Here is a 72,089-nt window from a genome sequence, read left to right on the forward strand (position 1 = left end):
TGTCTTTTTCCTTTCAGCCAGGGCTAATAGCAACTGGGGCTGATTTGTATTGGCAACAAAGGTACCGCTGCTTAGTGTTTTCACACAGAATGATGGAGTCAGAGAGATCTCCGATCCTGAATCAGCAATTCTCCTTTGCCTAGAGAGAGGGTTCCTTGTCACTGATTTTCTGCACCTTGCCTGGTGTGGTGTATTTCCATTGCTGAGTCTCAAGCTTTTATCTTCTCCTTTACTTCCTCTATTTATTTATTTGATTTGATTTATATCCCACCCTCCCCACCGAAGCAGGCTCAGATAAGTGAGCCTGTGACTGTGGGGGGAGTGGGAAGGAGACAAGGCTTAGGTGTCTGCCTTTGTTTGCTCCAGGCAGACTTGCACTGCCTACATGAGCACACGTGAAACTGCCTTTATGCTGAATCAGACCATAATCCATCAAGGTCCATATCGTCTACTCAGGAGCTCTCCAGGGTCTCAGCCAGAGAGAGTCTTTCATATCACCAATGGCTTGGTCCTTTTAGCTTGAGATGCTGGGGACTGAACCTGGGACCTTCTGCATGCCAAGCAGATGCTTTTCCACTGAGCCACAGCCTTTCCCTACCTATTGCAGGGAGAGGCAACCTAAGCTAAGACTTCAGTTCATCTTTCCCCCATGGCCAGATCTACTGTACTTGGAAAATCATGACTTGCCAGAGTTTCCCAAATCCTGATAATATCAGCGCTAGATTATTCCATGGATCAGACCAATGGCCCATCCAGTCCAACACTGTGTGCCACACAGTGGCCAGAAAAAACCAGGTGCCATCAGGAGGTCCATCAGTGGGGCTAGGACACCAGAAGCCCTCCCACTGTGCACTGGGGAATGCTCTGCCTGGCATGGAATCTGCTGGGCCTTAACCAACTGTAACAACGCTGTTGTTTTTCTGGGCTTTTATTAGTTTCTGATGGATTTACTGCCACTGTTGGTAATGTTGGATGGGTTTTGATTTGTTATTTTAATGTAGCTATTTAAGAACATAAGAGTAGCCATGTTGGATCAGGCCAATGGCCCATCCAGTCCAACACTCTGTGTCACACAGTGGCCAGAAAAACCAGGTGCCGTCAGGAGGTCCACCAGTGGGGCTAGGACATCAGAAGCCCTCCCACTGTGCCCCATCCCAAGCACCAGGAGTACAGAGCATCACTGCCCCAGACAGAGAGCTCCAACAATACGCTGTGGCTAATAGCCACTGATGGACCTCTGTTCAATATGTTTATCCAATCCCCTCTTGAAGCTGTCTATATTTGCAGTCACTACCACCTCCTGTGGCAGTGAATTCCATATGTTATTCACCCTTGGGGTGAAGAAGTACTTCCTTTTATCCATTCTGTGTATTTGAGCACTGCAGAACATGGAGCAATGCTGGCATCAACCAGAGCTCTTGGTGAAGAGAGATGTACTTACAAGCCACATCTTCTGTTGTCCTCCATCATGAGACTTAATGCAACTGTGCTTTAGGAGGTGTTTATATTCCAGGACATAAAACACAGAGATATAGCCAGATCTACCCTGGCCTGGGATCTGCCTTTCCTTGGACAGACACCTTGCATGAGAAAAGGTGACATTGACATTGATTATTTTCTGCCATTAAAAATAAAGCAAAACCCAGACTCCTGCTATAACTCCACAAACATTCCATGATCAACAGAAATGCAACTAGAAGAAAAAGAGATTGGATTTATATTCCACCCTTTACTCTCAGTGGTTTACAGTCTCCTTTTCCTTCCTCTCCCCACAACAGATGCCCTGTGAGATAGGTGGGGCTGAGAGAGCTCTTTTGAAAACTGCTCTTAATAGAGCAGCTCTTTCAGGAACTCTGACTTACCCAAGGTCACTCAGCAGGTGCAGGTGGAGGAGTGGGGAATCAAACCCAGTTCTCCCAGATTACAACCCACACATGTAACCACTACACCAAACTGGCTCTCCCATTTGTTTCTTTCTTCTCTTCCCTACCCCATTGATTTATTTCTTCCTCCTTCTCTCTAAAAACATGCCCCTCCTGTTTATTCCCTCCCAAGCAGGAAAAGTTAAAGTTTTTGATTTTAGATGCTACAAATAGAGAAAATAACTTTAAAAATCTGGAGCCCATGGTATTGGAAAATAGGAGGCAAACTTTGGGGCGAAAGCAACAACTGAGGTGTAAAGTACCCTGAATGCTTTCAAAAGTCTGTTATTATTAATAATAGCATGGGCATCTTAGATGGCTCTAAAAGATGTTCAGACAAATTCATGGAGAATAGTCCTCTCAGGTACTATCAGTTTACCTCTAAATATCAGTTTTGGAGGGAGGGAGAACAGCAGAAAAGGGCTTCAGCTTATCGGCTTCCTGGATGTATTTCTTTTGCCAGTGTACAAACAAGATGCAGGGCCAGGCATGGCCTTCGTCTGATCCAGCACGACTGCCCACATTATCTCATTGCAGCCTTTACAACAACCCTGTAAGGGATGCCAAGTTATAATCTTCATATTGCAACAATGGCTTGCTGAAGCAATTAATCAAGATTATGATTAATTGGAAAGGACAATGAGTCTGCTAACCTCTATGGTGAAGAAGCATGTAATCTGCTTCAGCTTCACTACTCCTTCCAAGAAACTCTGTATAAGATAAGAAATCAGAAGTTTCATTTTTGGGATACATTCTTCCTGGGAGAATGGCTATGGTATGTCAAGAAGAGCTCTGGAGATTCAACATTTGCCATTGCTTATCAGTGTTTTGAGTGATAGTATAAGCTGCCTTATGAACTGCAGACTGACAGGCAAGATAAAGATATTTAAATTGCAGTATCAGTATTGGTTGATCTTGTATCCCAAATGGATTGGCAATCTGTAGCAAAATTCCTTTACTGTGCTTCTAGGAGGAGATGTTTCTTTTGTCCATGGATTCTATTGCAACTCATTTGATTTGTGCTGTTATGCCAATAAAGGTGATGATGATGATAATGATGATGATGATGATGATGATGATATCCCAACTGGCTACCTGAGTCATTTGAGCTATTATTTATTCACACATGTTTACCCTGCTTTTCTCCCTGGTGTAGATTCAAAGTAGCTTAGAACATCAGTCTCATCTCCATTTTGTCCTCACAACAACCCTGTGAAGTAGGTTAAGCTTAGAAAGACTGACCAGCCCAAAGTTACCCGGCAAATTTTGATGACAAAATGGAGATTCAAAGTTGGATCTCCCAGACTGACACTTCTAGCCTTTGGTCAGGTGAACATTCAATTATCATGAATATAAAAATTCACTTAATGTAATACATTTCAAGTAAACATATCCTCCAATTTTCATTTTTCACCAAGGAGATGTGAGAAAGAATGAGTCATGGAAGATATCAAAACCCTCCCATTAGGGTTTGATTTAGCCTAACCTTCTAATCATACTTCAAAATATTTGGGTCCTGAGAACTCCTTCCTGATTAATTCCACTGAAGTATGAGACTTTGGATAGTGAAATCTTGTACTGGGCCAAGGGGAGGTTTCTCACAGTTGTAGTTCATTTAGACAGGGGAAAAGGACAAGGATTTAAAACCATAAGCTAGACACAATAGGAGGGAAGTTTGATGCTTGTGTGAAAAATAAAGGAGGCAGGATTTGGAGCACAAAAGCTAGAGTTGCCAATCCCTAGTTGAGGGCAGGGTCATCAGAAAGCGGGGGGGGGGGGGGAATATCTGTTGGGCACTCCATTATTTCCATAGGGTATAATGGAGAATTGATCCATGAGTATCTGGGGCAGCTATTGTTTGAGGTAGATGTACCAAATTTGCAGCATAGCATCTGATGCCTCTACTTAAAAAACCCTCTGAGTTTCAAAAAGATTGGACCAGGGAGTCTAATTCTATGAGCCCCAAAAGAAGGTGCCCCTATCCTTCATTATTTCCAATGGAGAGAAGACATTTAAAAGATGTGTGGTCCCTTTAAATGTGATGGAGTTCAGTTATGTTGGTCACAACCTTGCTCCTGGCTCCACCCCCAAAGTCCCCAGATATTTCTTGAATTGGACCTATTAACCCTAACAAGAGCACAGGGAGATGGTCTCAGCATGTTGTGGAGGAATGATGTGTTCTCTTGTTTGTAAGTCTCTCACATTTTGGGCTATCATGGCTTCTTGTCAGTCAGCATTTCCAAAATTGCCTTCCTGAGTGAATGGTCCATTTTCCCCAGGAACTGATGCTGCCTTGTATAGATACTGTATTCCTGGTTCTCAAAGCAAATTCTGAATACAAGGAAAGGCTGCTGAGGAAATCTTTTGCTCGGTCATTTTAGTGTGTGGTTACAAGACATGGTCAAATTGGTACAAATTACCTTCTTATAAGTATGTGCTAAATTGCACCTTCAATAAATTAACTGTGAGAGAGCAGGTGAAGAAAAAAAAAGCAGAAATGTGTGAGGGCAGGGAGAAGAATATAAAACAACCCCACAACAGTTTTAAAAAACAGCCTTTATCCTTGTAGTATCTGTCCCAGTTAATGCAACATCTGCTAGAACTTCTAGGACTGAGACACAAAACAGAATGAAAGAAGGTTTCTAGCGAGCCTCTTACCAACCAACAGACTAGTGTATTTTCCTGTATGATTGCTGAAAAAGTACAGATTCTCCCTGTAAAGAAATCTTTCAAGGATGGTTACCTACAGTGCATGTGTGGGTAAACATCCTCCCAGTTAAATGTTTCCTGTCCTTGCCCTTCTAGATTATGTCAGGGTAGTATGGTGCAGCTCCCTTGAGGTAGGTAGGTAGAGTGTAATGGATTACACAAACAAAAACATCAAGATTAAATTTAAATGCAAGGAAATGCTACAATGAAACATAGGATATAAAAATCACAAAAAATGAACCACTGGAAGGCCCAGTTCACCTGAATGCCCCCATTTCCAGAACTCTGACAAAGAGAGAAGTTTTTCTAACTTCTTCATGGAGAAAGTTTAGGAGCCACCACTGTAAAGACCCTACTTCTAACCAAGAAGTGTTCTGGGCTACCCTGGAGACAGAATGCTGGGCATGGCCTATAGGCTGGTTTTCAAGGGCAACTCACATATTACAAAGTTGATGTATTCCCCCTTCCCTCATTGAAGAAATGTTTTCTGGGAGTTCCCAGCTGGAAACTTACCAGTTGCGTGAGAGCCCAGTTCAGATTGGGACTGTGGTTAGTGTATGAGGAAGAGGGACTTCATGTAGTTGGGGGGCAGGGGATCCCCTGATTTGGAGGCCCTTCCCCTATTTCAGAGTTATCAAAAAGCGAGGGGGGGGAGAGGGAAGCATCTGCTCGATGCTCCATTATACCCTATGGAGACCAATTCCTAAAGGGTATAATGGAGAATAAATCTATTGGTATCTGGGGTTTGGGGGGGGGCTGCTTTTTTGAGATAGAGACACAATATTTTCAGCATAGCATCTGGTGCCTCTCCTCAAAACACACACACACCCATTTCCATTAATTTCAAAAGGAAATGAATTCCAACTTGAGTCCCAAAAGAAGGTGCCCCTGTCTTTCATTATTTCCAAATGGAAGGAAAGCATTTAAAAGGCATAAATGTGATGGCCCTTTAAATGTGATGGCCGAACTTCCTTTGGAGTTCAGTTGTGCTTGTCACACCCTTGCTCCCAGCTTCATCCACAAAGTCTCCTGATTCTACCCCCAAAGTCTCCAGATATTTTTTGAGTCAGACCTGGCAACCCTAGGTTTCAGCCATTTCTCTTTCCCCAGCACCACACACTATTTTCGTAACCTGACAAGGCCTAAGGGGAGTTGCTTTTTGCCTGTTGGGAAAACTTGCATTTACTGATGTCTACATATAAGTTTTTCTGGGGTGGGGGGTAATCAGTGGCAGGAGTCTGGCAGCAGGCAGTGAGCTGGAGCCCCTTCTTTTTATTCACCCAGGTCCGTATGCATCTGAACCAGGCTCTTAAGTGCCTGGAAATTGTGTTTCTAGCATGAAACTGTAAGTATATGTCCGATGCGAAGTCCTGCTGTAACCACATGTCTTCCATGTGGATATTATGCGAATCAGCCAATGCATGATTTCTATAGCAAGAGAGGAGAGTCCCCAGCCAAACCCCCAGAAGTATTCCTTAGTTGTCTGAGCCTAACCAACTAATCATTAGAGATGTGCATTTGTGTAATAACTAATCAAAACCCAAGGCAAGCACATCCATTAATCTTAGAATGGCAACTCATCCAAGTGAAATTTCCTCTAATTTTCTGACCCAAACCGATGAGTTCTGGCTGTTCTTCTGACAGCTGTGATGTTTGCAGCTGCATTATTGCTTTCAGCTTCTTATTGTCCAGGCTATCTTTAAGTTTCCACTTCAAGAGGAGCACAAAATCAAGGAAGGGAAGTGAGGGGAGTGACACATGTGCCTGACAGTCCTGCCATCCCACAAGAACATTTAGCCCATGTCTGCACTAAACAGCAGCATCACTGATCGCCGTTTCTGTGCACAACATTTCCCCAGTCACATTGATGGATCATTGGTTTGGGGAAGGCTCTCCTCCACCACTGGTGCTGCTTACTGAAGCTGTTCCAGCTCTTGGGTGTGAGCCTGATTCTAGGGGCCGACAAAATCCTTGCTTGAATTCCAAGGGGAGGGGAGTTACAACTTGAAATGCATTTCCCTTTGAAATTAATGAAAATGGGTATTAAATTGATCAATGACCTCAAAACATGACATTATGATATTTAAAAACCCAAACAAGATGTTTAACAAGCCAAACATGAACAGAAGCATTTGAATGCTTTTCTGCTAATCATATGGAAACCTGCAGGTTATGCCAGAACTGGGAATGCAGCATAGAGGCAGAGAATTGGGGTGTGATGCTTAGTAGACACGAGACCAGTGGGGAAGAGGTTCCCCTGGCCAGGGCTGCTCATCCATCCCCTTTCAGTTGCTGCATCTTGGCTTTTATCCACAATCCGAGCATGATAAAACCGTCTTCTCAGTGTTTCAATGAATGGTAGCAGTGAGGTATAATGCGAGCATGTGATTATGGTACTGGAATATTTTGTAGCATAATGCGATTTGTTAACATGGCTCCACCCAAAAAAAGACCAACAAAAGTCAACAAAAAACAAAACCACTCATACCATAGAAATTTTCATCAAAACTACATCACTATCATGGTTGTTGCTAGTAATTGCCTATTCTGACCTGGTCCATTTTAGTCTTGCTTCCTCTTTCCTTGTGAGAAAGTTCATGTGGATTCTTGTATGGCAATCAGGAAAGAGCCAGCACCACTTGTGATGCACTGGTGACTTGGTAGCTTTCTAGGCTGCTGGAAATCTTGCAAGGAAAACAGAAATAAGCACCTAGGGCACATGGCATGCTTTAGAGCCTACATGACTCAGCCTTCTTATTTGTGTGTATGTATGTGTTGTTACCCTAAGGGGTTGTGAGGGTCTCCTGAGTTTGTTGGGGGAATTAGCTAGGAGGCCCAGACAATGTGAGAGGGGGTAACAAGCAGGATCTCCGCCTATGTTTACAGGGATTTTTCCCTTATTAGAACTCTCAAATGAACCAGATCTTAATTAATGAAATGATTTTTATTAATAAAAGTTTAAAAAAATAAAAATTAAAAAGTTATCACTTGAAGAGCACTCTAAACATACATACAGGTTCAGAAAATAAAGGTAGTAGTGTATAGAGACAAAAAGGAACTTATTCTATGGGACTATATTACCTGTCCAGAGAACATAGATCCAAGTAGAAGGATGAGCAAAACAAACCAGCGTTCCACTCGAGTTTACCCAACCTTGTGGCTGGGGGTGTAAGTCTGTGGACGTCCAAACACACACACATAACAGTGTGTGCATGCACACCTGGAAGTCATGGCAACATCTGGTGACTGACCTGTACTAAGGGCCTGGAGGATATTCAGGGAGGTGCTGAATAAAGTCTGCACCTGCCTTCCACCTCCTGGTATTCCGAGGAGGTCTCCCATCCAAGTACCGTTCTTGCCAGAGTCTATCTGCTTAGCGTCTGAGATATGACAAGATTGGGCTTGCCTGGGCTATCCAGATCAGGGCATACCTCAGCCTTCTTGTGTGGATGAGCTGTAGTCTCATGGACATGGTCCTGATTAGGGCTTTGCCATGGAGAATCCATGGTGCTATGGCATTGAAGGAAATCAGAGAAAAATGACATGCTGAGAATTCACTTTTTAAATATTTCAGGTAAGATGTGTCTTTCTGCTAAAGGAGGGCACTCTGGTGGATACTGATGGCAGCCCAGTGCTGCATCAGTGTACATGCCCCCTGAAAAGTCACTTAACACAGCTCAAGAATACATCATCTATGTCTACGCTATTTTACAATAAAAAGCCAAAAGGGAATACAGTGTATGGACTGGAAAAGCATACAAAAACACTGCATTATTATTTACGCAATGCCCATGTATGAGGAAACAGTCTTAGTGTCCAACAAGTTGTGATTTAAATTGTAACTGCAGTTTCAAAAAAGTTGTGACAACTGCGACTGACAAGCTGCCCAGATCAGATCTCATTTCTTGACTGGTCTTTATCAGAGTCATGTTGACTTCACCAAGTTTTATGTACAAAAAGCCTATATCTGAAACCCAACACTTAACTTGTAAGTTATAAAGCTAATCTCAGTTTTCACAAGGAGCAAAGAAAGCTTCCAACTTGAAATGCTTGGCAGAAGGTTCATATAATATATATATAATATATCCATTGCTATGCACAGTGTTTTTGTATACTTTTCTAGTCTACAACAAAACGCATGGAGATCTCTCAAGAGGCAGGCTGAAGTCAAGGAGGCTGGTCATGTGATTTGCAAGTAGAAACCAGAATTTCTGACCTAGGCCTGGCTTCGATCCAGGCTTCCTCATTATTTGATGCTGACCTAGTGTTATGGGCTGTGTTCATATTCTCAGTAGTTCACACAGAGCCCCACCAGGTGCTTCAGACTCTTCCACCACAGATACAGGCCAGCTGGTCTTTGGCTTCACAACTGAAGCATCTGCATGGACACTGAACAAACCATTATCTTTTGCCATGCTTTATGACCTTTCCTTTTCTCTTCCTCCATGGCAGGTGAGGCAGATCTGCTGGCTGTCCACTGCTGCATCCTGAAGTGATGGCACTCTGGAGGGTCCAGGCAACATTTCCTCTCCATACTGCTAGTCTTGGGATTCTGCTTGTGGTTTATGCTCTGTCTGCTGAAGCTGGGTAAGGCAGTGTGTGTGTTGGGGGGGTTGTTCATTGTTAAATTTGCTATCCTGTGGAATAACATCCTTTTTTTAATTTAATGGAGAAAAGATGGCAAGAATGTGTGAGATCTGATGAGACAGAAGGAAAGGCATTTAATAGAAAAGGGAGGAAACCACACACACACACTACACGAGCAGTCATTGATTACAGAGAGATGTACAAAAGCAGATATGAGATCCTGTTGAGATTCCATGTACTGTCTTGGCAAGCCTTTTTCACAAGAAAAATCCTAGCCTGATTCTACAGAGAAAAGCCCTTTTTGTTTTCCTGGACAGGCTGAAGGGAATGCTGTATACAGTCACAGCATGAATTAGAAGCTGGGCGGCCCTCATCCATTTCCTTATACTGTCCACAAAGTTCTGCATTCTCTTGTCACAGATCTTCAAGAGGGAGATGGAACTCTGGAGTGCAAAACTGAAGGCTACAGCATGACAGACAGCTGCGGAGGGTTAGTTGGCTGTGAACCTGAGTGGCTGGATTTGTTAGCTGGCACTAGGCACCCTTTCTTTTCAAGTTTTAGTGTAATGGGCAAGAGACTTTATCAGGCTCCCTTTCTTCCCTTCTATATGACTAAAGCAGGCATTCAATTAATGCATGGTGCTGTTTCCACACTAGCACCCTTTGGCACTGCTGAGGCATTACAGTTATTTGAAAGTTGGATTAAAATGGTGTTTCCACATAGCACATTGATAATTATATTCCCCAAGTAAAAAACAGCAACACCAATACTTCACATGGGCAAGAGCCTATAATAAGTTTGCTCAGAAGTAAGCTGTCCAACAAAGGTTCTAACTAGGATTTCCAACCTCCAGGTGGTGGCTGGAGATCTCCTGGGCCTGGAGATCTCTCACTTTTACAACTGATCTCCAATTGCCAGAGATCAGTTCACCTGGAGAAAATGGCTGCTTTGGAAGGGGAATTGTATGATATTATACCCCACTGAAGAACCTCCTGCCCCAAAACTTTGCCCTCTTTGGACTTCACCCCAAAATCTCAAGGTATTTCCCAACCTGAAGCTGGCAATCCCAGTTCTAACTGGTCTTCATTTGGTAGTTTTCTCCTTGTATCTCTATTTTAAAGCAGTTTCTACTTCTTGCCTTTTACCACTTCTTGTTACTTCTTTAGGACTGCCAGGTCTGTGTCGGAAAATACCTGGAGACTTTGGGGGTGGAGTCAGGAGAGGGTGGGATCTGGGGAGGGGCCTCAGCATGGTATAATGCCATAGAGTCCACCTTCAAAGCAGCCATTTTCTCCAGGGGAGCTGATCTCTGCCAGCTGGAGATCAGGTGTAAAAGTGAGAGATCTCAAGGCACTACCTGGAGACTGGCAACCCTACTTCTTGTTCCCTTTTTGGTTGCCCCATTCCTGAATTATCTCTTAATTGTCCATTCCATTTCCTAGGAAGCTGTGTTTAAGAACTGGTTTCCTCTTGGATCATGATCATGAACTGTCTGATCCTGTGGGTCTCAAGACAGCTTTCCCCTCTCATATACAGGCCTTGGGTCTTATGGCAAATATTTCCTCTGGGCCTACATTTCTCTGGGCCTACATTTCCCTCCAAGGCCAGATTTTGGCCTGGTGCCATTGGGGGGAAAAGGTGACCCAACTGCAGCTGAGGAGGTAGAGTCCTAAGAAAGAGTATATAAGACCTTTTGTGGAAGGGGAAGGGGGGGGGTTTACCAACTCTGACTTGGGAAATTCTAGAAATTTTGTAGTGCGTGCCTGGGGAAAGCAGAATCTGGGGAGAGGAAGGAGCTCAATGCCACAAAATCCTCCCTCCAAAGCTGCCATTTTTTCTAAGTGCTGATCTTGGTAGTCTGGAGATTAGTTGTACTTCCGGAACCCCAGGCCCCACTTAGAGGCTTAGCAACCCTAGAGGGAAGTTGTTTACTGTAGGAGCCAGGCAGAAGAGACAGTGCTGTCTGCAGGAGATTATGCCTTCTCCCAGGAAGGTGAGAGTGACTGAAAGGTAGGGCTGCCAGCCTCCAGGTGAGGCCTGGAGATCTCCTAGAATTACAGGTGATCTCCGAACAACAGAGATCAGTTCCCCTGGAGAAAATGGCTGTTTCTAAAGGAAGCCATTGTAAACCACTGAGATCCACACAGGAATTCTCCAACCTGGAATTGGCAACCCTACTTAAAGGGGACCAGATATGGAAACAGAGTTAGGAGCTCAGTAAGATAATCACACAAGGGAATGTTATTGTTTTCCAGGTGGTTTCTTCCTGTGGGAGTTTTGTTGGGTATAGAGCATCCTGCATTAATTCTTCTCCTTTTTGTAATTGGCCTCTTGTTTAGTCAATTGTTACAGCATTTGGTTAATATATTAGTCTTTTCTGTTCAATCTGCCATGTCTGGGTCCTCCAGGCCTTGTATTCAGCCTTATAGCAGGGCATGCCCTGACTAGGGCTGCCAGTCTCCAGGTGGGGCCTGGAGATCTCCAGTTTTTATAACTGATGTCCAGCTGGCAGAGATCAGCTCCCCTGGAGAAATGGCTGCTTTGAAGGGTGGACTCTATGGCATTGTACCATGCTGAAGCGGCCCCTCTCCTCCCCAAACTCCACCCTCTCCCAGCTCCACCCTCCCCCCAAAGTCGCCAAGTATTTTCCAACACAGACCTGGCAATCCTAGCCCTGACAGAAGGAGGAGAGGCCAGAGTGGGAGAGTGCTCTAGGACCTCCTAAGTCCTTGAACCAGACTACTGGCAGCCTGTCAAGGCCCTCCTTGCCTGTTCTGTGGCTGAAGGGCATGGGGGTGCTCCTTGGAAGAGGCTCTCTTTCCACAACAAAACCCTATATGGCCTAATCCCTTCCTGTGACATGAACAATAAATTAGCAATTTGTTTGCCTGTAAAGGGAAAGCTAGTTATTAGAGTCCGTTCCTCTGTGGAACAAGAACTGTGATTTCCAACATTTTCTCATGGGTTCCAACCCCGCAATAACTTCTTCTGTAGCCCAAGTCCTCTCCTACCCAGTTTCATTCCCTCCATCTCCTGATGAATGTGTATGTGTTGTCACAAAATAACTGTTCTTGCGGATTCACTTCCATTTCTGAATGGCTGGCATGAATGAAAGGCTAACCTGAACTGGAATGAAGTCGACAACTGCTGAAAAGATCAGGGTTCATTCATCAGCACTCCCTCAGCCTGGCAGAAATGAGTGGAACTGTTACTTCTGGTAGGAAGTGTTGACAGTTTAGTGCCAAAACACTGAAAAGCCCTGTGGATGATCCAAGATCATCTACAAAGAGTGCAACTGAAACAATACTGGAATTTTGCATGAACAAGGGTTTGCAGGGGTTCTTAATAGCCATCTCTGAATCTAAATTCTGCTTTCAGAAGAGCTGGTGGGGGGAGAGAAAATTTGGATATATGGTTACATAGTTTCTAAAGACTTCTGATTGCCTAACAAAGATTTCCTTTTCAACAGACGTACTAAAGAGAAACTTGGTACCTAGTGCACCTTAGCTTTGGTTTTTCTGAAGGCCTTATGGTTGACAGGACAACGAAATCCCTTATGAGAAGGGTTTGCTGCCTGAGAAACCTAACACCATTTTATTATTGAGTATATTTCTTGCCCACCTTCCTTTAGGAACAGAATCTAAAGTGGGTTATAAAACCTGTACATAAAGGAGCTGGAGCTGCAGTCCTCATTTAATTTACACACAGGGCTTTTGTTGTTGTTGCAGGCACTCCTTTGCATATTAGGCTACACCCCTCTGATGTAGCCAGCCCTCCAAGAGCTTCAGTAGGCCCTGTAAGAAGAGCCCTGTAAGCTCTTGGAGGATTGTCTACATGGGTGGGGGTAGCATAATCTGCAAAGGAGTTCCTGCTAGGAAAAAAGCCCTGTTTACACAGGGTGCTGAACATAACCGTTTTTCTTGGTTGGTGTCATCTAATTTTCTGGTGGCCTTTTCCTTCCTGCCAGTCACAAAAAGGGTGTGGGTTCATATCAACTGGTAAGGTTACTTGGTAAGTAGTGTTTTTTTTTTTTTTTAAAGATTCCTCTGGTACCTTTGAAGTTTGTGTGAGTGTGTGTGTGTGTAGACCCCTATTTAATATGGTGAAAATGTGCAAACTCACATTTCCATGAAATTTGTAACTATGATGGCCAGACCCCATCATCATCATCCCTGGGTTCAGCATGGCAAACGGGTTAGGATGTTGGAGAGGACACCACAGAAGGAGCTGCAAGATGGGGCTGGGTATCAAAGATATGCAGGTGTTTGAGTTGCACCACACTTCTGTGGGACCAAGTAACACCTTCAGAAAAATCTGGCAAAAAATGCAATGCTCTGCCTATCTTTCTTGGAAAAGAATCAAGTAGCCACACTGTTGTATGTCATTAGCAGTATTTGAGCTGCAACTGCCACAGGACCAGTTAGGTCACCACTTCTAGCATCAGTCCAGTCTTTCCAGCTGGCTCGGGAACAACTCGCGGTCAGTACTTGAAACCTGAAATCTACAAATCCTAATCTGGAAATGGTGCTTTTTCCTCTAGGACTTGTCCATAATATAAACACTGACAGAGATCCAGCTGAACATATTTGACCATCCACAGGCTTTGCAGAATGTGACTTCCCCATCCTGTGTGCTGCAATCTGCTGAGCGCCCCTAAATCTTGTTTGGGATGGGGGCAATCAGTGGAACAGTGTAGTTCAGGGGTGGCCAACGGTAGCTCTCCAGATGTTTTTTGCCTACAACTCCCATCATCCCCAGCCAGCATGGCCAATGGCTGGGGCTGATGGGAGTTGTAGGCAAAAAACATCTGGAGAGCTACCATTGGCCACCCCTGGTGTAGTTGGCAAAGTGGAGGTTGAAAGTGCAATAGGATGATGACACAGCTGAGTTCTGGGGCTAGACAAAGAGCTTCCTATTCCCCTCATCTGAAACCTTGGCAGACTACCGCTGTTATGCAGTTACTCTGACTGTCAGTGTTCAGAGCAAGAGGAGTTTTCTTGTCGTTTATCCCTTTTATGGGGCCAGATGTCTGGTCTTTGAAAGGCAACCTGCTGCCTTATGAGAGCAGAGCTTAGATTTGTCTTCCCAGGCAAGACCCAGTTAATTCCTGCTCAATGCAAGACACAGTCTGGTGTGGAGCCATCAGTAACCCATCTCTTTAGGTGGGCAGCCACACATGAAACTGATTCTTCTTGGGGACAACACCAAAAGTAGTGAATTGAATAAGATTCTGCAAAATACCTTTCCTCTAATAGAGTCTCTAACCAATCAAATCTCTCCTATACTGACTCGCTCAGTGATCTGCTATGTTGCATATGCCTCCTCCTCCTAGAAACCTTGCATATAATTTGTGCATCCTCATAACATGCTGGGGAGCAGAGACTGTATTAATCACACTTTACAGATGCTGAGGGATAGGAGACACACCCAAAGGCATTCAGGGAGTATACTGTAGTGTTCGAGTCTCTGTACAGCTCTCCATCTAATGCTGTAAACAGCTCCCTAGTGTCAGTCTAAATTTTTATTTATTTATTCTGCTTTAAATCCTTTTACTCATGCTTTCCTCTTCAAGGTCTTCAAAATGGCATAACAGTTCAAAATAAAACAATGTCAGATTAAATCTCCTTGAAGCAAACTCACCTATCTAAACAATACACATAAGACAGGAACAGAACAAATAGCAGAAGAAAAAGAAGCAAGTTATTACAGATTTTTTTGTTGGGGGGGCAGGGAGAAAGAATTAAGGTTTTAACTTGTTGGCATCCCAAAGTTGAAGTACCAAGGATAAGTGTGTCTGATACGATGTTCCATAATTTGATGCCCCGAGTAGCCACATGCTTTACCACTGACCCATGACTCCTCCTTGTAACTGAACAGTTAGCATGGATCTCACCCATCTAATCCAGATGCCGGAGGTACCACAATATAATGATTCCTCATAGGTGTATCACTCCAGGTCCTCCCATTGGCCCCAGTTCATGTCTTCAGTTGTCATGGCCACTTAATCCTGTAGTACTCTGGGTTTGCCATCAAGTTTGCACCTGTCTGTGGCCATTCATAAGTAGCTGCTCTTCTCACTGGAGACCACCTCCTCCAGTGATGGGGACCCAAGCATGATAGTTAATTGAGTAGATTCTTTCATGCACTCTCATTTTTCCAAAGGAGTCAAGGGCAACAGACACAGTAGAAGACCTCCTAATTCATTTCCAGAATGTCAAGATGTCACTTCCCCCAATGCAATGACATCACATGAGGTGACATCATTGAGTTGGTGACATTTAACTTTTTGGGCAAACTCTATGGCAATTAGGCTCAAGCCATAGAGTTTTGCACAAAAAGCAGAGTGTTGCTGCACAATGTTGCCAACATGTTGATGTCATTTCAGTATGACATCAACATGATGGGGACATCATGTGTGGACATGGTTGTTTGGAGTGGGGTTTCTTCTACTGGCCAGCAGGCCAGCAGTGGGAAGAAGTCCTGAAAACCATGGGATCCCCTGCCTGGACTTGGGGACTGGCATCCCTATGTAAAAGGATGATAGGGAAATGGCAGAGAAGCTGAATGCATTTTTTGTCTCTGTCAAAAATGGAAGGTGCTCACTCACTCCAGAACCACTGTTTTCCGGAGGGGTGTTGAAATACCTGAGTTGGATTGAGGTGACAAGAGAGGAGGTTCTACAACTGATAGACAGATTAAAAACTGACAAATCACCAGGCTCAGATGGCATACATCCGAGTTCTGAAAGAACTCAAATGTGAACTTGCATATCGCCTAACAAAAATATGCAATCTATCACGAAAATCTGTCTCCATTCCCAAGGACTGGAAGATAGCTAATGTAGTAGCTAACCCCCATCTTTAAAAAAAGACACCAGACGAGATCTGGGAAATTACATGCCAGTCAGTCTTAATGTTGATACCAACTAAGTTGATGGAATCCATTATTAAGGACAGAGTTAGTAGACACGCTGATGAACAAAAGCTATTGAGAAAGAATCAGTATAGACTGTTCAAGAAAAGATCTTGTCTTACTAACCTATTAAGAGTTCTTTGAGGGGATGAATGAGCATGTGGACAAGGGTGACCCAGTAGATGTTGTTTACCTAGACTTCCATCAAAGTCTCCTAAGTAAACTCAGCAATCACAGGATAAGAAGACAAGTTCTCTTGTTGATTAAAACTAGTTGATTAACAGGGAAAAGAGAATGAGTATCAATGGGAAGTTTTCACAGTGCAAGGTGGTAAGCAGTGGCGTTCTACAGAGCTTGTTACTAGGTCTGGTGCTTTTTAACTTGTTCATTAATGATTTGGAATTGGGAGAAAACATCAAAGTGAATAAGTTAGCAGATGACACTAAGTTGTTCAGAGCAGTGAGAACCAGGGAGGACAGTGGGGCACTCCAGAGGGGTCTGTCGAGGCTGGGGAAATGGACATCAGCATGGCAAATGAGATTCAACATGGGCAAATGCAAAGTGATGCACAATGGAGCCAAAAATCCTAACTATAGATAGGGTCTGAACTAGCAGTAACTAACCAGGAGAGAGATACTGTAGTCATGGTAAATAACTCACTGAAAATGTTGACTCAGTGTGCAAGGGGAATAAAAAAGGCAAATGCTATGCTGATTATTAGGAAGATGATTGAAAACAAATCTGCTAGTATCATAATGTCCCTGTATAAATTTATGGTGCAGCCTCATTTGGAATACTGTGTACAATTCTGGTCACCAGACCTCAAAAAAAGATGTTCTAGCATAGGAAATAGTGCAGAAAAAGGCAACTAAAATGATTAAGGGGATGGAACACCTTCCCAATAAAGAAAGGTTAAAGAGGTTAGGGCTCTTTAGCTTGTAGTAATGATGACTGAGGGGTGATATGATAGAGGTTTATGAAATTATGCATGGGATAGAAGAAGGGAGAGAAAGGAGTACTTTTCTCCCCTTTCTCACAATAAAAGAAATGCAATGAAATTAATGAGAAGTATATTTAGAACAGAAAAATGGAAGTATGTCTTCACTCAAATAGTAGTTAACACATGGAATTCACCTGCAAGAAATGGTGGCAGCACAAGCATAGACATTTTCAAGAGCAGATTGGATAAACATACAGAGCAGAGGTTCATTTATAGCCAAAAGGTATAGACAGAACACTATTGTCTGGGGCAGTGATCCTCTGTATTCTTTGTGCTTGGAGAGCAACGTTGGGAGAGCTTCTGGAGTTCTGGTCCCACTGATGGACCTCCTGATGGCACCTGTGTTTGGGCCACTGTTTGACACAGAATGCTGGACTGGATGGGCCATTGGCCTGATCCAGCATGCCTTCTTTTATGTCACTAGAATTTTGCTTCCTTCTAGTTGGTGATGCTATAGAGAAGCAGTGGGTGTATCAGAGTCTCTCCAATCTGCACTGCTTCTGGCCAGGTCTGAACCCTGTGGTCCTGGCAGTTCCATTTCCATGGGAAGGTGGCTTCCTTCTATGAGAGGTGGTGACATGTGATGCGACTGCTTGGGGTGACAAAAATACCTCAAATGGTCCTAGAAGGTAGTCTTGACCCAGCCTTCTTAAATTACCTCAGTGGTTAAACTAGTGACCATCTGGGATTGTAGACAGGTGTGATATAGTGTCCCGTTAGGGGTTCTGCAGTGGAAGCCCTCCAAATTCAGCGTGGCAGAATGGGATTCACTAATGCTGAAGCAATAAAAACAGAGGAAGTCCTGGTGTGTGCACTGTGCAGCCAAGCCAGAAGGTGCAACCTGCTGCTTCCTCTCGTCCTTCTGCATGGTGCTTAGGGTTGCCAGATCCAATTCAGGAAATATCTGGGGACTTTGGGGGTGGAGCTGGGAGACTTTCCCATTCCCTAAAAATAAATAAATAGACTTCATTTCCTCCTCTTTTTTATATTCAAACCGTTCCACAGCAGCTGCACTTTCACTAAAATAAAAGTGAACTCACACACTCACAAAGCAGTCAAAATAAACAGTTTGCTTGCCCAGACTTTTGTGATCTTCCTGAGGCAATGGTATAGATAGCTTTACTCACTGGAGTTGCAGAATGTAACAATCTGTTGTATTTCAACCAACTTACACAGGAAGAAGTCTAGGGCATAGAGTTGTCCTCGATCCCATAATCAAGTTCTAGTTAACTCTTTATGATTCTTTTTACTATGCAAACAGCTTCTGAAAGGAATGCAAAATGAACAGAGGGACTGGGCTCTCTCACTTCCTCTCTCTCTCACACACACACATATGGCTCTTCCTGCTCACCCCCCTGCAGCTTCAGTCTCACTGAGATTTAAACACACACACACACCTTCCAAAAAAGAAACAGTTGCAAGCTTCTGAACCTGCTTGAGATCTAAAGGCACATCATGGCTGCTGGTACAGGGCTTCTCCCCACTGGCCAGCTGGCTGGTGGTGGGGAGGAGCCTGTAAAACCAGGGGATCCCCTCCCAGACCTGGGGACCGGCAAGCCTAATGGTGCCCTATGGGAACAGCTGCACCTGATTTCTCTTTCTCTCCCTTGATGTTGTAGATTTGCTCAGAAGCATGGCCCAGATATTATTGATGACAGCAAGGACAACATCACCATCTTTACACGCATCCTTGACCGGCTGCTGGATGGATATGATAACCGGCTGCGACCTGGGCTTGGAGGTCAGGAAATTGCATGGGGGCTTGTGTGGACTGCATGCTAATTTGACCTTGTTTGCTGCCTGGTTGCTCTCTGCCTCCTAATAAATTATACAACCTCCCTAGGGTCCTTCCTGGCCACTGGTGGGGGGCTGCCAGGTAGGGTTGCCAGATCTGGGTTGGGAAACTCTTGGAGATTGGGGGATGGAGTCTAGCGAGGACAGGAACCTCAGTGGAGTACAATGCCATAGAGTTCACCCCTGCCCCCAAGCATCCATTTTCTCCAGTGGAACTGATCTCGGTAATCTGGAGATGAGCTGTATTTCAGGGGGATCTCCAGTTCTCACCTGGAATCTGGCATCCCTAAACCCACCCACCCCCATTAAACCCTGAGCTGTCCCACAACCTCTTTGCATGTAGGAGGGGTTCCTCTTAGTTCCAAAGCTATATTTTCTGGAGGTGGACTATTAATCCCAGCATTTGCTGGAACTTCTTTCTGGAGAAATGTGGTTTCCTGGGAGCATCTCCAGCAGATTGCTTTAGGCCCTTCTGCCCAACTGTTAAGATAATGAATTGTTTCTCTCGGAGCCAGTGCAGGCTGTTTCAAGCTGCTGCCTCCCCATCCCCCCCCCCCCCCACCGCATTTCTGTTCTTGCTGAGCTTCTGAATCGCTGTTCCCAGCCAGGAACAGAGACAAAGCTTTAAAAGGAGCTGGGAGCTGAAGTTGTTAGTCCCTCAGCCACAAGGCCTGAAACTGCAGTACAGACAAGATGGTTACAACCCAGCAGATTGTTTGCTGGTGGCCTTTGCTTCAGAGCATGTCCTCAGACAAAAAATAAACCATCCCTTTCTCAGTCTACCCAGGGAAGCCATCAGAAAAGAAGGGCTGGGAGTTGATCCCGAGGCCTTGAGCAGCATTTTTAGGTTGGGGGGGGGGGGGGCTAAAGCAGTTGGTGGCACTCTATTGGTTTCAATTGTGGTCAGTCAACACAAAGGCTATGACAGACACTGTGCCTCTCGCTCCAATCACGTTACATGCACATTGATCTGAAAGGGGTTGAGAAGGCACTGTGCTGCTGACTCTGAAACAGACTCCTGCATTTCCTATCAGCTGTAGGGAGGGTAGCAGACTCCTTGGAATGAGAAAGAAGGACATGCCTGAGGCCACTGGGCTGCCTCTGTAGCCATTGATATTTCAGTGCAATTTTAGGAAGCTTTGCCAGGTCTGGTGGCAGCACGGACAAGATGTTTTTGTACAATTTTGTCTTCTTTTTCCTGTGTGTGAGAGGCAAAGGTCTGCCCAGCATCACCACTACAGTTTTCTGGGTGCCTTCATGTGTTTACGCTTAACTTGTCTTAATGGGAATGGCCTGCAAGTTTGCCTCACATCTCTTCTGCATCCCATCCCACATGAATAATCGTTAGATATGGGGCAATGGTGACATGTGGGAAAACAGCTTCTGAATCTATGAAACCAGGATTCTGTGTTTCTGAAAGTCCAAGTAAGAACAATGAGAATCTGAGAAGGAGCATCTGTCCCAGACCTAGGGTTGCCAAGTCCCCCATAGAGTTTTCCCTCCCAAATTGCTAGAGCATCTGGGAAAACCAGAGTTCCCCCAAAAATGCCTAGAGCGGCCGGTGCGCTGTGAGGCTGGCATGATGATGTCTCTTCTGGGTGACGTCATTGCACCGGCGATGTTAGGGGAGGTTCCCCCTGCTGGCCCAATGTGGGCCGGCAGGTTGGGAACCTCAAGGGCAGGGGAAACCCTGCCCGGCCTGGGGACTTGGCAGCCCTACCCAGACCTCAACTTGGAGGGAGCAGCTATCCCTGCTGCCCACCCATCTCCACACATTCACCTATGGGAGAATGGAATTGTCATCCCATGGCTGTGTCATAACATGAAATGCAGCCTTTGAGTCCTCTTCGCTCAGTCTCTGTCTCTAATGTGAAGTCATTAACATATCTCCTAGTGGCACTTTGATACATGAATCTAGAGACAACTTACACAAATGATTGTGGGCTGTCCATAAAATGGTAATTGTAGGTTCATGCCTCAGGGTACTGAAGGAGAGGGGATTTAACTCTTCTACTTTCACTTGAAACTATTTGTCATTAGTATAAAGTATATGTTTTAAAACATTTTTTTTAAATAAAGGTTTTTCTTTGTTAACATGCTAACAACAAAGCACAAAATCCTAGCTGCAAATACGGTCATGTATTCTCTGCCTTCTCCTTATGGCCCCGAAGTGAAGGGAGACTGCAGGGCCTGAAGACTGCATTTTATGAATTGAAGATTCATGTAATCCTCATCTACTCTGAGCCCTTATACTGGTTTAAGGGCACGCTCTCTCTCTGCAGGGAACCCTGGGTTTTGCAGGCCTGTGAGAGGGATAGGGATTTTCAACAGAGAAGTCTCAGTACCCATAAGGTAACTGAACTACAGTTCCCACAGTTCTTTGATGGAAGCAAAGCCAACAGGCATTTCAATTTGAATATGAATCAAGAAGTACAGTTGTGTCTCTCTTGTGCTGTGAGTGTCATGCATGAGAGAGAATTTGGATGAAAAACAAAGCATACACTTCATTTCCTGCAGGTTTTACATTGTACTTGACATCAACATAAAACAACATTGATTTAAGCTTCATATGTTTAAATGACCTAGAGCACTGTGGTGATGAAAAGAAAATGGTGGGTGTGAGGGAGAGACAAACAAACAGAGAGAGGCCTTGTGGCACTCTTAGCAGCCAACCGGTAAATATTTCACAAGACATCCGTATCAGGCTGAAAATTTCAAGTTCTGTGTGGAAACGCTTTACCAGCTTGCCAAGTGTGCCACATGGTTCAGCAGAGCACCTGCTCTCTGCATGGAAAGCCTGTATTGGCTGGTGTTGGGAAGGATATGTGTAAACAGGCCATCTGTGTTGATGTGCTACCTCTTGTCCCTCCATGTTTGTTTTCTTAGCCCTGATATTTCCCCATCTGCTTCCACCTACTCTGATGACTCCTCTAGCTTGACATATCCAGGAAAATGGTATGGTCCAACTGCATGGGTGTGTCTAGCATCATCACACTAGACTCCTGGCTTATGGCCTAACAGAATCATGATGGCAACGCGACCCCAAACAGAAAGTGAAAATCAAGGACATGTCTGGTGTGGCCTTGTGAAATCAGGGTAGATTTTGAGGGGGGAAAGCTGAAGTGGAACTGAGGGACCCACAAGGAATGAGCAGATGTACTTACTATTGTATCTTATATACTACTGGGGTTTTTTCAGTTTCTCTCAACACATACACCTCTGGTTCTTTGCTTCTGTAGAGAGAAAGGGGCTGAATCTCCTTAGCAACCTAATCCAACCTTGTGAGGGCAATAAAGCATGTTAACTGAAGCAGGAAAGAACTAAGCTACAATCCTGTGCATACTTACCTTGATTCTAGAGCAGAGGTGGCCAAAGTTGCTTAACATAAGAGTCACATAGAACAAATGTCAGTGAGAGCCACAAGGAAGGAAGGAAGGAAGGAAGGAAGGAAGGAAGGAAGGAAGGAAGGAAGGAAGGAAGGAAGGAAGGAAGGAATAGATGGAGGGGAGGGAGAGGTGGAAAGAATGCAGCTTTAACTTTAAATGCATTCTCCAAGCTTCTTGCTGGCTTGGTTTGGAGAAGTGATTTAAAGAGACAAATGTCTTATCCAAGCCAGCTGAGAGCCACAGAATGTGTGTGAAAGAGCCACATGTGGCTCCCAAGCCACAGTTTGGTCATCCCTGTTCTAGAGCTTGGGCCTGTCTAACAACGTGATTTAAGCTAAGGTAGCCAACTGGCCAGGAACAATGTTGTCTCTCTTGAATAGAGCTTTAAAATGCAGAAATCTGCAGAAGAATGTTTTTTAAGGTACGGAGCTAAATAATGTTACTTGATATCAGCTGTGAATAACAGGGATGCGTAAATGGACTAGTTTAAAAGTTGACAACTTCTGTCTAAGCTTGTTGACTTCAATGGATTTAGAAGGGTGTAATTTTGCTTAGGATTGCTCTGTAAGTCACATACTTTTATACCTGTGGTCAGTTCTTTGCCCTTTTAAGGAGTCTGTTGGTCCTCTTTGCTCCTCACACAAGTACAGCGAGCAACCTAAAAGTGTGTACTTCTATGTATATTTCCTCCTTCCAGAGGTCCACCATGGTTCTTATCAGGAAATAGATTCAACAGAGAAATGCAGTCTGTCTGTGAAGTTCAGTATTTACAGACTCAGTACCGCAAATATAAGCATTAGTAATTGGCAAGCTAACCCAGACCTGACTGAAATGAGACCCAAAGTGATCAGCTTCACTGGTGCCTGGGTGATAGGGGTGGTAACCAATGTTCCCTCTAAGCTCCAGAGTCTTGTGAGCAAAAATTCTACTTTGTGAGCTACTGGTATTAAAATTGTGAGCTACTGCATAAATTATTGTGCTTGGGGTCATTCTTCCTGAGCTAAGACAAAAATGTATGAACTGGAGGCTAAAAATCACACTAACTCAGCTTAGAGGGAACACTGATGGTAACAGGAGGTTTAGATGAGTTTGTGCCTTGGTGTTCCCCCTGCCCTATTCTAAAGTACACTATTGAGCACTCCATATAATTGTGCTCCAGCTTCATGCTTTAAAAGAAAGTGGGCTCCTGGCAAACTAGTTGTGGTTGTGGGGGTGGTACAGAATAGAAGAATCAGAGGAAAGTACAATATGGTAAACTGCTAAGTGCAGAATTTCACTGTACTTGGAGGGCTGTGGAAAATGAATTTCTGGGAAAGCTGTGACTATTGAAGAGGCAGCAGGAGATGGGGACTCAGAGCCGCCATCTCCAGGATTTCTCGTGACTGAACGTATATGTGCTAAAGGTTCTGTGGTACTGCAGGCCACTCTGTTAAGCTTGTGGTGCTGCAATTGTGTTACAGAAGTCTGTGATGGGAGCTGGTTCTGTGGAGCTTTATGAGTTAATTTTTCAGTAGTACAGTGGAACTTGTGAAGCTAAGAAATTATGTCTGCAATTCAGATTTTCAGCAAACAAGATCAGTTCTGTAAGTTGTCAGCTGTTAGTCACCTGGAATTCATTCTTTAAAACATACATGAATACACACAACTAAATCTGAGTATGCTTTCCTTCAGCAGACATTCAGGAATGTGATCAGAATGCAGGCTATCAAAATAGTGATTTTATTTAATTAGCCTCCTAGGGTGCGGGAAGCACTTGATGCAGCTAATTTGGGGTCTTCTAGTGTAGGCAGACAATAGCTAAGGACTGATTCTCTTTTGTTAGCTGTGCAATTCGATTCTATCCTTGTAGCACTTTTTCAATAGCAGACGGTCTCCTAGAATGGGATTCCACTGACCTTGCTGTAACATCATGCTCTTCCCCATGGGAGCACCCGGCAAAGCACATTAAATTAGGAGAGGAAGAAACAAATGCATAGAAGTTAGCCTTGGGGTGAAATGAAGACATCTCTTGCAATGGGCAGCCTGCAGCATTTTCCTTCTGCATGCAGAAGACATTTGTAATCTGCTTTCCCTAGAAAACCAAGTGTTGCAAAATGTATATAATGAACAGCAACCCAATCCAAAAGCTACCAAGTAGGACTGGTGAGCCCACTGTCATGTAATGATTTTTTCTTTGCAGAAGAGCCACTGGAAATTTGTAAGAGCAGTTTGCAACCCAAAATCCATCTAGAATGAGATCCACTGGCTGATATCTCCATAAGGACTGTCAGTTCTCCATGACTACCCTACACAATCCAGTCCCACAAGTGGAGGGCAGCTAGAAGCCCCACAGAAAAAAATTGTGGTCAGTCACACATAAGAAGAGCCCTGTTGGATCAAAACAATAGTCCACCTAGTCCAGTATCCTGTCTCACACAGTGGGCAACCAGTTCCTCTGGATGGCCAACAACAGGGCATAGAGACTGAGGCCTTCCCCTGATGCTTTTTCATGGCTCTGGGATTCAGAGGATTAGTGTCTCTGAGTATGGAGGTTCCCCTCAGTCACCATAGTACCCATTGATAGACTTATCCTCCATGAATCTGTTTAATCCCCCTTTAAAGCTGTTAATTCCTGTGACCATCACTACATTCTGTCAGCAAATTCCATATTTTAAGCACTCTGTGTGTCAAGGAGGATTTCTTTTTGTCCACCTTGAACATACTACCCATCAGTTTCATTGGATGCCCTTAAGTTCTAATATTTTGGGAAAGGGAGAAAAAGGTTTTTCTTTGTCAACTCTCTCCATCCCCATGCATAATTTTATAAACCTCTATCATGCCGCCACCACCCTTAGCTGTCTCTTTTCTAAATGGAAAAGACCCAGACTCTTCAGCCTTTTCTCATGGGGAAGATGCTCCAACCCCCTATTCATCTTGCTTGCCCTTCTCTGTACTTTTTCCAGCTCTGCAGTGCCTTTTTTGAGATATGGTGACCAAAACTGTACACAGTATTCCAAACGAGGCCACAGCATAGATACAGGAGCATTACAATACTGGCCATTTTATTCTCAATCCCTTTCCTAATAATCCCTAACATATAGTTTACCTTTTTCACTACTGCAGCACACTGGGTTGACACTTTCATTGAGCTATCCACTACAACCCCAAGATCTTTTCCTTCTCAGTCTCAGTAAATTCAGACCCCATTAGCCTAGACTTGAAATTGGGGATCTTGTTCAGTGTGCATCACCAACACTGAACTTCATTTGCCCCATTGTTACCCACTCATTCAGTCTGTGGAGGTCCTCCTGGAGCTCTTCACAATCAGCCATGGTTTTCACCATCCTGAATAATGTTGTGTCATCTGCAGACTTGGCCACTAGAGTATTCAACCCTAGTTACAGATCATTTATGAATAAATTAAATTCTACCATCCCCAGTACAGATGCTTCTGGGACCGGACTGCTTCTACTTACTTCCCTCCATTGTGAGAACTGTCAATTGATTCTTACACTTTGCTTCCTGTCATTTAACCAGTTTTTAATCCATAAGAAAACCCGTCCTCATATCCCATGACTGCTAAGTTTACTCAGGAGTCTTTGGTGAGATATCTTGTCAAAAGCCTTTTGAAAGTCCAGTTATACAATATCTACATGCTTCTTCACTTTCTCAAAAAACTCCAAAAGTCTGGTGAGACAGGACTTTCCTTTGCAGAAGCCATGCTGATTTTCCCTCAGCAGGCTTTGTCCCTCTATGTGCCTAAGAATTCTGCCTTTGATTACAGTTTCTACTAATTTGCCTGGACAGATGTTAGGCTGACTGGCCTGTAATTTCCCTCTGGATCCCTTTTTAATAATTGGGGTAACATTTGCTGCTCTCCAATCATCTGTTACAGCAGCTGAATTTAGTGATAAGTTACATATATGGGTTACTACAGAGGTGTCAAATGTCTGGCCCACAGGCCAGTACCAGACAGCCCAGGGCTTTAATCAGGACCACAGAGCTCTTTTCTCCCCCCTCCTCTCCCTCCTATCCTCACCCTTTGAAGCTCCCAGGCTGCTGAAGTTCACTGCTTTTTCTGCCTTGTCTTTGCCAACTGCAACAGGAAGCAAAGCTGCAAGGAAAACATGGAATGGATTTTCCATCAAAGTCTCTGTGCCCAGATAGATAGGGCCCAGGAAACTTAACGAAAAATCCATTCCACATTGTCCTTGCAACTTCATCTATGCTGCAATGTGTTTCAATGGAGTAGAAATAAGTTTTAATTTTAGCATTCCTATAGCCAGCTGAAGCTCATGCTTCCTGTAGTTGTGGCCTTGCAAATAAGGGTTGATGTTTTGAGCCAGCTTGTCTCTGCTGAATGGACCTGACCTAGTGAGTATTCTAACCTGGGAACCCACAGTCAAAGGGGCATATTACACTGGAGAGCCATTGCCAATCTGAGTGGACCGCAGGGTGGGGGGAGAAGTTTGCAATGCCATTTCATTGTTTTCCCAGACTCAGAGCATTTTATATTTTTAGTTTCTGCTGTGATCCTTGTGCTTTTCCTTGATGTTTTATTTTAAAAATTGCATTGCCAAAGCCCACTATTCTTGCACTTTTCCATTTTCAACAAAATATTGCAAGGGTTTTAAGCATGTTTGTATTTTGAGTTAAAAATAGTATCTTTAATTTTGTTTGTCTGTGTCCTTTATAAAGCTTATATCTCTGCTACCTCACATTACATGGTATGACACATATGGCCCAGCCCCACAAAGTCCCATTTGTGTCAGATCCAGCCCACCTAACAAATGAGTTCAACACTCCTGGGTTAGTAGATCAACTATTTCACATCTGATCCTTAAGAACTCTTGGGTGTGTGCCATCAGGACATGGAGACTTCTGGGAGGGTTCAGCAGTGGTGCTGATTAAATAGGTCTGGCATTTCATCTCTAGTCACCTCAATTTGGCTCAGTTCTTCACACTCTCTTCCTGAAAATAGGGGCTGTGGCATGGGTACATGCTCTACACTTTCCACAGTGAAAACAGAAGCAAAAAAAGTCATTTAACTTCTCTGCCATCTCCCTTTATTTCTTTGTCATGCTTCTCTGGCTGGTTTCCTGCTCTAGATATATTTTTAAAATGTTTATTGTTTGTCTAAATGCCTTTAGCAACCCACTTCTCAAAATCTCTTTTTGCATGCCTAATTATTGATTTCCATTTTGTTTGCCAGAGTCTGTGGTCCCTCCTGTTCAATTCATTGCGGCAGACCTTCCACTTTTTAACAGAAGCCCCTTCACTTTTTAGTTTCCTTGATTTGTTAATCACACACCCTTTATTTAGACTTGCCAGTGCCTTTCCTAACTTATGGAATAATGTATGAAAGGGTTGTGATGCTGCAGGACCCTTGAGAGTGCATGAAGTCCTGATGGAGGCAATTATCATTGCTTCTGGGAGCAAGACTGTATGAGCCTCTCCTTACATCTCCTTGCAATGGCATCCCCCACACCGCTTTTCTTGGGCCAGTCCTGGAGACGTTTAAGGATGCAGTGTTAGGGCAGGAGTTGAGTCTTTAATGGGCATCCTTCAGAAGCCACCAGGCAGTTGAGTAAAAAGTTACAGTCATGATCAGTGCTGCAGCAAATTATATTTGTGCTGGGTTCTCTGCTGTTTGAGAGGAACCATGGATTTGCTTGTCATGGTATGCCTGAAGGGCCATGAACTGACCAGACATTTAAGAAAGTCTGAAAGTTATATTAATAAAATTGAACAATGAAGAAATGGGGCTTCCTTCATGTAACTGTTCAGAAGGTGAAGAACATACAGTATTTTCAGTCCCCCCTCCCACACACAATCCTTCAATGACTGTACATGGCTGGTTAATTCTTCTCAAGCCACCATACAGTGCTCAGCTCTTGTAAGAAGGCTGAGACCATTTAACTGGAGTCAGTTCAAGGAAGAAATCCAGATGTGGATCTTCAGAGCTAAAAGCCAGGCAAGAGAAAGCATCAGTGTCGCCAGGCCTGCTTACCTGCATACTTCCCACCCTTCCCCAACACAGCAGGAACCACAATGCCAGGCTCGGGAGTTTCTTTTCCCCTCTCTGTGTCTGAAGGACACTTACGCCAGCCTTCAGAATAGATGAGAGATGCCATATGAGTAGCAATTGGGATATGAGTGTTCTGGAGAGAGCGCTGGTTGGATTTTTGCTGCCAAGAAAAGCATGTTGCACCCACTTTGTTTTCTGGCAGCATATAACTCAAAGCAGAATAATGAGCACAACAGGGGGGCTGGGGAGGGAGAGAAAGAGAGAAAGAGGGGTGGGCAATTCGACAGACAGTCTGGGAGTGTTCAGCTCAGTGTCACCTTGCAGCTGTGATTCATAATGAGAGGAAAACAAATAAATCTCCCCAAAGTTTCCTTGAACAAAGGCTACCCTTGGGAAAGTCCTTGCTGAGGCTTCTGTTTGGGGCTCTGGAAGGGTTTAGCAGTGGTGCTGATTAAATAAACAGCGAGAGGGGGGGACGGCCATGTGGAGCCAAAGAGACTTTGAAGCAGAAATCCCCGGAGCAGCACCAGCAGCCCAAGAGCGCACCTGGCATTCAAGTAGACTCCCCTCCCTGCCCTTTGTAGTAATTTCTCTCACAAAGCAAAGAAAGATAAAACAGCAGTGCCACTTGACAGCAAAACAGGGATGCCATGCATGGTGGGAGCAGTTCATTGTACTATCATGCATCATACAGGAAGCCAAGGAGGATTCACCACCACCACCCTGCCCTGCTGAAGAGGAGCCAATAGGGTGGGATTGAAATAGGAACAAAGCACTACAGCTCAGAACAGAAAGGAGCAGGGGACCAGAAGCAAAGAAGTACCCAAAAAACACTTACTAGGGCCAGGACGTCCCTGTACCCCTCCCAATTAACTCCCATACTACATACTACATCTTTCTCACAATACGAGAACTCGTGGGCATTCGATGAAATTGCTGAGCAGACAGGTTAAAACGGATAAAAGGAAGTACTTCTTCACCCAAAGGGTGATTAACATGTGGAATTCACTGCCACAGGAGGTGGTGGCGGCCACAAGCATGGCCACCTTCAAGAGGGGGTTAGATAAAAATATGGAGCAGAGGTCCATCAGTGGCTATTAGCCACAGTGTGTATGTGTGTGTGTATATGTATATATATTTGGCCGCTGTGTGACACAGAATGTTGGACTGGATGGGCCATTGGCCTGATCTAACATGGCTTCTCTTATGTTCTTATGTTCTTATCTGCAGAGGAGAAGGAAGAAGAAGCAATAACTAGGGGTGAGGGAAATGGAGCATCCCAGTTTCTGGCTAGAATAAAGCTGTACTCAATTGTGTGATAAGTCAAGGTCAGAAGAACCCTCATGTAATTCAACACAGCCTGCACAAAATCAGAAGTGGGGTGTGATGCCATTGCAGGAACACCCCTCTCCCAATAAGGGTTATGCATAGAAAAATGCATCATTTCCCTCCCCTCTTATCCTGGATCGTTACAAAGGAGATCTTTGTCCGTTCTCTTTATGTCATATAACATTAATAATCTTAGACGTAATTTGGCAAGGGAGGATACATACAATTAAGTTGCAGATCAGAAAAAATGGATGCAATTTGCAGGGAAGGCAGAGAATATTTAACTGCAGGAGGCAGGCAAGCTGGCTAAGAATGCGGGTGGGCCATTCTCATTTTAAGTTATGAAGGGAGACAGACACATGAGAAGCTAGGCTTTGAACATGTGCAGCTGTATAGTACTGAGTCATCAAGTTCAGCGTTGTCTATTCTGGCTGACAGGGGTTCACCAGGGTTTCAGGTAGAGGCCTTCCGCATTGCCTACTACCTGATCTTTTCTAAACTGAAGTTGCCAGGGGTTGAACCCAAGACCTTCTGCATTCAAAGCAGATGATCCACCACTGAACCACAGGTCCTCCTGAGAGACAGAGCCCTGAGGGCCCTGGCAGGAACAGCGTCAAGACTGGGGCCACGTTGGTGAGGATACAGGTCAAGAATAAGGCAACTAGGGGTGGAATTCTAGCAGGAGCTCCTTTGCATATTAGGCCACACACCTCTGATGTAGCCAATCCTCCAAAAGTTTACAAAAAAGAGCCTTGTAATCTCTTGGAGGATTGGCTACATCAGGGGTGTGTGACCTAATATGCAAATGAGCTCCTGCTAAAATTCCACCCCTAGAGGCAACACACATCCTTCACACAGGAGCGCAGCACAATACTTACTCTCCATCCACGTTTTAAGTGGAGGGGTGCTATCTTCTTCAGTGAGTGGAGGACAGGCAACAGTGAGGGTCAACAGGGAGTAATTTGGGCTAACTTTCCTTTCTGTCTAATAATGGGGAATCCTCTGTTACTTGAAAGCGTACATAGGTCTCAAGTGTAAGGTTCCCCAAGGAAAAGGTATCCCGTTATCTCCAGTGTGTGCCTCCGCTTTTATTGCAGGGAGGGGGGGGGTGTCTTCCTTTTCTAATTAGATATTCTAGGCTGCATCTTTCAGCCTACTCATCCTGGTTGATTAAGACCAGGAAGATGTTTAAATCTGTAAGTATAATTATTAAAGGGACTGATTATACATACATTAATATTCATGAGACTTTGATGGAAGCCAGAAGATGAGTTCATGTGTTGGACTGAAACAATTGCAACCAAAAAAAAAAAGTGTGTTTCAGTTTGAATTCGCAGATATTTAGGGATGAACTGGACTGAAAGATTCCCCCTAATCTTAACACAAATCCATCTCCCCAGCCTTCATCTCACATCCTGCTCAGAGGTTGCCAGCAGGGAGTCGATTGTTCTTTAAGCTGTTCAGATATGCCTATTGTGCAACTTTCTCAAATGATTGCAGTGATTTTTCACAGTAGCAGGCTTCCATCCCACTACCCCTTGCTTGCTACAATCTCCAAATTTAAAAGGGACATAGTTAAAAGGGGAAACACCCATTTGGACTGAAACTTACTACTTAAAGTGTCTCTGTGTGCCTTCAGCATCTGCTTGCTATGATCATCAGTCTCCACGAATCGGCTTCTCCCTCTGAGGCTTGCCAACAGCTTGGAGGGAAAAAAACTGTCCTGTTCCTTTAACAGACGTTTAATGGGATGTTACCTACCAAATGATGTTTACCTACATGCTGTGAAAAACTTCAACTGCCTGTTTCCATAGATTAAAGCCTCTGTCAAAAGTACAGGGCATTTCCTCCCAGGCCTGTTGACAACCCTGCTCTCTCTTTTTGCTGACATCAGTGAAATTTACCTCCATAATTATTTATTTCGTTTGAGCTGATGAATGCTATGGTGTCATGGCACCAGGAATATTGTCTAACTGAAGAAATGGTGTAATAGTATCAATTTTGGACAAAACAATTTAAAAAGGCAACATCACTGCACAGGTTGACAATCAGAGCTGCAACAACCTGGCCCTGTAGGGAATAATGGATACTGCACAGTCAAAAAGCTGCTCCATCTGTATCTTGATGATGTCTATTGAGGCAATCTGATCAGGATCTTGCCTTGCATCTGATGGAAGCCACCAAGCAACTCACGTTCACCTTGCAGTCATGTTTGTGCTGGAATTTGCAGCTTGCTTAGTGAGGTATAGTTAGGAATTGGCCCTTCAGCCTGCTTGGGAATGTGGCCCAGAAATCTGAATGAAAGAGTGCACGAAAATTAGGCTGGGCGTTGTAATGAGGCAAACAAGTCTGTTTATGTTAGCAATAAAGCACAGTGATCCTGCTCTATCCTTGGAGCGAAATCTCATTCCGGGGGCAGCCAAACAGCCAGGGAGAGAGAGTGAATGAGTGATGATGTCCATAGAAGCTCTAATTAAGTAGGGCAGGATCAAAGGCACAGTGTTAAGGGAGGGGATGGAGTGCAGTGGGCAGGCGCTGGCTTCCTCTTGACATGACGGAGATTATTGCAAGAAACCAGTGGGGCTGCGGCATCAGATGGTGGCACAGTCTCTCTCGCCAAGAAGGGCTCTGTTACATTTTGTGTGCTTAAGAGCCAGTCCTGCTGCATTGTGGAGCTCCCAAAGAAAGGATCAAGTAGGAGAGGCTGGCATGCACTGCTGCATGGCCCTCTGCCCACCGCATGACACTGATGGCCCAGGCAGGCAACTCCTCCTCGTCCCATTCCAAGTGCAACAGATAGAAGCCGGTCTGCTTAGGCCTGAGTCATTAATCGAAGGCTGGTCTCCTGGGGCTGCAGCAAAGGTCGCCAGAGGAAAAGCTGTTTCTCTTCCTCTTTTGTTTGGTGGGCTAAAATTGGAAGGAAATTAAATCTCCAAAGTGAGGAGCTGAGAAAATGAAGAATGAGGAAGCCGCGAAGCTCCTGTGTATGGCTGCAAAATTACTGTCTGCTTCCTATTAATTAAACGCTTCATCCCTGTGATCGTGGCGGGGGTGGAAAGCTTTTCAGCCCAGGCACCATTCGGTTCGCATCTCCCCATCACGAGGGTCTCTTAAAAATTAACTGTACAAAGTGAAATGAAACTCGGGCAAATCTCAACGGCAAGATGAGCTGAGCTAGTCCCCAAGCCTGAAGCGTTGCTGCAAAGTGGCTGAGTCTAGACATTTTGTGCCAGGATTAGCAGAGCCTCTAACCAGACTGATGGACTCAAGCATTTTATTGATTCATTTGTACCTGCCCTCAACAGGGACCCAAAGCAGCTATCATTATTCTCTTTCCTTCCTCCATTATCCCCACCTCTCTGAGAGGTAGATAAGGCTGAGAGTGACTGGCCTTCCAGGGCAGAATTACAACTCTGGTCTCCTGGATCCTAGCCTAACCACTACATCCCATTCTCTCATCTTTCAAGCACACTCTGGTGGGGACAAGCTGATCCATTTGGTAATGCCTGTGGGCCCCTTTGTAAGGCTCTCCCCATAGCCTCCTTCCCCAACAGCTGCCCGTTGGCATCTCCTAGGAGAGTGCTGGCTTTCTGTAGCCAAAGGCATTTTGGAGCACCTTGTGATGCTAGAGCTGAAATGCTTTGCATGTGCCAGACAATCCAGGAAGGAATTTAGCCTCAAAACAAGTCAGTCTGTGTATGACTAGAGAGGACAGCCTGGAAGGGAAAGCCAAGAGAGTGAAGGCTGCATCGAGAATAGTCATTTTGAGATAACACCACTTGGGTGTGTTTTCCCTGACTGGCATCTCTTTATGCTTTAATATAGTTGGAGCATCAGCCCCCTCCACCAAACACACCTTCATCCCTTGCAGTTCTCCTGACTAGGTTTGGCTTTGCTCCCATGATAGGAGGGAGACTTCAACTCTTCTCTTTTCATGTTCCACATCTGTCACCTAAGCACAGCATCTGTACAGGAAGGAACTCTTGCCTGGAGGAAGAGGAGCTGCATTCAGAGTTTCCCAAGTGGCAGACTCAGTTTGACATTCTTCCGGGGCACTCACCTGGTCCTTCCTCGCCTCCCCAAATGGACACCTGGCAGATTTACTCCAGATCAAGTGTCTGAGGACGGTCCATTCCATTAATGCTCAGCTCAGCGCTGCAAGCAGCCAATCTCCTGCAATTCCCTCCCCCCTATCCCAGCCTGCAGTCACTTGGGAAGGGATGGAGAGGAAAGAGCCCCCCCCCCCCCGCTGGTGCTCATCTGTATGCCGGCCCCGTTGCTGCCAGCCTTTCTGAGGAGCAAATAAAAATAGCACTCAGTCATTTTGTAAATAAGATCCATCCCCTCACTTGCCTGGAGAGTTGTGAGTGATTGCCAGAACAAGGGGGCGTGGAGGTGGAAGGGATCCTAGACAAAGAAAGGCAAAGGCCAGAAGAGAGGAGAGGAGGGGAACTGACCCTAAAAGAAGGAAGCAGGTTCAGGGCAAGGGGTGAGGAAGGACCCTATGATGTGCCACTGAAAGAATACAGTCCCTGGTCTGGTATCTGGCTGCTGGCTCAGACCTTGCCTCTCTGTTGTTGCTGCTGTGGCTTCCTAATGAGATTGACAAACAAGATGTGACCTTTGCTGATGTTTCAAAAGCCAAAGGTGTGTTTGTGCTTAGAAATCATTATGAAGGCCTTTTTCAGAAGCACATGTAGGGAGATTATGATGAACCAGGAAACGAACTGAGGGGGGAGCACAGTCAGGGCCACCAAGAAAGGACATGGTAAGGATGCTATTATGGGGTGGGCTAGTTGAGCAGCTGGTTCCATGGGGATCCCCAGAGATCCATGGAGCCAGATGTGTCATTTACTTTTGTATGTGATACTTAGACTGGTTATGTGAGCAGGGAACCCAGAGAGAATCTTGATTTCAGGGCTTTGGTGGCTCTCAGCAGCCTTGGCCAAGGTTTTGGGACAGCTCAGCTTTTGTACTGTTTACAACACCAGGCCTCCTACTGCAGCTGTCCATGACCTCTCCTCCCTCTTCCCACATACATGCACTATTTTAATAGCTTTGCTACTGTACTCTACACACTCAGCCTATAAGATGTTTCAGCAATAAAAAAATTAGATTATTCAGGTCTATTTACACAGTTGGTTTATCCATTCAAGCCCCCAACTTCTCCTCAGAAGCCTTTTCCCAGGCCAGTTCTGCCCGGGATCCTGGAGTGTTTTTTTGGGGGGGGAGAGGCATCTTTTGTGCATGGAGCAGATGTCAGTGGGTGGGTATGTGGGGAGGTATTTGTGAATTCCCTGCACTGTGCAGGGGGCTGGACTAGATGACTCTGGAGGTCCCTTCCAACTCTATGATTCTAGGACCAAATTGTCCTATCCAGATGGGGATTGTGAGATAGCAATGATGAGCACCTTTTCCAATTTAAGTAATATTTTCCTGTTCAGTGTCACATACTGTATACCTCATTGAAGGCAAAATATATCAGACCTGCTAGCTAGTTAACCAGTAACCATTTCCAATCAATTGATCAGTCAGTTGGGGAACAGCATCCTATAACAGCCTAGGTTGCTGTGCCTTTAGGGACCCCAAGTTATTGCCAAACATCCCATTTAATATTTCATGACACCAGATAGATGCAAGCAACACAGAGGCCAGCTGTTTATTTGTTGTCCATTCTGTTGGTTCCTTGGGACATCAGTTCACTGCCTCATCTCTGCTCTGTGAGTTTGCAAAATGCAGTCAAGTTACAACTGACTTATGGTGACCTCATGGGATTTTCAAGACAAAAGATGGGCAGAGGAGGTTTGCTGTTGCCCACCTGGGCATAGCAACCCTGGACTTCCTTGGTGGTTCCCCATTGAAGTACTAACTGGACAGACCCTGTTTAGCTGATGAGATCTGACATGATTAGTCTAGCCTGGACCATCCATCTATGCCCTAACATCATCTGTCTTCCCCACTTGTCCCTAAAATTTCTGTTCAACTGTAGACTATCCTTGTGGCCATATTAGTGAGACGTCACCAAATCCTCTGGAACTTGGAGGTGTCCCTCTTCCTGTTACTCAGGTGTGTTTCCAGACCAGAACTGTACATGGTTGTGCTCACCTCTGTACGTCCACTATTCCTCTATACTTTGTTTAGTTTCAGGGTAGATTATTGCTCGACTTTCAGTATCCTATTTGGACCTGCAAAGCAGACAAACAAACCTTAACAGGTGTGGAATAATATTATGTAAGATGAGCAACAAAATGAGCAGATTGGCCTACATTAGCAAATGGCACTGGCTTTCTGGTCAGGCTGTGTTGCCTGGATAGCATTCTCAGTGCTAGAATGTTGCTCAGCATCAAGTAAGATATCCTTGAAACATGGGATTGTGTCATTCAAGGAATAAGATATCCCCTTAGGCATGAGGACCACAGAAGGACAGGTCTGAATGGAAGAAGCCAACAAATACACCAAAGGGTGGAGGAAATGAGGTGTTTCTCCTTTCAGTTGCAACTAATCCAAAGCATTCGTTACATTGCTCTTTCTAGATCTGGTGGCTCTTTCAATGCTTCTCATGTTGAAGGACAAAAAACATATAGAAAACCACCCAAGTTTAAAATGGCATTATGTAAGTACTTGTTGCTGAAAGGCACTTGGAGGAACTCGTCCCTGAAACAAACCTGGAGGGCTTTAATGGAGTCCTGCATGCCCCATCATGTGTTTAGAAAATTGACCATTATTCAGTGTACATGGCTGAGCACAATAGTGGATCATTTCGTGCTAATCCAGAGAAGCAGCTGGCGCAGCAATTTCAAACAAAACTTAGGTAGAAATTGCATAGGGAAGCATTCGCTATGCTAATGCAAATCATCCCTAATAGCTTTTTTTCCCCCCCAGCAGACGACGTAACTGAAGTCAAGACAAACATTTACGTGACAAGTTTTGGGCCTGTCTCAGACACAGATATGGTAAGGAGCTGCTCTCATCATCTGTGTGGGGAACCAGGGGGTGGGGCTCTGGCTCAGAGGTAGAGCGTTTGTTTTGCATGCAGAAGGTCCCAGGTTGAATCCTCAGCATTGCCAGTTAAAAAGGTCAAATTAGAGGTGATGTGGAACACTCTAGAGTGAACAGGATTCATTTTGATAGTCTAATGGTCTGATGTAGTATAAGCAACTTCATTTGAGTTGCCAAAGAAAGAGGACGTTCCTGAATGCCTTCCAGTAGTCCCTTTCTTCTGAGGAGAAAGAGAGGTCTGGAACCTTAAGGCATCTTTGGAGATATCTAAATTCTTGCAAGTGACTACAGCCACAGAAGAAGAACATATTGGATTTATATCCTGCCCTCTACTCCGAAGAGTCTCAGAGCGGCTCACAATCTCCTTTACTTTCCTCCCCCACAACAGACACCCTGTGAGGTGGGTGGGGCTGGAGAGGGCTCTCCCAGCAGCTGCCCTTTCAAGGACAACCTCTGCTAGAGCTATGGCTGACTCAAGGCCATTCCAGCAGGTGCAAGTGGAGGAGTGGGGGATCAAACCCGGTTCTCCCAGATAAGATTCCGCACACTTTAACCACTACACCAAACTGGCTCCCTCAGGGCACAACTTTCTGAGAGCAGCAAGAACCCATCCTGAAATTCAGTGTTCCAACCTGCAAAGAGAATCATTCCCAGCCTGGTAAGGGCAGGCTCTGGATTTTCTCCTGTCTACTCTGGTGGAGACACCTAAAAGCAGAGAATAGAAGGAAGGAACTCAGTACATGGGAACATTAGAGTCTAGAGTACCCAGAAATGTTCCTTTGCAAGTCTGGATGGCAGCCCTGGATGGTGACACCAATGTAGTCTCTTCTCAAATCAGAGGAGATGAAATGTCCACAAATGACCACCTATGCTTTGCAAAGAGGACAGCAGAGCAACCAATAGAGCAAACAGGCATGAAGCTGACCATTGGAAGCCTAGTCCTCTCTTACCCATGGAGCAAAAGGTAATGTGGCATAGTGGTTAGAGTACTGGACTAAAATCTTGGAGATCTAGGTTCAAATCTCTACTCTGCTATAGAAACTTGATAAGTGACCTTGGGTCATTCATTTTCTCTCTGGCTAACCTGCCTTACAGGGTTGTCATGAGGATAAAATGGAAGAAGGGGGAACACTAAAATGCTCTGGGTGCCCATTTGGGAGAAACATAGAGTATAAATATCTTCATAAACAAAATAGCCTTCCTCTCCACCAAAGAAACCAGGAGAGGCAAAAGGCAAAAAGAAAAAAGAAAAAACATGAAAGCATTCCATATTGGGGGAGGAGTGAATGGAAGAGATAGAATGAAAGCTGGGATGGTTTGTGGAGGGAAGTCTATTAATAAAAAGTTGAGACTGAATAAAGGTCTCTCTTCCTGCTGCAACAGTTTGTCTAATTAAAACAGACATGGGGAGGAGGGTAACTTATTGGAAGCTTTCCCAGATCAGCCCAGGTCACTTCATGCCAATGGGTTTGGTGAAAATCTTTATGCTATGGAAGGATCCATCCCTGTACTGAATTATAAGGAATTATTACTTCCATTTCCCCTTTCACGTAAACATACACAAAATGAAGGAGGCAGTGTCTATAGAAGCCTGGGTTATTCTGTGCCACTTCACTGCACCTTCTCTGCCCTTATGCATTTGATCACTCTAGTCCAGATTTCTCTAAGCATACTGGGCCAAGGGACCCTTGATAATACCTAAGACTTGCATTTATTTGCCAGAGTTCAGTATGGTGGCAGTTGTCCCTACTTGTACTCTTTTCCCTGTGGGCCAGAGGTGGCTAGACTTGGCCTCCTGGGAGATTCAATCAGGCCCACCATTCAGTGTTGTTTGTGAGCTAAGCCTTTTGCTTTTTGCAAGAAGGAACATAATATAGGCAGGTTAGCCAGACAAAAACCTCTTGCTGAGGCCTTATGGGCTAGGTAGTCTAGCACAGAAGGAGGCTATGAGGCTGTTCTTCTCTGAAAGATAAGTCAAAAAGCAGAATGACTGACCCAGGGGGTTGGGAAATAATTAATGCTTTATAATATTCCATTTCTATGAGTTCCTCATCAATGGGCTCTTTCTGGCCCTGGAAGGCCCTCTCCCTCTGGGGTGAGAAGTTAATTCAATGTCACTCGAGCTGCTGCTTTTAATTTGGCCTGGTGTTTCTCTCTTGCTGTCACACTACCTTCTTCTCTTTCACACCAAAGCAAAGAACCTTAATATATTCAGCCATCCAACCCTCAGGGAGTATCTCATAATTACTTCTAAGGTGGAGCATATTTGATTAAGGGAGCATGTATAATGAACTGTGAAGAAGGGGGAAATGTAAAGGTATTGAGAAATGGAAGGTATTCTCTGCAGAGTGATTTTTACCAAATGTACTCAACATGAGGAAGGCCGATAAAGAACATTATGTCCCATCCCCACACTGCTTTGTTTGCTCTGGTTCCACCCTGCTGGTCCATGCATACCAACTGTGGTGCTTTAGGGGCACCCTGACTAAGAGCAAACCACCTAGCACCATCCTCCCAAAGAGAAAAAGAGGAGGGAGCCTCACTCCTGGCCCCTTTCTCCACAATGCCTTGTTATCCATCCCTGGTTCTTTCAGCATGAAAGCCTCTTGTGTATTGCGGCACAAGTTGATGCCAACTATGGCAGTGATAAAACATGAGACACCCCCTCCCCCATCTCCAGTTCATGGGACAGAGGTCACAGGTGGCTGCTAAGCAGAGACTTCAGGGACTTTTGGTGGATGGATAACTATAGCAGAGGGCTGCAGTGCAGGAATTTGGTTTAGTTCCCTGGGGAGTGAAGAGGTAACCCATCCACAGTTTTGGACACCTTAAGCTCAGATTCTGATGGCCTGGATGTTGCTACTGCCCTGCTAGTCTAAGCAAGAAAGAAAAGAGGCTCCAGAACCACCTGGAACTGAGAGGCAGCAGAAGGCAAAAAAACCCCAAAACATTGCAGTGGTTCTACTGTTCCAAAAGGCAGAAAGGAATCCACAGAAAGGAGGAAGTGTCCAGTGTGAATCAAGAGTTTTGTGTCCATTGAATGAAATAAAAACAAGCAAGAATGACCCAGTAAGAGGGCAGGAGGAATGGTGTTGGTAGTTACAGGGCACATGTTTCTGGCACTGTTTATACTCATCAGCCCCACCTACAGCTACAGTGGAAAGCAACATTTTGGTGTTGTATTTGCCTGCACTTGTTGGGTCTTCTGTGTTCTTGTCTAGGATGAATCACTGAGACAGAACTGGAAAGAGTTGTAGACAGTGCAGCGGTAACCCTTATTAGACTTGAGTGTTTATAGAGCTGACAACCCTGCAAAAATCCATCCACCAAATGCACAGGAAGGAAGAAGAGAGAGGAGAACATCTGGGAATATCACACACACCCCAGTTGCTGTTCCACATCCTCTTTTTACAGAATGACAGATATGAAATTATCAGCAGTTGATCTAGTACTTAAAACCTCCCCATCTGTTTCTTTCACCTACAATAATTGACATCTAGGGCAGCACATGAAGCTTCTACAGAAGATACTATGCTAAAGAAACCAGAAGCATTATGGTTCATCCCCGAAGTGCCCTAACATGGGGTAGACATGGGGGACAAAAGTATGTTTCCATGTCACCTTAACTGTTATGTCTCCTCCAGAAGACAGGTCTGCAGTGAAGATACACATTGGAGGTTACAGTATTTTACTATCAGATATTTGTCTTACTAGAAACCCGATCAGGCCATTGTTAAGAAGGGAGGGGAAAAGCAAGACCTGGGATTGGGGGGGGGGGGAATGTCATGGGAAGTGTAACCAAAAAAGAGAGAATTGTGAGATGGCCCAAGAGAGAAACAGGGTGGTCAACCCTTCAGTGTTCTCCAAGTCCTGTAGTTAATTGGCAAAATGTCCTGCAGATGAGATTTCACAGCAGTAGAGATCCAGTTTGGTATAGTGGTTAAGTGCATGGACTCTTATCTGGGAGAACCAGGTTTGATTCCCCACTCCTCCACTTGCACCTGCTGGAATGGCCTTGGGTCAGCCAGAGCTATCGCAGGAGTTGTCCTTGAAAGGGCAGCTGCTGGGAGAGCCCTCTCAGCCCCACCCACTCACAGGGTGTCTGTTGTGGGGGGAGAAGATATGGGAGATTGTAAGCAGCTCTGAGTCTCTGATTCAGAGAGAAGGGCGGGGTATAAATCTGCAATTCTTCTTCTTCTTCAGTATTGTTTCAACCAGTACTTCTGCGTCTCTTCACTGTGTCCACCCTAGAAGTATGAGATAGCACCAAGGGGGTTATGACAAAGCTTGACCTCTCCAGCCACTGGAGACAGGGTAGGCCAGACCCTAAGAGGCGTATCTAAGGAACCGAATGCCTACTCTCGGAGGAGGGGGTTGAGGAAGGATTGTAGGAATCCATTTAGGAGGAGACTACACTGTTAGGATCAATATGGAGGAAGGAAAGAAGCCCCCAAGAAGAGTGATGCCCCCCAACCCCTGTCTCTGTGAAGGGATCTTTGGCTTCACCCTCCAAGGATGCCTCTCTCAAGCCACCTGCAGTTCAGGAGGGCCTTTTACCACTTCTCTACCAGATCTAAAAGCAGTAGGAGACATTCCAGCACTTCCAGAGTAGGGGAGATGAATCTTGGGACACTTGTCTCCATGCAGGTGTCAGGCTGTTTAACATTAATTCTGCTCCAGATCCATGCTACAACAGTACTTATCCCTCCTCCAGTGATCTGGCATCTGGCCCTCTTGGTGAGCTGGCCGTGGTGCTGAATACCCTATTGATTGTTTTGAGTGCTTGTCTCAGTGGTGACAAGCTGCCACCATGGACAGCAGCCTAACACAGGAACCTTTAAAAAGGTAAAAGTAGTCCCCTGTGCAAGCACCAGTCGTTTCCAACTCTGGGGTGATGTCCTATCACAATGTTTTCACAGCAGACTATTTATGGCGTGGTTTGCCATTGCCTTCCCCAGTCATCTACACTTTCCCCCCAGCAAGCTTGGTAATTTTACCAACCTCAGAAGGATGGAAGGCTGAGTCAGCCTTGAGCCAGCTACCTGAACCCAGCTTCTGCTGGGATCGAATTCAGGTCGTGAGCAGAGAGCTCAGACTGCAGTACTGTAGCTTTACCACTCTGTGCCACAGGAACTCTTTTTACAGGAACCTTAGAAACCTATGTTTGCATATAGCTCACCCAGAAATTTACAAATTTGTTAGATTTTGTATGCCTTGGTTTCAGGTCCCCCTGAGATGCTCTGAAAAGGTCACTGAACTTTTGGCAACTATCTTCAGGGCAACACCATCCAAAGAAGGACCCTAGAGCAAGACTGCAGAATGAGCCAGTAAAATAACAGCCTGTGGAGGAAAGTAATGTTTAAATCCATAAATAAATGCATAAACCCAATCCAGCACAAAGTGCCCCTTAGTATCGCTCACATGCTATGGCATCTTCCAAGCTCTGCAAAAGATCCAAGGCTCTGTGCTAGGTTAGGCAGCTTTAGAAATCTCCTTGCTGTTTTGTTAGCTTAATACAGTTGGAAGGAGACAGAATAAAAAACTCTTCTGCACTTTGATGGGTATGGCAATCTTCCATAACTTAATCTTGGGAAAATGTGAGTTATTTTCTAAACAAACCTTTATGCATTTCTTAGAGTCTTCAAGATCGTAGAGTTCTGATGATCCCAGTTAAAAAGGTGCTTAAAACATGTGTGGCACACAAGATCAAGAATGTGGGGGGGGGGTTCTATTTCTGCAGTTTTTAGTAACAATGCTTATCATTTTATCTATCTTCTTTCTGGCAGGAATACACCATTGATGTTTTTTTCCGGCAGTCCTGGCGAGATGAGAGGCTAAAATTTGATGGACCAATGAAGATCCTCCCCCTTAACAATTTATTGGCCAGTAAGATCTGGACCCCAGACACCTTCTTCCACAATGGCAAGAAATCAGTTGCCCACAATATGACCACACCTAACAAATTGCTTCGGCTAGTAGACAATGGCACTCTTCTCTATACCATGAGGTAGGTATCATTTTGTGCTCTAAATGTAAGTGGTCTTGTTCCATGCCCAATGTAAGATCATGAATTGCTGCTCTGAGCCCTCAAGCCCTTTCTACAGCTTTGCACAAGTCCCATCTTTTAGGTAGCTTGATCAGAGGCCTTTCTGTATATCTTTCTTGCCCTATAGGCATCCTAGGTGTGACGTGACAAATCGCAGTACCATCATTTGATATTCTATGCAATTTTTATTGAGTCATATCTCAATAAGGAGCAGTGGCTCAGAGGAGAGAAGTTATGTCTCAGTAGTAGAGTGTATTTTTTTTGCATACAAAAAGTCCCAAATTTAGGCATCAGCATCTCCAGATGAAAAATCAGATATCAAATGTTGGGAAAGACTCTTTTCTGCTTGAGACTACTTTAGTATAAATATGTGTCAGCATCTGGTACCTGGATTATAGTGATCAGCTCAGTTGGGTGATAAGAATACACATAGATGTTTCACAAGCATCATTATTTGGGTCTGGGAAAACAGAATTGACTATGGAATTCTTCCTGTGGGTTTCACACCTGACAATCCCATTGGCAGTGGCCATTATGTCTTGCAGACTGACCATTCATGCAGAGTGCCCCATGCATCTGGAAGACTTCCCAATGGATGTCCATGCCTGTCCACTGAAGTTTGGAAGCTGTAAGTACTAGACTTCCAGGGAACACAAAACATGAGTTTCTTGATTTACAGTGGGCAGGGATTTAATAGCCTTATGTGACAGCCTACATTTATTAGTCTGTATAATATATCTAATAGCATTCTTTCTTTCTTTGTTTACTGTATTTATAGTCCACCTTTCTCACTGAGACACAAAGCAGATAAACAGTGTAAATTGATACCATCTATATAAACTAGGACTTGTCAGAGGACTAAAATTACAGAAATCTGAATAAGCATAGCGTCTTAGACATGATATAGAGCATAGATACAATGCAGTAATTAAATTACATTAGTAGAAAACAATGCAGCACCAACACGGTAATACATGTAGCAAGCAGATAATGCAGCCTATATGCCAAGGGTGGCCAACGGTAGCTCTCCAGATGTTTTTTGCCTACAACTCCCATCAGCCCCAGCCAGCATGGCTAATGGCTGGGGATGATGGGAGTTGTAAGCAAAAAACATCTGGAGAGCTACCGTTGGCCACCCCTGCTTATATGCAGTGGTACAGTGTGCTCCTTTCCCATTACAAAGTACCTTCCTGAACCATTCTGTTGTATAGCTCTGCTACATTTATGGAGAAAGCCCTCCTGAACAAACCATTTTACATTGTTTGTGGAATGGCAGAAGTGTGGGAGCCCTCCTGACCTCCTTTGACAGGTTGTTCCAAAATATGTGGGTAGCAACAGAGAAAGCACATGGACAGGCAGTTGTCAATCTTGCCCATTTGCAGGGTGGCACAGACTAAAAACCCTGAACAAATGAGCAAAGCTGTCAAGGAGGAACACAGGAAGAGAGGCAGATAAATGGAAACTGGTAGCTGATGGGAAGCCAATGGCGTGATTGCAGAATGGCTGTAATATACAAGCTCCACCTATCTCCTATTAATAACCAAGCTGTGGCATTCTGTACCAAATGGAGTCTCCAAGGTAACTTCAAGGGCAAACCTGTGTACAGTGCATTATATTAGTCTAGTCTCGGTGTTCCTAGTGCATGAATCCAGATGGCTAGACCAGCTGAGTCAAGGTAGGCGGCCATCTTCCAGGCTTAACCAAGTTGAAAGAAAGCCTTTTTTTGGCAGCTGCAGTTTAACTAGTTTCTCCAGCAGTAATTCTGGGTGCAGTTCAACACTTTGGCTCATAACTGAATCAGCAAGGATCAGCTGAACTCCACTAAAAGTGAGAAGAAGCATATTGTCCTTCAAGGCCTCAACTTTCCCACCCAGCATTACTTTCATTTTATCAGGATTCAGTGTTTGTTTGCTTTTATCCAGACAGAGTCTTAAGACCTCTACTGCCCTGCCAGGAAATTTGGACAGGAAGAGACAGAGGTAGATGCCATCGGGATACTGGTGACACTCAATTCAAAGCTATAAATCATTTCTCCTGAGGACTAAGTAGAGATCAAAAAGCATAGAGGGTAGGACTGTGCCCTACAGGAGAAGTCCCACACTGATGACAGCTGGTTTCCAAAAGCAATTCATTGACATTGGTCTGCAAGGAATGATTTAGTAAACAGGTAGCTTATACCAATCATGAAGACTGCAAAGTCTGACTGTCCATGGAAAAGGGGAGGTTTCTAATTCAGAGGACTTCTCAAGAATACAGACAAATATGACTTTAAAAGCCAAATGTATAAATAAATAGTGAGCAACTCAGTCCATTAATTAAAACAGACCATCCTTAGTGGTTGTTAAGAACTGAGCATTGTTTAGGAGGCATGGCATATTAAGAGCGGTTTGAGACTGGGGTGCTCAAACACCCACCAGTTCAGCTCACTTTTTGTTTGCCAGTTGCAAAGAGGGAGTGGGGGTTTTGTGAATTGCTCAGCTGTTTGTGATCAGTTTGAACTTGTTCATTGGGCTACTTTTCATGTATTCAAACAGGGAAAGTACAATGCAGTGCAGTCAGCTCAGCAGTGCTTAACACATATGTGTTCTCACAAAGCTCCATGAGAATTTTGGTCCCCCACAGTCCCAAAAGCTTGTTATCACCACAAGCTACTTGACAGCCAAATGTATAAATAAATAGTGAGCAACTCAGTCCATTAATCAGTGATTATAAATAAACACTTTTTTTTGAAGTCTTACAGATTAGAGTTCATTTAAATCTGCATCATCAAGGTTATTTTGTGCATGCAGATTTTTATACCACCTTTTGGAAGGCCTGGTTCTCTTCCCAGATTATTTAATTATCTGACCTGACCATCCATGACACTGTGGGAGAATTGATTTCACCTACAATGCAGATGCAAGAGCACCTGCAAAGCGAAAGAAACTCTTCCACCACAAGGAAATACAAGTCCGCCTCCACAGCTCCTGTGCAGCCACGGATTTGTTTGATGGCTGTGCTACTTGGAGGGTAGTGAATGGAACAAATCCAAGGGTTGGTTCAAGAGTGATTGCAGTTGTCAAATGAGGTATGTTCATCTGCTGAAACTGGTTGCCATGAATTTTGCAGCATCCCTAATTGATACTCAGTTAAAACCCCTAAGAGCTTATAGCATCTGGAGGGAGAGATTTGGGTTAGGACAGGTTCCTTTGTTTAACAAAGTTCCCAGTGCTTATTTATCACATTTGTATCCCACCATTCCCTCAAAAAGCACAGAGTGTATAATGTGGTTTTCCCTCCCTGAAATTTGTCCCTTCAGCAGCTCTGTGAGGCAGGTTAGACTGAGAGAGGGTCAGTGGCCCAGGTCATCCCACGAGCTTCATGGCTAAGTGAAGATTTCAACTTGGTGTCCTGGGTCCTCATCCAGCACTCAAACAATTATGCCATACATGAGGGCTATTCAGTTTGCCAGTGAAATGGGGCCACTCACACACAAGATGGCAGTTTCTGCATACACAGTCGGCTTCCCAGGATGTAGGAAAAGATTCTGTCCAGGCTCCTATGAGCTTTTAAGGATTTTGACCACTATGAAGCCTAAAAAGTCACAGACAGGATTAATTAAGGGTGGTTAGGTTCTATTTCCATTCTTATTTTCAACCATAAAGTCCTCAAAATGGCTTGCTATATTTTAAAATTATAATTATAACTATTTAATCCATTCCCGTTCCCAATACAAATGTTCACCCTTGCTTAGGGAAGTCCCTTCTTTTCAGGAAGAAAGGCCTTAGAGTTCTGTGGGTCAATCAGCGAGGAGCCAGATGTTGCTCTACCAGAGCATAAAAACACACCAGCAAATAAATATAGGACAAAACAACATTCAGCAGCTTAAAATGGTGTTCATAAGATTGTCCTCAGAGTAGAAGGAGATGATTAAAAACAGCTTTAAATGATGAAAGTCCTCTATTTAAAGAACAAATGCATTCCAAAGGCTAGGTACTGCCTCTGAAAAAGCCCTGCTCTGCTTAACAGCCACAACATCTCTGCATAAAGCAGGGCTTGGGATGAGGATGTTAACTGGCCAGCTGGACAGTATGGGAGCACCCTATCCCCAACCCATTGGGGCCCTTAAAGGTAAGAATTGGCATTTTGAATTCTGCCAAGAAACAGATGGGCAGTCAGCGCAGATCTTTCAGCTCAGAGGTGGTGCATTCCCTTGCATCCAGCCCTGAGAGTAGCCTGGCAGCCACATCTTTGTGGTTTCAAAGGCAGCCCCAGAGCACTATTTCATCATCATATTACAGCACTTAAAATGATAATGAAGCACACTTCCCTAGAAGATGTATTTCCCAGAGTATTTTTGTTTTCATTTGAGTCTAAGCGGAAGGTATGTTTTTTTAATGACCTGGAATTGCTGGCTGCATCCCACCTAACCATGTGCTTCCTCTACTGCTGCTTACCTTTTCTTGTTGGTTTAAAGCGGCAGAACTGGGTGGAGAGACTCTTGATTAGCAGTATTGTATGTCTCAAGGAAACATCGAGGTCAGGAAGTTCCTTACAGTGGCTGTTTCAGGGAACAGAGTGAGTCTGTGAGGGAGAAGCTTTGAAACACTGGCCTGTAATCTGAACAGGCGCTGAAGTTTCAATCTGGCATGTAGTTGAAAATTATATCCAGTACTCCAGCAGGGGGCACTGCAGTTTGGTGCTAGAGGAGAATGGAAACCAAGGAGCTGGAAGTGCTTGAGCCCCCACTGGACTGAAAGACCCAGAGGGGCCTGTTTTCTAACTTGCTCCTTTTGTACTTGCTGACATCCAGTCCTAACTCTTAAGAAGGGACAGAGAAATGCTGGACTTTCTTGTGCCAGGCATGGCTTTCTGTATACACAGGGCCTTCATTCCTGACCTTGGAGTTGCATTGTTGGCCTTTACCAGTGATCTTCACTGCAATTTATGCCACAATTTAGTTTGGGCAGGGGCTGCAGATTGCAACTAACAGTCTTCCTTTTATCCCTCCCCTACAGATGCCTACACCAAGTCTGAGGTGAACTACAACTGGACCCTGGGGAAAGTGGAGGTGGCAGAAGGAGGGTCACGCCTGAATCAGTACGACCTTTTGGGCCATGTTGTTTCACGAGAGGATATTGAAACTAGCACAGGCAAGAGAGTAACCTAGTTCTTCTGGGGCTGCAGGCACCCACACAGTGGCAGAAAGGCTAGGGAGGGCAATTTTTCCACATTGGCAACAACCACAATCCCAGTTCACATCTGGCAGTCCTAAATGACAGTCAGATTAGGTGAGGGTGCAGATGGAAGGGAGGCCCTTGACTGCCAGAGGCCTAGAGGAAACCAAGAGAAACACTTTTTCTGATCCAGCCAAGATAATCCTTTTTGAGTTAATTAAAATCCGTCTCTAGTGCGGGACAAACCCTTGGTTTGGGAAGCTGAAGTCCCCTTGGTTCCTCATATAGATAGGGAAGTGGCCAAGAGTGCTGGCAGCAGATGAGAGTTTTCCAGAGGACATTTCTTTCCTCTTTTGCCCCTCATCAGAAGTCAAGCCAATCTCAGAACAACAGCTCCTGGTGAGTCAAGCATGTGATCCAAGCACTTCGTTTTAATAGGTGGCTTTGTCCTGTAGGCATTCCTTTTTCCCTACCAGGAGCCAACGGGAAGCCCAGCTGCTTCCTTTCCTTCAGGCAGACTGTCCAGGCTGCAAGGGCAAGAGGCTTCAGAACATCTGTCAGAGGATTACAAAACTGGCATATGATTGCTTTTGGAACCACCTGCCCTGCATTCTGCTGGGCTCTCTAGAGATAGTCAGTAATCACTACATGAACTGGCAGTTTTTCAGGACACGGGAGATTTGCCTCACCTCTCCAGATGGCCTCCCCAGTCAGCAAAGCGTGGATTCAGCAACTGCATTTAGTAATGTGTCTCTTTTCCCTTGCCTTTCTTGCTGGTTCCTCCAGGGGTGTATGTTATGATGATCACTTACTTCCACCTTAAGCGCAAGATCGGCTACTTTGTGATCCAGACCTACTTGCCCTGCATCATGACAGTCATTCTGTCCCAGGTTTCCTTCTGGCTCAACAGGGAAAGCGTCCCAGCACGAACTGTGTTTGGTAAGTTTCTGGCATAAAGAATCTCAGGGCAGGCCAGGAGAAAAGGGACTGAGAAAAACCAGAGTGCTCTTCCTTGAGTAGTGCCTTGGGTACCACCAGGGCTTTTTTTGTAGAAAAAGCCCAGCAGAAACTCATTTGCATATTAGACCACACCCCCAAGTCACCACTGTTTCACACAGGGCTTTTTTGTAGAAAAGCTCGGCAGAAGATTATTTGCATATCAGGCCACACACCCTGATGCCAAGCCAGCTGGAACTATGTTCCTGTGCGTTCCTGCTAAAATAAAGCCCTGAGTTCCGCTCTCTGGAATGTCATACAAATCGGGGACATTTTGATAAGGTTTAAGCCCTGAGGTTTCCTCCAGGTGAGAAAAACTGTGTTTTGACTAGCTTGCTACAACAATCAGAATAATAACCAACCACAGTTCCACCACCACCCCGCCCCATCAAGAGGACAGTTCAAAGAGAGGGCAGAGGATGGATCCAAATCTTTTCCAGATACATTCAAAAATAAAGGATGGTGCAAACTGTCTGGCCAAAATGACTCTAAGCAAAGTTTGCAATCAAAAGGGCTGTAGAGTTTATGAAATTGGACATGTACATTCATAAGAGATCCACTGTGGTATAGTGGTTAGAGTTGGGTGAGGCTCGGAGACTCAGGGTCCGTTCACACTACACTAAATAACATGTTTTACAACTAGATTTTTACTGTGTTAAAAATAGCAAAAATCCCGTTCCAGAATGCATTACTTAATGTAGTGTGAATGCACCCTCAGTGTTTGAATCCCCCCCCCCCTCTCTGGCATGGAAGTGCTTGCTATGTGACCTTCAGCCAGTTACACATTCTCAGCGTAACCTACATCTCAGGGTTATTGTGGGGATAAAACAGGAGAGGAAAATGAGGTAAGCTTCTTTGGGCCCCCAATGAGGGAAACAGTGGAATATAAATGAAGTAAATAAAATAAATATGGTTATGGCAAGGAAGTCAGTAAAAAAGAACAGTGTGGAGTAGAGATAGTAAAAATATTGTATTGGGGTAGCATCATCCTTCGTTTTGAACATGAATCCTGATAAATTCCCTTGACTTCATAATCAATTAGGGCCAAAGATTCCAGCATATCAAAAGCTGACATTAACCCCATAGATGCCCAAGGCAATTGATGTATCCATAAAAACTGTGGTCTCCATTGTCATATCACTTCCTTTCCTGTGTGTGATAAATGTTTCCATGGAAGGAATTAAGAACACCTGCTTGCCTTCATCCTCTCAAAGTGCTTCCAATCTAAAAGGGTTTGCCCCGTTAACGGGTCAGTTCCCTCTCCTTTTTGTAAGATCTACCCAATCTTATGAGGGATGTCAGCAGTTCTGGAGGATGTAGGCCTTGGGATGCACACTTTTTATACTACACCTGGTCCAAGTATGCAAGGCCAAATTGTCCTTGTAGCAAGATGCCTCCAGTTGGGGAGCCATTAAGGTAGGAAACAATGCTTGGGTTCCCTTAGCTACAGCTAGTCCTTTAACCAGGCCACACACATACACAGATTTTCTTAATTCCTCTTTACCCAGTTTCTCTCTGAAGCCCAACGGTCTGTTCCTTTTCCTATTTTCAGGAATTCCTGAGTGTGTTTTGAATCAATTCCATTTTGATTCAAGAAATTCAAAGAGAGAAGGTGCAGGAAGGGGTATTCTGCAGAATTTCACTCTGTAGATGCTCAGAGGCAGGCAATGCCTTCCCAAACCTTTCTACCCTCCCACTAGAACACATTCTGGTGTATGGCATCTAAACAAAACCCCTGCAAGGGCTGAGGCTACAAAAGCACAGAGATGGGTAAAAGAAACCTTTAAAGAGAAATTCTTCTTTTGAAAGAGAATAAGATGAATCAATGACTATATCTAAAAAAATAAATTCCATACCCCATAACAGTACTGACAAACCCTCCCACACACACACACTCACATACATTATTTCTTTATTGTATGGCAGAGTTACACACAGGAAACATATAATAATATAAAATACATAACCGAGTTGATACAATGGGTAGGCAGACCAATTGGGCAATCCCTCTAAATACTAATATCTAAATCTTCAATCCACTCACTTGCAGCTGGGGGAAGTTCAAAGAGCCCCATCACATCTCTCTGGAAAGCACAATGCTCACATTCCTGTGACAAATGGAAAATAGTTTGGAGGATTGTACCACAGTCACATTCAGGTCCTAGTATTTTGCCCCATTTAAACAAAAGATCTACACAACTGCCAAAGCCTGTTCGCATTTTATTAGCCACCTTCCATACATTACATGGCAAGTCAAATCCTCCAGGTCTCTCGTTAGTGTTTATCAGGTTATGGATATCAGGTGGAACTGATTGAATCCATGTTCACAACCATTCATTCCCTAGATTGAAATTTTATTATTGCAGGATTTGCATAGATCTTATTGCTGGGTGTCAGGATCTTAGTCTGGGTAGGCCAGTGTCAACCATGTCTTTGTGGATGGGCAACTCTCTGTTTTCAGTGAACTGTCTATATTCACAAAGAAGATTATCTTGTCTTTGGAGATGTGGGGGAGCAATGTGGCTCAACGTGGGTAGCCAATAGGTCACAGTGGGGTTAATACATCTGCTTATGATTCTCATTGTTGTATTGAGTTGTGGGTATGGTTTGTGGGCATTGAGCCACACTGAAGCACCATATTCCAAAGTACTATACAACAAACCCAAAGCTGAGCATCTAAGTGTTGCAGCAGACACACCCCAAGTCGTATCATGTAATTTTTGAAGAATGTCATTTCACTTGTGTATTTTCACTGCTACATTGGTAAGATGATGTTTATAGCTCAAGGTCATGTCCAGGGTAATGCCAAAGTACTTAGGTGTATGGTTGTGTGTAAGCCAGTTGCCATTAAGGTAGACATTCCGTTCCCAGTTGGCAAGATTGTTATTGAAATGGAAACTGGAGTATTCTGTTTTTTCCTGTACTTGGGATAAGCCATCATTTATGGTAGTAGTCAGCCTAAATTCTGACTTCCCTAGTCAGTATTTCCTCAGTCCTTTCAATTGATTTGTACCTTACTGCAATTGCCATGTCATCAGCATAAGCAAACTTCCTGGATATCATCTTGGGAACATCAGAGATGTATAGATTGAAAAGAACTGGAGCGAGAACCAAGCCCTGGGGTAGACTGTTATTCAGTTTCTTCTGCTTGCTGGATTGACTGACCCATAATTACTTGGAAAGTTCTATTGCTCAGCATTTTATTTAGGCATCGAAATAATGTTCTAAAGGGAAAACTTGTACAGCAGACCATCCCTCCAGACTGTGGCTGCAATCACACACGCTTAATAATGCACTTTCAATTCACTTTTAATGCACTTTCCAACTGGATTTTGCCAGTTCACACAGTAAAAGCCAGTTGGAAAGTGGATTGAAAGTGCATTATTTAGTGTGTGTGATTGCAATCTGTGTCAGTGCACTTCTAGCTCATATCATCATGGTGCACCCTGGATAGTGCTAAAAAAAGAGCTAGAACTTCTGGCTGTCAGACAATCGTAGGATCTTTTGGCTACCATACAAGCATGGAAATTCACACACACCTTTTGCAGGATATGGACATTAACCTGACACTGTGGGTCAAGCCATACTGTGACTGGAACTGGAGCCTTGGAACCTGGCTGTAAAAATAGGCATGGGCAGGGGTTGTTTTGTAGAAAAATAGGTGGTGGAGCTCATCCAGGGATTGTTATGCAGCTGCACCTACTATTCAATGGACAAAGAGGTGGAACTCTCAGAAGGAGGAGATGGAACCCTCAAAAAGGTTCAGGAGCTGTGCTCCTGTGAGCTCCCACTGAATCTGAGGACTGGGCATGGGAGGAAAGTGAACTGGACTGCGGAAGGAGGAGGGCTAGCACTTCTTCTCTGCATGTCATTTCCCTGATTGCCTAACACTACTGCAGTACTGTGGTCTGAACTCTCTGCTCACGTCCTGAGTTCAATTCTGGCGGAAGCTGGATTCAGGTAGCCAGCCCAAGGTTGACGCAACCTTCCATCCTTCCGAGGTCGGTAAAATGAGTACCCAGCTTGCTGGGGGGAAAGTTTAAAAGACTGGGGAATGCAATGGCAAACCACCCCATAAAAAGTCTGCCGTGAAAACGTTATGAAAGCAACATCATCCCAGAGTTGGAAACGACTGGTGCTTGCACAGGGGACCTTTCCTTTCCTTTTTCCCTAACACTACAGTCTGTCTGAACCCTTATAATCCAAGGCATGTAGTCTCTGGGAAGGTGTCCCAGTAGCTTTTCATTCCACATGTGTTAGTATGCTCCAAGGCTTGCAACCCTATTTTAGTTATATGGAGAATGGGATGGTGGGAAGGATCATAAGGGAGAGTCTTTCAACTAGGGTCAAGAAGTGGTAGCATTGAACACAGATGTAGAAATCTTGGTTCCCCCCCCCCTCTTTTTTTCTGGCACTATTAGATGAGGACTGGGGGCATTCATGGCTGGAGAGGGGAGGAAGGGCCTTCCTTATACCATCTTTCCATTAAAAAAATGGGTTCTGGGGGATTCAGAGAGAAAAAAAGCATTGACTTTTTAAAATTGTTGCATGTGCCTATATAACCTGAGAACATAACGTTTTCTCCATAGCAGGGACTTTCTCCTAGGTGTCATGCCTAAATGAATGCAGGTATTTGCTGAGATATGCCTCCTTCCTGACTGGTTACTGCAGGTATCTCTTTTGATGCTGGGACTGAAAGCCTACACATTGTTGCTTTGTTGAAGGGCAGCACTGTGGAAATGACCACCAGCTAGTGGAGCTGACCTAAAAATCCTAGAAGAGCCATAATCCAGTATAAATCTACCACTCACTTGATGCATTTATCAATGCCACTTTCCATCAAAGCTCAACTTGGGAGCCTGACTAGTATATGCCAATCTAGATTCTAAACTGAAGTTCTCCTCTGGTCTTTTTGCTATTGTTTTTGACATGTAAGGTTGGATTCAGCTTCTCTCCTGGTGAAAATGTAAGGGAGGTGTCATCTTTGACCACCAAAAAGGCTATTGCTGGGTATCATAGGGCCTTTATCCTATAATAGACATAGCCATGTGAGATAGGGCAGCAGTAAGAAAGAGAACTGAGCTAGATTGAGTGGAAAAGCTATCAGGATCCAACCCATGCTCCAGGACTTCAGTGCCTACAGTTTAGCTTTCCTTGAGAAGTGTATACATACCTTAAAATATCTGCAAAGGAAAACAGTCCTCTCTGATATTGGAGACTGCATTTCACTGCTAGTATCTCAGATTGCATCTGACTTTGGGGATTCAGAGTGAGAATCCACAAGGGCAATGCTATTTAAATGTGCAATTTATGGTTAAGTTTTCAGTAACAGAAAGAGCTGTCATTCAATGATTCAAAGTAATGTCCTCTCCACAGTTACTGGTGAGGGTCATGGCCACTGAAAGCTTACTATGCCCCCCTTTTCTCTACTTCCTGTCACAGCTCTCGTTGGGGTGAAGCCATAAAGGAGGATATGGGTGGAAGTCATGCAAGTGGGTATTCTAGTTTTACTGCACCCCTACATTGGTCTTCCAATGAATCATTTCTAGTCAGGTATGGAGTAGGGTATACTTGGGATTATTTAGATGCTCCTGCTGAAATATGGTTATGGCAAAGGAGTCAGTAGAAAATAACAGTGTGGAGTAGAGATAGCCAGGCCTACACCTGGGAAGTATTGGAGCTACCCAAGCAACCTTTCCCTTCAAGATGTTCACAGCACAGTCAAAGCCAATCCAGTGGGAGTCTCCAGAGTCTCCCCTCCAGCCTCCTCTGGTGGGGATTATGTACGCAGCCAGAGACCTTTTTTGATGTATCAGCCAGATCTTCCATCTGCCCCAAGGTAGAAAGCACCAAGTGCCTTCCTGTGTCTTTGGCTAGCAAAGGGTAATGGCAACTACTTTCCCTACGATAGCATTTTTAGACACTGGAACAGGAGAGGTGGGTCTTGGCCAGATGCTATTGAGCTTCTTCATAATCCACAACTGTAATTGCCCAGATAGTTAAGAAAACAGAGTAATGGAGAAAATGCAGTCACTGCACATATCTGTGTCAAACCTCAAATCAGAACCCGTTTCTCCCTCCCATTCTTCCCCTTTTTGCCAGCTTCCTGTCTCCTTTGCACTAGGCCCAGGTGCCTGCCATCAGGTGCAAAAGGTGCTTGTGGCCAAATGTGCTGATGGTACAGTTGGACAGAGTCCAGTTGATGTCAACCAGGCTGTGCCCAGTTGTGACACCAGTTCCTTCAGTCTTTGGTGCACCTTCATAGCACCTCAGGGTGGAGGCTTCTGTGGCAGAGTAGCCAAAGGAGGAACATGAACTGTGTGCCAGCTGACTGACTAGTCAAGTTTGCTTGGGAGGGAGAAACACTTCTCTGCCCTTTTCAGCAACAATCTCTCTGGTTTTGTTCCCACAGGGGTCACCACTGTCCTTACCATGACTACTCTGAGCATCAGCGCAAGAAACTCCTTGCCAAAGGTGGCATATGCGACGGCCATGGACTGGTTCATAGCTGTCTGTTATGCCTTTGTGTTTTCTGCGCTGATTGAGTTTGCGGCGGTCAACTACTTCACGAAACGCAGCTGGGCCTGGGATGGCAAGAAGGTGCTGGAGGCTCAGGAATTGAAGGTGAGGTCATGGAGAGGGAACAACCAAAAAGGCCAGCCAGGCAACACATATACCTCACTCTTTGGGTGATGCATTCAAATCTTTTTCCAAACAGGACTGAATTCATCAGCAGTGGTGCTTGGAGCCCATCAAGGAGACCCAGCTTACATCCACATGGAGTTGGATATTGCACTATCATTGTGCCACAGCAATAATTTGCAACTGAATTTTCCTCTGGACAGTCCAGTTGTAAATGATGGCTCTTGGGATGCAGTATCCAGTAATGCATCCCAAGAGAGCCAGCAGCTGCCTGCCCTCTCCTTCTGACTTTTTACACATCATAAAATGAGTTCTGGGAATGCCTGTAACTGAGAAGCATTTTTTGAGATATGTGAGGTCAGTTGCCTTCTTCCATCAGTGCACATGCAAACAAGTCCTACTGTGTATATGTTGTCACAGTGATAATTTCAAATGTTATACCATGACCAACAAACCTTACCTGCAAAGGGACCGGGATTATCAGCGTGGTTTTAACATATAAGCCATGAAAGGCGCATTACTACAAGAAGCAATGGCATGCCATGTTTGTTTGTCATAATCTCCCTGCCATATATGTCATATTTGGTATGACTTTATATCCCATACCAACTGCCATGGTCCTTTCCACCATAGATTTTCCTCATGATTCAAGAGTCCCCAAGTTTGTTGATTCTGGGGACACATTTGAATTTTTGAGAAAGCAGGGTGAATACCAAGACCAAATGACTGCCATAGGTGGCTGGGGGGGGGGTGTTAATTGCAGAGTGTTGGGTGGTTGCAAGCTGTGACAAAACAGGGCTGCTTTGACTTGCAGACCCTGCTCTGCCCACCAGTCCTTAGTGTTGCCATCTCCTAGAGGGGTTTAGTGCTTCCTTCCACTAGCGTACTCACTGAAACCACCTGCTCATTGTATGGATTTCCCACCCGGGAGGAACAGGACTCCCAATTCCCTTTCCTGGTTCTGAGCCTGGTCTCAGTGTTTCCCACTACCCAGCAAATGATTACCACAGAGACCAAATACAACTTTGGGGCTCCCCTGGAGAAATAGCCAAGTGTGCAATGACTGCTTTCCTTGCAACCTGGAGGCTCCTCTTGGACTAGTGTGTCTGAGACAGTGGGGGAATCTTGGTAGTACAGAGGCTAAGAACCAGCCTCAAAAGTCAAAAAAGATTTATTGAAAAGAAAATATTTAGAAGCATCAAACACAGCACTGGGAGGGACGGTGGCTCAGTGGTAGAGCATCTGCTTGGTAAGCAGAAGGTCCCAGGTTCAATCCCTGGCATCTCCAAAAAGGGTCCAGGCAAGTAGGTGTAAAAAACCTCAGCTTGAGACCCTGGAGAGCCGCTGCCAGTCTGAGTAGACAATATTGACTTTGATGGACCAAGGGTCTGATTCAGTATAAGGCAGCTTCATATGTTCATCAACAAATGGATTTCAAAAGAAAATTGGTCATAAACACAATCCTCTTTCCCTTTTTTAGACGTACCCTAACTGATGTTAAAATAGGGCAGGCACTAATAATCTTAGAGTTACAAGGTCCCTGTCTACGTCGCATTACCTAGAATAGTCAGCAAAAGATGGCCACCATGACTGACCATTACTCAGAAGTTTGTTCCCTTTGAAGAATCTGCACCAAAAGACCCCTGGAGAAGAGCTTTTATCAAACTGTGTCTCCACCTCTTTTACTCCCTCCACCCTCTTGATCTGGTCTGCCCAGGTTGCAGGTACATCCTGGGAGCCTTCCTGGAAGGCATTCTGGGAAATCTCCAGAAATCACCTGGAGACTTCCTAGCACCAAACTTCTTAGGTGTTTTTCCTACCAGGGCCATTAGCATATGTATAGATGTAATCTAGCGGGCAATTGAACTGGCTCCCTGCCATTTCCAGAGAAGAGGAATAAAACACTTTTAAAACTCAGAAGGGGGAGGAGGATTTCGCCATACAAGCCAAGCATTCTACTACAATCAGGATAAGTGAGAGCCACCATGGGCCCCTGGACAAAGATCTCCATATGACCCAGATCCAAACCAAATAGCATAACAAAGCAAATCACTTGGCTGGCTGTTACCATGCATTTATAATAACGGAAGTGTCTGCATGTGCATTTGTGGCAAGCATAACTCATCAGAAAGTAAAACTAGGAATCTCAAAATTGGCCATCAGCTTCAGGATGATAATGGGAGTTACAGGACCAAAATTAAAGGAACTGGAATATCTTGATCCAGGTTATCCCCAGACTTACCCCCACACACATATGTTATTTGCAATTGAAATAAAATGTGTGTACTGGTTAAAGTGCCTGACTTGGATCTGAAAAACCCAGGTTTGAATTCCCACTCTACTACAAAAGCTTGCTGGATGACCTCAGGCCTGTCACACATTCTCAGCCTCACCTACCTCACAGGGTTGTTGTGAGGATAAAATGGAGGAGAGGAGGAGGATGTAAGCCACTTGGGGGGATTAGAATTGGGGATAGACAAGTGGCAGATCATGAAAAGAATAGAGCAAAATGAGGGGAAAGTGTGGGAAAGAGTTAGAGAAATATTGGAAAAGACAACACAAATTTATTTTGCTACCACATACTAAAAGGGCTGCCCCTTTGCAAGATCTGGCTGCGGCAGGAGCTGGGTGGAATGAAAGGAAAAAGCAAATCATAGACTGGTAGAGATAATGACATTGTTAGGAGGCTGCATCCTGGCAAGGACTGGTCATAAACACAATCCTTTGCTCCACTGCTGGCTTGGCTGATGGGTTTAGCAGGATTTGATCAGCAAATTGCTTCCATCAGTCTCCTAGTAAACTTACCAGCCAGTAGACTTAAAGTGCTTTTCACTGTGCTCTGCTTTTCTTGTGCCTCTAGTGGCTGCAGTCAGAACTGCATTAGAAAACAATATTTTAATGCATTCTATGAATGCTGACTTCTGGGGCCCTTCAGTTGACTTGGACCCCCCAGATTTTGTCCCCTCAGTCTCCCCCCCTCCACCGATCAGAAGCTCTGCCTACAGTGGAAGTAGCTGCTAGTTCTGAATGGGTGCATCCCAGGTCCTTGGTAAGCACTTCTTATTTCAGTGGGGAGGAAAACCAGGACCGACTCTTTGCTTTAGGAAAGAGAAAGTTTGTTGAAGAAGCTGATGGGCACCTGGACACCATGGCATCCATGGGTGCCACACTGGGGATCACTTCTAGCAGAGTGTGAAAAATGGGCCTTGGTGAATTTATTTCTGCAATAGCAGCAATTTCTGGTTGCCTTTTATTAGTGAATCTTTCATCTAAACAATCATGTCAAAAAATCAAAGGTTCTTTCCTTTCCTTCTCAGAAGAAAGAGCCTGTCACTTTGGCAAAGAAGACCAACAACACTTATAACATTGTGGGGACGACATATGCCCTCAACATCACAAAGGAACCAGGACTGCCCACCATTGCCAAGAGTGCTGCTGCCACCACAACCACACCTGCTGCCGTTGTCATCCCTCCTAAGGTGCCCCGAATGGAGGAGAAGCCCCCTGAGAACAAGAAGACGTACAACAGTGTCAGCAAGGTAGACAAAATGTCCCGCATCGTCTTTCCTGTCTTGTTCGCCATTTTCAATATGGTGTACTGGGCTACCTATGTCAATCGGGAGTCAGCCATCAAGGGCATCATTGCCAAACAATGAGACGAGGCACATAACACCTTCCCTCTGCCCCTGTGAACCAGGCGGAGGAATCTCTGCGGGGTTCCTTTGTCACTCGGCTGATTAGAGATTTGTTTTCTCTGTCGTTCCAATTAATTTTCTTCTGTTGAGTTCCTTACTCTCCCTTCATACAAACCAAACTGTGATTTTACAAGAACCCTTAATTTCTTACCTGTTTGTTTTTGTTCGTTTTTATTGTTGAGGGGATAAAAAGTTCCATGGAAAAGTGTGCCTCTAACATGGTGAGTCTGGCATCCACCTCCCCAGCTTCCCCTGCCTGCCCCCTCCCTGAAAGCTGGCTGCCTGCCCCTTTCCTTCCATGCTAATTCTGCTGAGGAGAGCTGAGCTGTTTCTTTTCCCAGGCCTCCCCTGCCCTCTGATGGACTGCCCTGGTGATTCCAATTGTCCCTCTTGCAAGCAGATGTCCTTTGGCCCCTGCTGCAAATCTGGTCAGGAAGGCTAATGGTGGCTGATCTGGTGCAGTTTTTTGTGCCTCAGGGAGAAAGAAGTTCCCAGTTGGGAAAGCAAGCAAGCTCCACTGCAGGGCTGTCATGAGGAGAGGGGTGGTGAAAAGGTGGGAAGAGGTAGTGGAGAACTCCTAACCCAGGACTGCACCAGGTTGGGCTTGGCTCGAAGTTCTGGCAGTTGCTAAGTTCAAATATGCACATACATCAGTGATTTTGCATGAGCAGGCTGCAGCACTGGACTGGCAAAGGCACCCTTTTCAGCCACCTATCAACAGTATTACATTGCATCCCTTGTTTTCCTTGGGGTGCTTAGGAAATTCTCTCATTCTGGACTTCGCTGGTTCTGGATTACCTCTTTCCAGGTCACAAGGTGGCACTTATGCATTATTCCCCTGCCAATGTTATGGACTGGATTTCAAAGTTAGTTCTCCAGGCACTCATTGCCACATTCCAATCCTTTGTGTCTTTTTCTTCCCATGAAAATTATGTGCACATTGAAAAACAACCATGTGCAATGGTTTATTGAGAATGCATTTATGCATTTGTATGTAGGAGCACATCATTTTGTGCATGTCCATTTTGCTTTTTCATGGACCATTCATAGTCTACACATTCTTTTAGGGTTTTTCAGATAACACAATAGGTCTCTCTCTCTCTCTCTGAATTGGCCATAGGAAGCCTCATTTGACATGAGGCTTGGGCTGATGCTAGAGTAGTGCTGAGCAAGTCATTCTCTGTTTCCCCAGCTGTAAACTTCCCTGTGAGGCAGAGGCAGGCCACAGATGCAGAAAAAGTTGCCATCTTTTGCATACTTTTGAGTGGGGAAGAAGCAAGGCTCTTGCTGCAAATCTTCAATTTTGCACTCACTTTCCCAGGATTAAGCGTTGTGCACTTCTGGCTGGGGCTCATTTCATCCCATCAGACTTTGCCCATAGAATGAACTTTGATTCTCTTGTTTCCCCTCTACCTCTCCCCATGATACCAGACTTGTTCCCTTGAACCCATGCACCTGTTTGTGACCAAATAAATTAAATGTACAAGGCAAAAAAAATTGCCAGAAGGGGGCATCTTGAGATGCATCATGAAGTAGCTGGTTTAGCAAAAAAAATAATAATAATTAACACAAGAACTTACCTAGTGCAATTTTGTGTCATTAATCCACTTGTATGAGTCCTCAAAGAATAATATTCTAAAGAATTTAGAATTTATTTAGAATATACAACCAATCAGAATTTTGGAAAACACAGCAACAGACAAAAATTCCATAAAACCAATAACAACTTTGAAAGGTGTGTAATGGGTCACCACTTAAAAACTATTCTGATAATGGAGAAGGGATGTGAGGGTGTTTTCACTAAAGAGTCAAAGAGAGGTTAGAAGAAGGGAAGTATAAGACATTGATCAGCTTAACCATTATTTATTGTATTTATTTAGAGAGTCTGAAGCTACAGATCTTAAAATATCTGGAAATAACGTTTACCATAACCTACACCAATGGTTCATGGACCAGTACCTCTAACCAAATAATGATAGAATGTGTGTGCATATCCCATTGCAGCCCTGTAGGCTTCACACTTGCTGGAATAGGAGCCGTCTGCAATGGGATATGCACACACATTCTATCATATCTAATTATGCATAAATAACTTTTTAAAATGCTTGATCAAGCCTCTGAATTTCCCTGCTTCGGCTCAGGATCTGAAAATCCACGGGAGGTGGAAACCAATTTGGGGCTCATGTCTTCCTCTGTGCAGATCATCCCCAAAGTATTTCAACAGAAGCAACTGATCTCATGAAAACAACGACATTCTAATGCAAAATATAATCTCTGGACAATATAAATTACACTGAACGCTAGCTGCTATGTAAGCCTTGCATAATCACCAAGCTGTCTGGGGGATTGATAAGCGACATGTTCTAAAGGGCTGCAGATGCCCATCCCCTTAATCTGCTTTGAGGCAAGAGAAGCAAATTCCTGGGCCCATCACATCTTTCCTTGTGTTGCTGCCACTGACAGACGAATGCTGCATACTACCTTTTGATGTCTGCTTAATGTGTCCCCTCTCTAAATTATTAAACGTGTAAACATCTGAGGTAAACAACCTGAACGCATCCAGCAAATCTCATTAGCCATGACATTGTGCCATCCAAAAGGCGCTCCTGCCATGAGTGAGCCACAGGGAGTGCCGCAACAGCACCTCATCTGTCCCTTGCAGCGTCTCTGGTATATTGTGAGGAGGGAAGGGTGGGTTTGACTGGAGTTGGGGGCACTGAGTTCCTGAGGCATGTTTTCTGGATGCCTCTTGGTTCCACCTCCACCTCCTCCCTCACACATTCCAGGCCTGCCTTATTCAAAATAAGATTTTGCTGCAATGAAACAAACTTTCTCCACAGAAACAGCAAATAGTTTGACTCATTTGGGGAATGGAAGCAAAGCTTTCCTGTTTTACAAAGGCCCAGGGTTTGCTGCCTGAGCCGCTTGGTGCATGAAGTCAGGCTTTTTCATGCCTTCATGGACATCAGCAAGAATCGAAGGAGCTTTTCCCCCCACACCCCTGTCAAGTCTTCTTCCTGTAGGTGGCCACCTTGTCCTTTCCTCTCTGTGCTGTCCTGCCCTTGGCTGCAAATATCTATGCAAAGCTGTTCTAACTGTGTTTAGGACACAAAGAGCTCCCAAGCCCATCTGAAGCTTATTTGTCTTCTCATCCAGCAATGTCTGTTTCACTCTCGTTACTTTGTGCACACATGGGTGAAAGTGCACAGGGACTTAGGAGGCAGAAGGGGGATCACCAGCACTTCTTGCAGAGCACTTCTTGCTGACTGCCAGGCAGCTCAGGCTTACGCTGCTTCCTGCGTCTCTCCATCCCTCTGGTGCCTCTGGTTGTCAGGCACATCACTTGTTGCAACTGAGCTGATGTTTAATTTTTCCCTTTCAGTTGCCAAGTCTCCCTGCTGCTTCCTACTCTGTTGAATGCTCACAAGGGACCATTAGGTTGCCTACCAAACACTGAAAAGATTTTGCTTACCTGTTTTTAATAGGGAGGGAGCTGAGGGAGATTAGCTGCTTTGGCAGCAAAGGCTTACAGTGCAGTCCTGTACGGAGCTGATTTCAGTAGGCCTGGACTGAATCTACCTAGGATGTCATAGAAATGGATCTTTCCCACCGATGGATGCAGCTGGTTATTCCACTCATAGTTTCATAAGCATCCTCCGCTACACTGCCTGCCATTTTCTGTATATCTTCTTTAGATTAGGCTGAGCAATCCTTTTTTTTCCTAGGTAGGGTTGCCAAGTCCAATTCAAGAAATAACTGGAGACTTTGGGAGTGGGGCCAGGAGCAAGGTTGTGACAAGCATAATTGAACTCCAAAGGACATTCTGGCCATCACATTTAAAGGGACCGCACACCTTTTAAATGCCTTCTCTCTATTGGAAATAATGGATAGGGGCACCTTCCTTTGGGGGCTCATAGAATTGGACCCCCTGGTCCAATCCTTTTGAAACTTGGAGGGCATTTTCAGAAGAGGCATTGGATGCTATGCTGCAAATTTGGTGCCTCTCCATCAACAAACAGCCCCCCCCAAGCCCCAGATACCCACAGATCAATTCTCCATTATACCCCATGGGAATTGGTCTCCATAGGGAATAATGGAGCGCCCAGCAGACATTTCCCTCCCCTCCACTTTCTGATGACCCTGAAGTGGGGGGAGGGCCTTCTAACCAGGGGATCCCCTGCCCCCACCTGGGGATTGGCAGCCCTATTCCTAGAGAATGCCTCTTTATTTGGTTCCTTCAAAAATCAATCCTTCCACTCCCTACAGCTCCACTGGAAAAATACAACAGCATTCTAAAATGCTCAGTTAAGGTTTCCACTTTTTTTCTCATATAGACACATAAGAAGTGACACATTTCGCTGGCATGCAGATAAGGGGTTCTGTTAAAAACCCAAGGAACAGGACCAATAAAGTGTTGACTCTGCTTCCACAAACACAAAGCCACACAGTTCTCCATGAGATTCCTCATTAGCAGGAAGTTTGAGATCTCTGAAGGAATTTATCCGTTTTTATCTCCTCATCCATAGCAGCGACTGGGACTCTGCTCTGAGGCTGTCATTTCTTCTCCAGCACTTATCATGATTGCTTATGGGGCTGTTCTTTTCCTGATATGCAATGAGGTAACTTGAGTTTGTGAGCACAAGAAGCACAGGAAAGATGAGGGAGAGGCCAAGCCAGGCTGAACACCTAGCTCTTTGCCTGGGAATGTCATTGGGGAAGAGTACAGCTTATTTACAATAGTGGTGATTTGATTTTCACAAAGAACACTAAAAAAAATAGCTTGCTTTAATACTAATGATCTTCAAGCTGAGCACTCCCTGTGATCACATCAATGATTTGTTCATCTTTGAAAGCTATCAGTATTTTGAGTGGGTTCATGTCTGTGCAATTAGCATCCTTCTGCATTGGGGGCCCCCAAATAGCTACTGTTGGCATGTGTTCAGAATGTACAGTTCAGTTAGATTGTGTATGATCCAAAGCCATCATGGGCAGGGCAGGTATCATTTAAACACAGCTGCCTTTCAAATGTATGTGCTGGTTTTGTGCCTGTGCAGCCAGCAGGATTCATCATGCTGGACATATTCAGAATTTACAGGATTAAACTACAATTCCCAGATGACAGTGCAAGAATGTGCAATGTATTTGCAATCCAGTTTAGAAAAGATATGCAGCTTTCCAAGTCACGAATGCAAAAAAGGAAGGTTGCAATCCCCCCTCCTCCAACTCAGTAGGATTAAGATACTAAAAGAAATCACCATTTTTGGTAAGTTAATTTTTTTCTGTAAGATGGATTTGGTGAATGCGGGAAGGGAACAGGAATATTTATTTATTTATTTTATTTACTTTAGATTTATATGCCGCCTACTCCGTGAGCCACAAGATTGAGAATGGCATGGACCAAACATTTGTAATGTAATTTAGAACAATTTCAACTGTTCAATAAAAAGTTCTCTTTTTTAGTGTGATCAAATAGGGATTCAAGCAGACGGGTGTTTGAGAATTGCAGCTTTGCGTAACTTTTCATTCAAAGTTCCAAACTCCTAGAATGTATTGGTTAGTTACACTACTGAATTCTATGACCCCTGGGGATATGACATCCAGCTGTCAGCCACAGCAACAACAAAAAATGCAGCCCCCCATTTCAAGGGCAGCATAGCTTGATGCTGAGGATAAGCAACAGGGGGGATAGTTATACTCATCACAACCTGTTTAGGTGATCCTTGCAATCATCTGGCTGGGCGTCAGTGGAGAAAAAACTTCTGGTCTGGTCTAGCAAAGCAATTCTTATGTCTTAAGAATGCAAAAGAAGCTACAGCAGAAGACTTTGAAAGGGATAAAGACACTTAAGACTGGCAAATAAGAGGTTTAAGATAGTAATACTCTTAAAAAGATAGAGCTGCTTCCAGGACAACAGTGTTAAAGGGATAGACTTGCTGCTAAAGGGAAAAGAGTGTTAAAGTGGAGTGCTTCTTAAAGGCAAGAGCTCCTTTAGTGGAGAAATTGGTTTATGGGATAGAAGACTGTAAGAAGCTTGGAGGAAGCTAATTTTTGTGAAATGTTTGCTAGAGCAATCATGCCAAAGGTTTTTTATGCACATGAACTTTGTGAGATTGTGCACAAAATCTGCAGGCTGGAACTGGGGTCTGAACTGGCAGGGACTGACCTGGAGAAAAATCTTACAAGTAATGATAGATAGATAACTCACTGGAGATGTCAACTCAGTGTGCAGCGGCAATTAAAAAAGCAAATGCTATGCTGGGGATTAGTAGGAAGAGAACTGAAAACAAATCAGCCAGTATCATAATACCCCTGTATACATCTATGGTGCAGCCTCATTTGGAGTACTGTGTACAGTTCTGGTCACTGCACCTCAAAAAAGGTATTATAGCATTGGGAAAAGTGCAGAAAATGGCAACTGAAATGATTAAGGAGATGGAACACTTTTCCTGCGAAGAAAGGTTAAAGATGTTAGGGCTCTTTAGCTTGGAGAAACAATGACGAGTGGCAAGATAGACGTTTACAACATTATGCATGGGATAGAGAAGGGAGAGAAAGGAGTACTTTTCTCCCTTTTTCACAATATTAGAATTTGTAGGCACTCTGTGAAATTAATGAGCAGTAGGTTTAGAACAGATAAACGGAAGTACTACTTCACCCAAAGAGTAATTAACACATGGAATTCACTACCACAGGAAGTGGTGGCAGAGATAACTTCAAGAGGGGCTTAAATAAATATATGGAGCAGAGGTCCATCAGTGGCTATTAGCTACAAGGTATTGAAGAAACACAATGTTCGGAACAGTGATGCTCCATATTCTTGGTGCTTGGAGTGCAACAGTGGGAGAGCTTCTGAAGTTCTGGCCCCACTGGTGGACCTCCTGATGCCACCTGGTTTTGGGGTACTGTGTGACACAGAGCGTTGGACTGGACTGGACAGTGACCTGATCCAACAGGGCTTCTCTTATGTTCATATGACCCCAGTAAGGAATCCTGTGCTTTGACTCACCCACTTTTTTAAAACTACAGCATGCCGAGAGCAGAGAATCCACCAGAAGACTCTCACACAGTACTAAAGATGCAGTCAATATTGACAGATCCAGCTAATGAGAAGGGCTCAGCTTGATCACTTTTCGAGTATTTTCCTGTTCTGTGTTTGACCCCTAAGCAACACCATCAGGCCAGTGTAGACAAGCCTTGTGGCAAGTTAGGTAAAGTGGTCCTATTTTGACATCAAGTCACAGCCAACTATTTCTGACTCACATAGGGTTTTCAAGACCAGAGATTAACAGAACTGGTTTGCCATTGCTTGCCTCTGCATAACAACCCTGGACTTCCTTGGTGGTCTCACATACACGTACTGAATCACAGCTGACCCTGCTTAGCTTCTGAAATCTGATGAGATTGGGCTAGCCTGGGACATCCAGGTCAGGGCAGAGTGGTCCATATCAAGTGCCATAAGGACCCACATTCTGCCATCCTAAGCAGAGTGGTACCCTTCTAAGTTCATCATATGTATAAAGCTGAAAAGGATACAGCTCTGCTTAGGATGGCAGTCAAAGTCTGCACAAAGTGAAGGCCAATTAGCCATCACAGTGATGACCTGGAAGGCAATTCCCCTTAGACATCATCAGGCATGCAGTTTAATTATGTTCAGGGCTTTTTTTGTAGCAGGAACTCCTTTGTATATTAGGCCACACACCCCTGATGTAGCCAATCCTCCAAAAGCTTACAGGGCTCTTAGTACAGGGCCTAATGTAAGCTCCAGGAGGATTGGCTACAGCAGGAGTTCCTGCTACAAAAAAAAGCTTTGGTTATATTATCCCCAGCCTTCCTGTAACTACATTTCTTAGAATTATCTTCATTTGCCAAATGCCAGGGAGGGTTGTAACTGAGACCCAGCAATGTGATTGAATCCATATTTCACTCAGAGTTGGAACTAGGAAATATTTGAATGTTAAAGACTGGCCTTTTGGGTTTCAGACATTTCCCTTTTGAGATTTCGCCTTAGTAAACCATATTTTTTAAAAAGCACAAATCTTAACTCTTACTAAGCAATTTAAGACAATAGCGTCAGGCACCAACGTACCAAATCTGATGGGATTGCAGCTTTATTGTTGTTGTTTTCTTAAACCACACTAAATTCAACAGCATCTCTCATTTTGCGTGTTGGAGAAGTTAAACTAGCAGAATGTGGCTTGGACTCAGTTCTAATCAAGTTTTCCTGCATGCACCTCATGATCAATTTACATCATAGTCATCCATCAAACCCGATGGAGATCAGATGAGCATCATAAAACACAACTAATGGTATATGGATATTTGTCAGCACCAGCTACACACATAGATTTCCCTTACTGTGTTATGGCAAATGCACATTTTGCAAGTAAATCCAAGGATTTCGGAGAGGGGGGGCAGTTGGAATCATGCATGTTCACCTCATTCTCAGCTGCACTGCTGTTCTAGTTCATCAAACTTAGTTCATCAGCTGAAAAGGGAATCTATGGGGCAGCAGATAGAAGATGGGGAGAATATAGCAAAATGAAGGGGGAGAGGCAAAGAAATGATATGCAGAGAAGATATGCTGTGCAATCCTAAACAGAGTTACATTCTTCTAACTGCATTGAAGTCAGTGGACATAGGGTCAAACTACACACAACAGGCAACCATATTGCAGCTTTGAGTCTCCATTGGCAGCTGCATATAATAGTGCTGCAGTTGGTTACAAGTCCCTGTGGTGAATGTTTGACAAATGTCACATCTAGTTTGGCCCTTAGAAGGGTGTGATTCTGTGGGTGGAATTGTGCTGTTGGATTAGAGAATAATGGTTAAAATTTGTAAGTGAGCAAGGGGGGAAGGAGCAGGTGAGAAAGGGGGGATCAGAAAAGGCAAGATTTTAGAAAGACTGAAAATTAATTAGCTCATTTTTAATCTGTTGAAGAACAAGAAGCTGATGGAGACCAAGCATGTTAAAGGAGAGCAAGGTGATCAAAATAACGGGCAAGAAAACTAATACAGGCTGCAAAATTAAGTATTGAAATCAAAGATTTAAAGTGAGAATGTGAAAAATCAATCAGGAGAAAATTTCAATAGTCAAGTTCTAAGATGATTAGGGTCTGTACAAGAGATTTTGCAACATCAAACATCAGAAATGAATGGATTTTAAAATACAAAGACTTTATTTCTTCTGTGTGACTAGGAGGGGAAATAAAGGGAAGGATCAAAGGAAACACTAAGATCAGAAGCCAAGGAAGATGAGTGAGCAGTGATATAACTGATATATTTATACAACAATCATCACTGGAGGCCTTGGCCAGTGCTGTATCCATGACAGGAAAGGGCGGTTCCCATACTTTTTTTTTTTTTTTTGCAGGAAAGAAATGGTGGAAATCCACACCAGTCAGAAAGAAACTACCCAAGAGAAAAAGGGCAATCATTGTGACAGAGAGATTGGTCATGAAATGAATGGGTCTTTTTCGTAGCAGGAACTCCTTTGCATTTTAGGTCACACACCCCTGATGTAGCCAATCCTCCAAGAGCTTACAGTAGACCCTGTATTAAGAGCCTTGTAAGGAGGATTGGCTATGCCAGGGGGCATAGCCTAATATGCAAAGGAGTTCCTGCTACAAAAAATAGCCCTCGTTCCATTTATTAAGGGATTACAACAGATTTAAACAATAGCAATAAGAAATAAAAATTAGAAATAAATGTAAACAGTTAAAACAATGAAATTACTCCATTTCAGGTGGAAGACAACTAATCAGGTCATAGTGCAATCAGAGCTGGAACTGATTCTATCTCAATAGGCCCAATAAACAGTGGAATATATTTAAATTAATAAATGTAAAAATCAAATCTCAGGTAACAATTTTTAAAAAAATAATGAAGAACAAGTAATCTAAAATGAGAAAGATCCAGAGTCATGTCTAGAGGAGAAAAGAATGAAATTTACTTTGAAAAGAAAAGGTAGAACAAAAGATGAGGAAAATGGCAGAGACAGGAAGAAGAAGGATAAGGAACTGCAGGAGTAAAAACTGATGTATGGTGAACGACAGGTCTTAATAAAATATTCAGCAAACCTGAAGTAATGATAAGAAGGAAGGAACAGAAGAAAAAAAGATCACTGAAGGCAGAAAATAAACAAGGAAAAAGCAAAGATAATTATATCAAACTGGAGAAAATTAGGAGAAGACGCAGCAAGAGAGAAACAGTCCAAAACAAGACTAAATAATTTCTTCTTTGTGATCATCTGGTAATGCCAATGTAAACGAAGCAAACTAAGCAGGGGGGATTTTGTGATAGAAGCAAAAAGATCAAGGAATAAAAAAATGTGCAGGTTAAACATCAAACAAAAGAGAATAAAGAAAAATTGGGGAAAACAGAGGGGGAAGAAAACAACAAAAATAGTTTGTATTTAAGGAATGTGAACTGCGCAGTATTGAGTATTGTGAAATAGGATGTGAGCAGGATCCAGGCAGTTGAAAGCTTGTGGAGCCAAAATGAACATGCTCTGCAAATGTTTCCTCTCCTCTCCCCAAGGAAATGCACCCCTCTTTTTCAGCTGTTTTTGCATCACTGTGAGAACTGCAAGGCTGCATGAGGGAATAGGAAATACTTTTCTGTTGCAGAGGCAACCAGATCTGGGACCCCTCACATGGTACACATTCAACCTGTGTTGCATGAGCTGCACTGGCTTTTAGTGGAGCACCAGATCAAGTTCAGGGTTTTGGTATAGACCTTTAAGGCCCTCAACAGTCTGGGACCCACGGACCTTTGGGACTGCCTCTCCCAGTATACCTCCAAGAGAGCTTTACACTCAGGAGATAAGAACCTTCTGATAGTCCCTGGCCCAAGAAGAGAAACGGTTGTTCTCAGGGCTTTTTTTGTAGCAGGAACTCCTTTGCATATTAGGCCACATACCCCTGATGTAGCCAATCCTCCAAGAACTGGCAGGGCTCTTCTTACCGGACCTACTGTAAGCTCTTGGAGGATTAGCTACATCAGGGGTGTATGGCCTAATATGCAACAGAGTTCCTCCTACAAAAAAAGCCCTGGCTATTCTTGACCAGAGCCAGGGCTTTTTCTGCCCTGGTCCCTACCTTGTGGAACTCTGTGCCAGATAACATCCAGGCCCTGGAGGATCTGCTACCTTTCCACAGGGCATGTAAGGCATCTGGTTGAGGACAGCAACAGCTATAACATAGTCCAACACTCCCTCCTTCCCATCTCCTCCAGCCTCTCTCCCCTATGAGTCTGTGGCATCTCCTGCAAACTTTTTCACTATCAGATGGGTTGGATTGTTTTAAATGTCTTAAGTATATTTTGTATTTTAAAATTCTGGAATTTTTAACTGTAACTTATACATTGTATTGGAATTTTATGTTGTAATGCACTCCGAGCCCTGTTTTTCAGGGGACGGTGGCCTAAAAGTCTAATTTAATAAATAAATAATCCATGTTCCTTCACCCTGATTCAGCCATGTGACTTTCTGGGGCAGGATGAGAATGGGGGTGTGCATTTAGATGGATGGAAAGGTGGATGGAAACATTCCTATTTAGAAGTGCATCTGGATGCGGATGCTGTCCATCCACATGGGGTGAGCCTCCAAATGTGCATCCCATCCACATTCTGCCCCAGGTAGTCACACATAACTATATGCATCTCTAGTACTGAATCGGAACAAAAGTCTGGGCAAGAGCATTGACTGCCTGGGTTCCTCCTCCTCCTGTTCAGTGTTAGGGCAAGGGGAAGGTTTTGTTTGCCCTTCATGAGACAACCAAGTCTTACTTATGCACATAAGAGAAGCCATGATGAATCAGCCCAATGGCCCGTCCAGTCCGACATTCTGTGTCACACAGTGGCCAAAACCCAGGTGCTGTCACTCTTGGATGTATGCCATTTGGGTCAAGTGATTTGTCTACATGATAATTCCAGATTGGTAGCCTTGGTGGGAATATTTGGCTGATATAGCAGAGTTTTGCCCAGAGATACTGAGTGCAGTAAGTAAATCTCCGAAGAACTATATTGCAAAGAAAGGTAAACTTACATTTATTCAAGTAGGTCCAGTTCATGTTGAGGTTGCAGTCGAAAGAAGAGAAAGGAAGCCTAATCTAAAAAATACTTTCGCTATCACAAATGGCCAGCTAGTCCGGCATCATGTCTGTGGGAGTATGAGGGCACTGTATCCTACAGAGAGACCTGCAGGATGTCTCCATGGAAGGCCATGTGCAGGGACAGAGGACAGAGAGAGGAGGGGTCAGAGAGTGGCTTCCAAGTTAAGACAAAGAGAGGCATCCCATTCAAGGAGATAACACCTATACACACTTAGAGTGATATAGCATCCCCCGATGTCCAGGCATGCAGAGTTGCTCACTCCAACAGTCTTGCAGCAGAATAAAGCAAAAGCCAGAAACACTTTAAAGACTAACAGCATGAATTTCAGCATGAGTTTTAGTGAGTTACAGCATCCAATCAAGCAAGCTCTGACTCACATAAGTTTATGCAGCAATAAATTTAGTTTGTCTCGGCTGGACTACTGTTTTAATTGTCTACCGGCTGCATGATGTCATCATGTTCACCATATGAAACTTGATTGGCTGGGATCACATAATGATTAATTCTTTTCAAGTTTTCCTCTTTTTAAAATGGTGCTTAAGCCATGGCCAAGCAGGCAAATAATAGTTGTGAACTGGTCTAGTACAAAAATGCATGAAAGTGTAGTAGATTGGGCTAGTCATGGACCCATTCCTCCAAATGGTGGCTTTTGCAGCAAAAATTGCATGAAAATTTAATGTAGCGCTACTCAAAATCATGAGTTCACAGAAGAAAGGCAGGTACACCGAAGTCACAAAAAGACAGCAGTGGATAAGTAAGATATCTAAGAAATGGCTGTGAGTAAGGAAATTGGAGGG

General features: G+C 44.3%; 1 protein-coding gene across 2 annotated transcripts; it reads left to right on the plus strand.

Moving 5' to 3' along the window:
* Positions 1-9,067: 9,067 nt before the first annotated feature.
* Positions 9,068-59,386, plus strand: LOC132579430 (gamma-aminobutyric acid receptor subunit alpha-3-like). 2 transcript variants are annotated; one of them, XM_060249772.1, is made up of 9 exons: positions 9,068-9,218; positions 18,751-18,872; positions 36,530-36,600; positions 42,433-42,653; positions 43,238-43,320; positions 47,690-47,824; positions 48,635-48,787; positions 55,257-55,468; positions 58,804-59,386. In XM_060249772.1, exons 1-9 carry the CDS (start codon positions 9,127-9,129, stop codon positions 59,140-59,142), a joined length of 1,428 nt encoding a protein of 475 aa, XP_060105755.1. In that variant the 5' UTR covers positions 9,068-9,126; the 3' UTR covers positions 59,143-59,386. The 2 variants fall into 2 exon arrangements, with proteins under 2 accessions (XP_060105755.1, XP_060105756.1); XM_060249773.1 differs by having other exon boundaries at positions 36,533-36,600.
* The last annotated feature ends 12,703 nt before the right edge of the window (positions 59,387-72,089 follow it).

Source organism: Heteronotia binoei, chromosome 11, assembly GCF_032191835.1.
Source record: "Heteronotia binoei isolate CCM8104 ecotype False Entrance Well chromosome 11, APGP_CSIRO_Hbin_v1, whole genome shotgun sequence".
NCBI lineage: Eukaryota > Metazoa > Chordata > Lepidosauria > Squamata > Gekkonidae > Heteronotia > Heteronotia binoei.

What these genes read in the sequence shown, in the direction of transcription:
- LOC132579430 (XM_060249772.1), top strand. Translation starts at nt 9,127, where the DNA reads ATGGCACTCTGGAGGGTCCAGGCAACATTTCCTCTCCATACTGCTAGT. An exon ending in GCTCTGTCTGCTGAAGCTGG is followed by an intron (nt 9,219 to 18,750) that starts GTAAGGCAGTGT and finishes TTGATGTTGTAG; the next exon opens with ATTTGCTCAGAAGCATGGCC. An exon ending in TCCACTGAAGTTTGGAAGCT is followed by an intron (nt 43,321 to 47,689) that starts GTAAGTACTAGA and finishes CCTCCCCTACAG; the next exon opens with ATGCCTACACCAAGTCTGAG.